The sequence below is a fragment of the Ambystoma mexicanum genome, chromosome 2p, assembly GCF_040938575.1.
Source record: "Ambystoma mexicanum isolate Mex_15411 chromosome 2p, UKY_AmexF1_1, whole genome shotgun sequence".
In the NCBI taxonomy this organism is placed as follows: Eukaryota; Metazoa; Chordata; class Amphibia; order Caudata; family Ambystomatidae; genus Ambystoma; species Ambystoma mexicanum.
The window spans coordinates 459,050,794-459,122,882 of record NC_090923.1 but is presented as its reverse complement, the minus strand read 5'-3'; positions in this window follow the sequence as shown (position 1 = coordinate 459,122,882).

Below are 72,089 nucleotides of genomic sequence, written 5' to 3'. Positions count from 1 at the left end.
GAGTAAAGATCCAATAATCCTGAAATCAACCTCAATTCCTGTCGGGTTTCAGGAGACTTCTGTACAGGGATTTCTGCAGCATATTGTTCTGTTGACAAACACCTTCCCCAAGAAGCACATGTCTCAAGTAGCATATGGATGTGGGCAAGAATGTAGACTAGATATGGCATGGAGTAAATGTGTGGACAACAGGCTGCGTTAACACAATCTGAATATTATCCTGGGAAGGCTATTCTGTTCTTCATCCCAAGCAAGTGGGACATGCATTTATGAAACTACAAAAACAAGCATGAAAGTATTCCTCCTATAATGGAAAAACCAAAGTAATTTGAAAGCTGATAAGGTGGGTGGAAATGAGGTCTAACTTCACCAAGTGATATGCAGATGGCACATCAATTATGGCAAATACATATGCCCAACCTAGAATGTGAGTAAGTCAGTTATGTTTGGGAGGGGATATTCACCTCTAGCACCACAAAGATGAACACATAACCTAATGATACCACTGGAATTTCAGGTAACACATTTCAGGGACATCTACACCGCACATTCAACAGGTTTGATTAACCCTTTTGAGTGTAAAGATGTCAGGTATATAGGATATATGTCAGGTATATAGGATAATCCTGCAAATATATATATATATATATTTATACGCGGTAGCGTCCATGTAGTTATGGTTAAGTTGGTGTTTCCATAGGAAGAGCATTTTTTGGGTGGCTTATAACTTCGCTCCCTCTGGACGAATCCTCACCGAACTTTGCAAAAAAAGTATATGGCCCACTCTGAATAATTTTGCAAAGTTTGGTGAGGATTCGTCCAGGGGAGGAAAAGTTATAGGGGGGGTCCCAAAACTTGTGTTTTTTCCTATAGACATAATGGGAAAAAACTTTGCGCACGGCCACAGGCCAAACCGCTGGACGGATTTACACCAAATTTGCGGCAGGAGCGGGGGCTTGGTCCCGAAAGCGTGCTTTTGCAAATTTGGTGTAAATCCGTCCAGTAGTTTTTTATAAAATTACCAAAACGTAAGGCAAAAAAATTAGTGATATCTGTGTTCGCTTCGCGGACGGACTTCCCTGTTCGCTCCGCGGACACCACCCCGATTGGCCCATGGCCTTGCGTCATGTCCGCGGACATGCGACATGTTCGCTGATTGGACGGCGAGGGGCGTGGAGCGCGTCAGATTTTCTGTGGCGCCCGCCATCTCGTATTCGCCGTCGACTGCGTACAGCGCGGTGAAACGTGGATAAAAAATTGTATTTAGTGCCGTGTGTTGGTGTGTAAGAGTGTTTGGGGAGGCTGGGGGAGTATGAGATAGGTTCAATGTTTTGTTTTTTTATGTGCTAGACATTTTTGTTGCGTTCGATTTGTCCGCGGAGAACACGGCTGTTCTGACATTTTGTAAATAAACCAAATGGTGGGGTGTTCAGAGGACGGAGTATGTGTCATTTCTATTCGCAAGGAAGGTAAAAATGAGCTATGAACACTCGCGGTGTACTTAATTGTTCGTAAATACACAAACTGGGGGTGTCCTCAGGACACTGTCCGTATTGTAATCTGTCTAGTTGAATGTGTTCGAAGAACACTCGCGGTGTCCCGAAATGGTTGCAATTACACAAAATGGGGGTGTTCTGAGAACGTTGTTTGTATTGTTCGTTGTCAGGGTGAAAGTGTTTTAAGACCACTCCTTTTGTCCGCTAATAGTACAATTTGCTATGGGCGTCAACTGACTTTTTGTCCACTAAAGAAACAATAAATTTGGCTGGTGTGCGCCGACATTATGTGATAAACCTATGACTGGCGCTATTGACCTGGCTGACTTGCTTTTGCGACACTAAATCATATCTCCTGCCCCTAAGCCTGATATTATCAAAGCATTCATATTCCCCGCCTCTCTCTGTGACGTTACAGGGTGCGTCATCAAACGCGCACAGTCCTCTGCAGTCCTAAGTGACTTTACACAGAACCCGGAAGACAACAATTCGGAATATGAAACAGTGATTTAAAAGCAAACAGCAAGATTGTACATTTTGTAAAGTACATTTATTTGACATCATATGTTTAGAGAATATTCAGCAATTTGCATTTGTCTTTGTTGTCGATCCGCAAAAGTTCATGTTGAGGCACGCAATGTTCCTTTGCGGTACAAAGGGTGTTAGATCAGCTTACAACTCAGTGCGCCACAATTCAGAATATGAAACTGTGGTTTAAAAGTAAACAGCAGGATTGTACATTTGGTAAAGTACATTTATTTCACATGAAATGTTTAGTGAATATTCAGCGATTTGCTATTGTCTCTGCTGTCGATCAGCAAAAGTTTATTTTGAGCCACGCGTTGTTCCTTTGCGGTAGATAGGCTGTTGGTTTATGATAAAAGCAGTAAATGGTCGCTCTGATAATCGGAAGGTTGTCCAACAATGAGCCATTAGACCACCCTATTGGTTGGTATGTTGTTTGTAGCCGCTAGTACTGCGTAAGGGCATATTGGTCCTTGGCGATTGTCCCATAAAATGGTGAGGCTCATGAAGTTGCATATTTGGACCTGCACCTGGCAGTTGAAGACCCCATCTGCTGGAGTCTGTAAATCGTGACATAGGCAAAATGGGGCCACATAACTGTTTTAAAAAAGATAAATTAGTCTCACCAGCCAATCTTCATTAAAAATCATCATTTTATTTATTAGGGCGTGAAACTATTTGCTGTCGAAGATAGTGCAACGGAGTATGTTAATAATAAAACAATAATATTTTCCCTTTCATATAGCTCTAAGAACCGTGAGGTATCTAAGCGGTGCTTATTATTAACTACAGTGTGTGGGGCTCATTTATCGACCACGGAAGGATGAAAGGCTGAGTTCGGCCTTGCCGGGATTCGAACTTGCGTTAGCAAGCTGTGCACGGATGTCAAAGCGAGTGTTGTACTCGCTGTGCCACTTGACAGGCTACAGTGAAGTGGCACAGTGAGTAGAGCGCTTGACCGCCTATAGACCGTTACATTATTTCTATTAACCCACCCTGTGTCATCTGCCTTTTTCAGAGCCCTCTAAACGACAGGGGATCAATTCGGCGGTGATAGTGTGCGGTAGAAAACATTATGGCACTTTCAACGAACAAGTTCAACTTGAGCGGTCTTTAATGCTACGCTATTGTAATTATATTTGGTATAAAATAATCTAAAGGGTTACTTACAGTACAATTGCAATTTCCATTGTCTACGAGTAGTGCAGTCCCAAAATACGACTCCGCGTGTGCGAACGATCTTTCGCATAGTGATATAATATATAAAAGTGGTTTCGTTTCAGAAATTTCATCCTTATCTTCTCTTACGTTTTAGCAACACTCCTTCAAGAGAAGTCTTTCATCACAATCTCTGTCTGTCAAGGTCAAAACACAATACAACCTTATAGTCCGCTTCGTGAGCCTCTCCGGGGCCCGAGAAAAAAAATGGAAGCAGCTGACCTTCACTGTGAACGAGCATACATTCTTACTTTGCAACATTCTGTGTAAAGCCATCTGTGAGAAGTTGGTTTTTGCACGCCATGTTTGTATATTGTTTGCGTGATATTAAAAAAAGTTTGTTTAAGGGACGTTATGGTTCTAAGTACAGGCGAAAGACCCCTGAAAATCGCAAGTTATGGTAAGCTATGAAAAATAACTTGCGCCACCACCATGCACTGCTAAGACTAACACCCAGGACATCAAAGATGACATCGCAAATGCCATTGATGAAATCACTGATGACATCACATGTGTATGTACTTTTCATGGAATTTGTGTACTAGGGATTTTTATTATAATGTTGCGAAAAAAGTGTCAAGGATATTGCAGTAAATATCATACCGTTATTAGTGCTTTGAACGATGCATTGATATAAATAGCATTGTATTATGGGATTCTATCTAGTATAGTGAGCTACTAAAGGAGAAACATGGCATTGTGTGCAGAGTACAAGATGAAACTATAATATTTGTAATGTTAATATGTTGAATAATGAAATGATAATTGTCCTGAAATGTTCGAAAATTCACAAAATGGGGGTGTTCTGAGGACGTTATTCGTATTGTGTGATTGCTTAGATGTATGCAATGAGGGAATGGCACAGACAGTAAAGTGGACGCCGTCCGAGGACACCGCGGCTGTTCGTGGACAGGGCGTGCTACATCCGGGTTTTTCCAGGAAATCCAACATGGAAAGAAGACTGTACGGATCAGCCAATCAGATGTCGAGGTTGTGGATTTGTGTTGAAAGAGACTGTGTGTGGTGAAGATGGCAGAAGTAGAGAAAGTCAGGGTGTTGGTGTTTGGAGATATGTTTGTGTATGGTTTACAACAGTACACTCAATGCAGGCATGTTGCAAAGAACTTTGATGTGAAAGGAGTGGAGGTGGTGTGGAGCACTGTGCCTGATTGCAATGTACAGGGAATTGTACAAGTTTGTGAGGATATGGCCACGATGAACAGTCCGCATGTGGTAGTTTTGCACTATGGTGCTTTCCATTTGGGCAACGTCAGTGCCCCTACTTTGTTGGCTGATTTGGAACGCTTGGTTCAAGCCGTAATGAAGATCCTTCCAAATGCGAAAGTAATTTTTTCTGAATTACTACCTAGGGCAATATGGGACAATAGTTCAGTTTTTTGTCCTCAGCAAAACATTGCTAGGTGTGTCATCAACCGAGGCATGTGTGCCTTCATGCTTAGATCTGGTATGTTCTTCTGTAATAATGAGAATATTGATGCCAGTAATGCTGTTAATTTTAAAGAAGATGGCATTTCTTTATCTTTTACGGGAAATGCCTTTCTATTTTGGAATGTAAGGGTTGCTTTCGAGAAGGTTATGTGAAGATTTTAGGAGTAAAGTAAGAAAAAAACAAGAAAAAAAAACAAAATAACAGGTGTCTGTCAAGCATCGTTAAAAAAAACAAAAAAAACGTCTCTTTTCAGAGCCAACTTCAAAGGGGAAATGGGGCACACTATTTAAATTTACATTCACCACGCTCAGATTTTCGATATGTCCGCGGACATGGCGGTAGTCCGCGGACATGAAAATCACTACGAGGGGGTTAGTATGTTCTATGTTACATGTATATGAAGTCAGGGATATTATGGTTAAGTTGTGCTACTAAAAACCTATGAAATTCAGTGAAAAAACTTTGTTAAAGGGACGTTATGGTTAAGTTGCGCTACTAAAAACCTATGAAATTCAGTAAAAAAACTTTGTTAAAGGGACGTTATGGTTAAGTTGCGCTACTAAAAACCTATGAAATTCGGTGAAAAAACTTTGTTAAAGGGACGTTATGGTTCAAAGTAAAACCGAAAAACCCCTGAAATTCGGCAGTTATGGTAACATAAGCAACCATAACTCGCGCCACCGTGCACTGCTAACACTAACACCCAGGACATCAAAGATGACATCACAAATGTCATTGATGACATCACTGATGACATCACATGGCTGGCTCTCCCTTTTTATCCTTTACTGACATATCGAAGCCACATAGTTTTCTTCAGTAACAGTCAGGAAGTAAAAATTGAAAAGGTACTATATTTGTAGACTTAGGGTCAAGTCACATCATATGAAACATATACATAGCGGAAGACACAGGCTTGAAAGAGAGCAATCCTTTCTATGCATGAAGATAATCATTAGGGTTATCAGCACTTTCTCATAGTTTTATTTTTATTACTCTACCTTCCCTGTATATGCTCATATTTGTATACATTATACTCACTCTCCTTTCCTTTGGGTGCAGTCACATCATGTGATACACATACATATGGTAAGTAGCAGCTTTGAAACAGAGCAATAGTTTCTCTGCATAAAGACAATCAGTTAGGTTATGAACTCTTTCTGCTATTACTTCTGCTTTTTTGTTTACTTCACTGTCCCTGTATATACTCATATTTGTATGTGTTGTTGTCTCTTTGTCTGTAATAATTATGTATTAAGTGGGTTATATTATCTACTTATTACATGTTTCACAGTATGAAAAACTCTAATTAGAAAGCAGTTATCATTTCAGTATTCAACATGGCAAGATTATGAATATGGCACTTTCATCATGTATGCTGCACACACTGCCTATGTTTCTGCATGAGTAGCTTAGTATACTGGATAGAACTTCATAATAGAATGCTATTTATATCAATGCATTTCTTAATGCACTAATTAGCTCATGATATTCATCCCAATGATCCATGACAGTTTTTGGTCAGCATTATAAGAATCCCTTGTACAGAGTTTTTATGAAAAGTAAATGCACATGTGATGTCATCAGTGATGTCATCAATGACATTTGTGATGTCATCTTTGATGTCCTGGATGTTAGTGTTAGCAGTGCACGGTGGCGCGAGTTATGGTTACTTATGTTGCCGAATTTCAGGGGTTTTTCGGTTTTACTTTGAACCATAACGTCCCTTTAACAATGTTTTTACACTGAATTTCATAGGTTTTTAGTAACGCAACTTAACCATAACGTCCCTTTAACAAAGTTTTTTACTGTATATATATATATATATATATATATATATATATATATATATATATATATATATATATTGGAAATTATAGTCCTCATTTCATAATATAAATCATATCAGTTGGCTATTTAATGGGCCTCGTTACAAGTACAGCGTGGGTAAAAACGGTGAGAGTGCAGCAGTAATTATGTTAACACTTCATTACTGCTGGATTACTGCACCGCTGTACTCTGAGTTTGGTGTTGACGTGGATGATTTACCTCCAAGAAAATGCTAACAGTGAATTTGCCACTTTGATGTCAAACAAAAATTGGAAAAATCAACGGAATTACCATCCAGGAGTCATGCGAGAGAGAGAACTATATCTGTACAAATATTACCAGCAGTATGAGACCATTGCTCAAGAGGAAAAATGGAATATATTCTTCTTAACAAATCGAACCTCTGTATATATAGCTATAAAAAGATTTTTAGAAGCTGTTTTCACGGCATTAAAAAAGGATATGTGGGGAATTTTATCATTATGTATTAAATTTATGAAAATGTTGTAACTTGTGTCTTTCTGTTTTTTTATATGAATGTACTAATCTTTTTTTAATTTTCTTTTTTTCTCTAATAATAATTTCTTTTTTATATGTTGTAAAGTTGTTAATCAACTAAAACAACTATCAATACAAAAAAATTAAGAAAACACCGGCGTTGTTCACCCATAATCCCCATAGAGTCCCCTGGACTCGAAAAATTAGGAGTTAATCAGCCTATCTACCAATTGGCAGTAGTGGTAATCGAGTTTGCAGTAATTTGGCAGATTTACCACCAAATTACTGCCAAACTCATAATGAGGCACAGTATATTTGTCCAACATACAACCAGACAAATCTCTACCTGAAATGGATACAATAAAGAAGCTGAAACTCAGACACTTGCTGAATTGGGAATGTAATGATTATTTGAGAGAAACTCATATTAACAATAAATAGTGTTACTCCTGCTAAAATAACATTCAAAATATATTTCACCTTCCAATGGATAACTAGTGTCCTTTGTTGACAATCCTAATTGCCCAAGGGAAAAACATAATAAGTTAAAATTATATGCCAAACAATTGGCCAACACTTCATTCACAATAGTGTGCTAAAAATATGTGGCACAATATCAAAGCTTCTTCAGGTCCTTGCGAAATGATGTATGAATATACTAATTTCTTGCATCAAAAAGTTCTGTATTCTTTTTTGTAGGTTGACATCACATCATATTAGTAAATAACATATCTGATATGATATTCTATTTTGATTTTGCCTTCTTGCGTAAATGGTTCTGATATAATATGTATATGTTTTTGAGTATACTTTTTTATTTTTTATTTATTTAGATGTACTACTTTTCAGGTTGTTATAATTCATACAGACCATGTGTTTTACATTGTCCTATTAAGGACATGAAGTAACTGAGTTATGCTGGATAGAGGATGTAGTTCCTAAAAACTGTTTCTTGAGCCCACATAGATCAACACATAACCTAATGCTAACATTACAATTTCAAGAAACAAGGATTAGGGATATTCAATCCTTATGATCAACAGGTTTGATTATACACTCTTGTTGAATATACTGCAGTTCCTTAATTATATCATCTTGTAGACTTAACCAACTGTTTCTAAATGTTGGGACCATCTCAATGGTACCCTCTTTAATTGCAATGTGATGGCAGAAGCCTCTTCGAAATCCTTTAGACATTTCTGCAAGAAATCCTTGGGGACACAGCTCTGAAGATCTTCACTAGTCCCTTCAGGATAATTGTCTTATTTGAGAAATAGCAGAGGTTTGGCAGGGATATTGGGTTTGAAGATGATTTCCTCTTTGTAGAATACATTGCTCCATTGATACATAACTAGGTTTGTGCTTTATGAATGCCATACATACATAAATGATAAAAACATGTCTTAAACCGAGGGACCACCAATTAATCAGATTTCAAAGGTCTGAGTGGTATGTTTGATGCCTTATAGTTCCAATGGAACCCTGGTGATACCATAGCAACCTATGTAACCAGGTCTGTCTCTAAGCTCCTTACCCAAGGAGATGTCTGGGACAACTGATAGCAAAAAACCTATTCCGCGGGGCGTGGCTAGGCACCGAGGCAAGATGGCTGCCTAGAGGATCAGCTCCGCCTCACATAAAAATAAAATAGCATTAGGGTACATAAAATCACATTGAAACTTACCTTAATCTTCGTACCGAGCGTTGTAAACATCCCGCTCACACTCGGTGGAACTTCTCCGCGGCTCCGGCATCAGGAAGGGCTTCACACGCTGCAGGCTTCTCTCACGGGCTTCCGCATCGGATGGACGTCGGAACGCGAACCGCCCCTCGTGAGGAGAGGTGCGGCGTTCCTCATCAGCTGACAACGCGGACTGGGCCTAAACTTCAAGCACCTTCCCACGAGAGCCCCACCTGCTGGAAGACAAAGTAACAAAATTACAGTAAGAAACAGCCTTTAAGCGAACTCATTAACATTTTATATAAAAGCATACTGAAGGAAAAGGCTAAGGGAAAAAAAATACTTTTAAAATAACAGGAAAGACAGAAAAGTTTGTTTCATAATAGAGGCACCACTGGTCTCCAACCTTATTAAGGAAGCTAAAAGTAATTAAAGGGGCGAACAGGCTACTCTACAAAGTCACACAGAAAATCATAATACTGAGCACGTCATTCAATCTCCCTTCTGCAAAAACCCATTTCTCCCTTAAACTTTACATCACTACCAGGCCGTCTTGCTGCAACTTTCCGATATTGTACAGTCAGACAGGAATATAATCATACAGCCGGTTTATTCCTACAGCTCCACTGGTTCAAACCTCTATTTATGGATAACAGCTCTAAACAACAAATCTATTGCAATCTCCAGTAGTATATGCCTTATTATTCTGGGCTTTTCCACTTTTTGGCCTCTCCAGGCCAGAGGTAAGCTTTGGGAATAATATGGATGTAATAATTATATACTACTCGTCATCATAATTATCTTCTACAAAGAATCATACGCCATAATTACTTGTACTTGTTAACATCTTCTCAGATATGGCAATCAGCAAAGCAAACCAAAAAAATGGCGCCTCTATCAAAGACGCTACCGCCTCCTCAACTACTCTAAAAAGACCCAAAAGCGACTCACCACCTCCAATTGGAATCTTAGACCCCGCTATTGAAACCATTCTTGCTGAAATCAGGGCACTCAAACCCTTTATGGAAACCACTAACATTAAGTTACAGCAACTAGATGAAAGGTGGATGGGAGTTAACAACAGAGTAGAAGTGGCAGAGAAAGGAATTGGCGCGCTTGAAGATTTATCACCTAAGGTAGCACAAATGGAGAAATCCATCAAAGAACTTCAAAAGCATAATGAAGATTTGGAAAATCGAAGTAGGCGCAATAACCTACTCATCTCTGGCCTTCCTGAAGGAGCTAAGGGCACAGACCCCATTGCCTTCCTACAAAAATTCTTACCGGCCATACTACATTTGCCTTTGGAAACTACTTTTAATATACAACAAGCCCATAGGATTGGCCAATCCTCAGTCTCTCCCTCAGCTCGTCAGCCACCTAGAACGCTCATATTTTACCTTTTGGAATACTCTCAACTGCAACTTATCATCTCCACAGTTAAAGAACGTAAATCTCTAATTTGGCATGGCAGTAAATTATTTATCTCACAGGATGTTGCTAGAAGTACAGCACAAAGAAGAAAAGTCTTTTTGGCATTCCGGCCTGCTCTTAAACAACTTAATGTCCGATATGGCCTGTTCCACCCTTGCTCCTTTAAAGTTACATACGAAGGACGCTCTGCAGTCTTTGATGATCCCGCTGACTTAAGGCTCTTCATACAATCCATCAAAAATGAAAACATGGACACCTCTTCTCCAGCGGCGGCCTCTAATTCACCTACTACTTGAAACTGGATCTCCATCACTTGACTTTTATACTCATAAGTATCTAATTACCTAATGCTATGATTTTACATTGATATTAACTATGTGAGGTGGGCGCTCTTTTGGGTCCATCTTCCACAGGTAGTCGCTTTTTCCTAGTTAGCGACTCGGTAGGCGTTTCCTATCCCCCATATACATCTCCCTTTAACTCCTTTTCCCATGTCCTGTTTGATCTCTAAAATTATTCATTCGCCAAGGTATACTAACCGTCATAGCGTTATGAAACCCCTCTCTCCCCTCCCTGACCCCCAATGTTCCTTCCCTCTGTACAAATATTGGTGTAAACATAATTTCAAACGAATAACAATGGTATATGCTTTTTTATGTACGATAGCCATAAGGTGTATGAATATCAAACCTCCTCCAGCTAAATGATCTTTAAATGCATAACATGGAATATCAAGGGTTGCAAAAATCCAATAAAAAGATGTAAAGTATTATCTCACCTGAATAAATTTAAACCAACAGTAGCTTGTCTACAAGAGACACACTTATCCCTCAAAGAAACAATGAAACTCAAGTCTCTCTGGGTGAAGGAGGTGGTAGCTAGTCCAGCTTTATCTAAGAAAAATGGTGTTGCTATACTTATTAGTAAGAAACAACCCTACAAAATCCTTGCCCAAGATGCAGATACAAATGGTAGATGGGTTTGGGTAAAACTACAAATTGACACGACACAAGTATCTATTCTCAATATTTATGGTCCTACACTACCAGATCCCTCCTTTTGGAATAATATCAAACAAATGATTTTGAAAAATGACTTCACCAACTTAATAATGTGTGGCGATGTCAATCAGGTTCTTGACCCTTTTTTGGATCGTAAATCCAGCTGCTTATTTAAACCCAACAAAACTCACAAATCCTTTATAAAATGTCTAGGAGAGACAGGACTTATTGACTCGTGGAGGATATCTCATCCTTCACATCTGGATTATACCTTCCATTCCCCCCCACACAACACATTGTCACGTATTGACTATATTTTTGTTACAAAGACTCTGTCTGGATCCATTATAGACTCCAAGATACCCAATATCATTATCTCTGACCACGCTCCAGTCGTCACTTCCTTCTCCCTTACAGATATGAACAAAGGTTGTTCCAGATGGAAACTCAACAATTTTCTTTTAAATGATCCTAAATCTATTCAATCCATCAATACTTTCATTCAACAATACTTTAACGAAAACCAAGATCAAGATACCTCCACTGTCAATAATTGGGATGCATTCAAAGCGGCCCTTCGTGGTCACATAATGTTCCTATCAGGCAAAAATAAAAAAATCAAGAAAAAACATCTCGATGATCTTTATTCTAAACTCACTATTGCAGAACAAAACTACTATACTGACACTAACTCAACTAACCTACGACAAGTCATTAAGATACGCCTTGAAATCAATAAAGAAATCACTGAGTTAGCTGCAGGTACCATTCTTAAATATAAAACAAAGATCTATCAAACCTCTAACAAAGCAGGCAAAATGCTAGCTTCTTATTTAAAAACCAAAAAAGAAAAGGTTCAAGTTTCTCACATTCAAGACAAATTGGGCAAGATGCATCATAGGTCTGATGAAATATTGGAATGCTTTAGACAATTTTATACGGATCTATATACTCCAGAATGTGCTATTCCCAAAGAAAACATTGATTCCTTTTTGAACAACATCAGTAGAACCACCTACCCCGAAATTGATCTATCTCATCTAGAAAAGGACATCACCTCTATTGAGATTACCAAAGCCATCCATGGCCTCAGAAAAGGTAAAGCACCTGGCCCAGATGGACTATCCACAGAATTCTACAACACATTTTCTCAACTCTTAACACCTAAGCTCAAAAAACTTTTTTCATATTTCATTTCACAAAAATGTTCCTCCGGATCCTTTTCTGAAGCTTTACTTATCATCTTTCCAAAACCTGAAAAGGACCCAACTCTTCCTAGCAACTATCGACCCATTTCCCTTATTAATATTGAAAGCAAAATATTTGCTAAAATACTTGCCAACAGAATCGAATCCTCTCTCCCAAGTCTAGTTAAACCAGACCAAACAGGTTATGTTAAAGGACGTAACATATCCTCCAATGCAAGACTCCTACTAAATGCCATCAACCTTGCAGCCAATGACAAAAAAGACACTCAAGGCTATGCGGCCATTGCATTAGATGCGGAAAAGGCTTTCGATCGTGTTGACTGGAATTTTATGTTTCAAACGCTACGTTGGCATGGGTGTGGTGATAAATTTATTTCACTGGTTAAACTTCTTTATTCTGCCCCTAAATCCGCTATTTACTTAAATGGTCAAATGTCCTCCTCTTTTCCCTTACTAAGAGGAACGCGTCAAGGTTGCCCCTTCTCACCATTACTATATATCCTCTCTCTTGAACCACTACATGAATTAATAAGATCTAACAAAAACATCCCGGGAATTCAAGTTGGTGCCTTAATAAATAAAGAATCCGCATATGCGGATGATATTCTTACATTAATTAAAAACCCCAAACTTCATATTCCCAACCTCTTGAGTGTACTATCGCAATTTGGTCAGGTCTCAGGATATAAATTAAATACACAGAAATCAGAAGTTATGCCCCTAAATCCATACTGCCTTAAACGTGATATTGCCACTTTTGGCCTCAAATGGTGCAGTAGCTCTGTCAAATATTTAGGTCTTCGTTTTGCCCCAACTATCCCAAATACGATCAAACTCAATACTGAAACCCTACTGGGCACCCTTAAGGATCTAACATCCAAATGGTCTCCACTATACCTCTCCTGGTGGGGGCGCTTAGATACTATCAAGATGATGCTTACTCCCATAATTCTATACTATTTGCAACTTCTCTCTGTCCCATTATCCCTTTCCTTTTTCAAATCCATTTACTCTATTCTACTCAATTTTCTTTGGGGAAAAGGAAAAAGCAAAAGAATTGCTCTGACGAAACTGAAAGCCCCCTATGATATGGGAGGAGTTAGATTTCCTGACTTTAAGTCATATCACTATGCATCTCTTATAAAACAGCCTTTTCAATGGTTCATGGACCCTATATCCGCTGATATCCTGACCTGGTGTACATTAGAAAAACAAGTAGTTCTACCACACGACATCACTGACTATATATACATATTTAAGCATTTGTCTCAACTCCACCCATCACCCCTGGCAGCTTCAATCTCAGCTTTACAAACCTTTCTCTTTCCCCACACTATAACCCCAAATAAGCATCTTTCCCCACTATTATGGCATAATAAGAACATAGTAATTAACAATAAGATCGTAAACCGCAAAACATGGATTCAAAAAGGTATCAGATTCATCCAACACATTATAGATGACCCGCATATCCTGTCCTTCCAACAACTCTCTATCACATTTAACATTCCTAAGAAGGACTTTCAATTTTATAACAACTTAATTAATTCCTGCCTTGATGCACTTGCTCAATTTTCCAACGAAATTCTCACTCCAGATGCTCTTAGACTAATGCATCTTACTATAGTTGGTGAAGTTCGAGCCTCTAAAATATACAATATGCTCACCTCAACTTTTAAGATTTTCCCTATACGTCTGAAGTGGGAACTTGATTTGGGTTTCATGTTTGATGACGAAATATGGCATCGTCGGTTTGCTAAGATCAAACAAATATCGGTATCAGCAAATATTTCACAACACTATTATTTCTTCATGCATAGAGCATTCATTACTCCGGCCAAACTGGCTAAGTCTAATCCGAATTATAATGCAAAATGTTGGTCATGTGGCATATCTCCAGCCACGTATATGCATATGTTTTTTGAATGTTCATTTATTGTTAAATTTTGGCAGGAAATTTGGATGCTTCTCACGCGTATCTTCTGTGTTGATGTGCCCTTTTCCTTTGTTAACATATTTGTAGGAAGTATAGCTATTACATCTTATTTCCCATCTGACTCTGCTAGACCTTATGATTTATTTATCTGTATAGCTCTAAAATGCATCACTGCTAACTGGAAAGACTCTAGTTTGCTTTCTACCAAAATCTGGTGGAATACCATTTGTAACACTCATAAACTGGAAATGTGCATGGCCAATAATCATAACACAATTCCCAAATATAATGCTAAATGGTATTATTTCACCAGGTATCTTAACTGTTTTAATGCAACCGCTCATGGTACATGAATCTACACCCATATAGTTGCATCATTATCTATATTTCCATACTCATATTGAAATGCTTGTACTTAATAATATTCGAAATGATTAGTTTAATTTTGATGAAATAATCCAATATACCCATTCCCCCCCCTATCCTCTACCCTACTGATTCTTATATGTCTCTTGTCTGTCTCCCTGTACGTCTCCCCCCTAATCTCTATATTCACTACATATAAGTCACTCTTTGCAGACTTATACTACTATTAATTTTAGACTACTTGTTATATTAATGCGGTTTATATCTACTATAGTGTATATGATATTCGCAAGTGATTTTAACAAATGTTTTAACAAATGGCTTAGCTATATAGAAATACTATTACAAGTGACCAGAATCATTTACTATGTCATTTCTTTATGGTTCTTGTTTTATTCAAAGTCTGTAAATTGTCGATATCTGTATCAAACACAATATTTAAACAATAAAAATCATTAAAATAACAAAAAAACCTATTCCGCATCTTTCTTAGTTAGTGGCTAAACAAATAGGATAATTTTAGCACACCTGCATCCGTTGCCCACATTGTTTTCTGGACAGGCCTTTTAGAAGTCAACTGGACAGAGTATTCATCTTGGCTCTAGACCTCGGTACCCAGAACTACTTAATCGTATGTTCTGGTACGTCATTTTTGTGGCTAATTGTCTCCTATGTCATAATGTCAGTAATGCATACTATTAATCAGAATTGCCTGACCATTATTATCAATACGATCTTAGCAAATTGAGTAGGTACACATTATCAGACCTTTGACTGTTTTGTTCTGTATATAGTGATTTGGTATGGGTAAGGCCATTTGCTACCGTACTTTGCCATTTGGTCCAGTAAAGAATGTCAGTGTCCATGTATCTTTCTCAGTGACTTTCCTGATGTAAAATGAAGGTCTCATGGTAGAGAGTAGGATCAGTAGATGAAGCCCTTTGTAGAAGTATATATATTTTTGACAGCCCTAGCCCATAAAAAATGTATTTTGTAAAGATAACCATTTCATTCAGAATCAACCAGTGATTCTAATGGTCAGGAATCTCAGCAAGTACAGTATTAATTGTAGCAGCAGCATTTTAAAGTAGTACATGCATGCTTACCCACCGGGGACAGCTAATTTTCTCTTATCTGTCTGCCATTGTCCTGATTTTAGCAAACACTGACTCACACTGAGAACAGAGTAATTGTGCAATGCCCTCAGGTAAACAACTGTGATTCACATTAACTAACTAGATACGCGTTTCCTTTTTTTCTTTTCTTCAAAGTCTCCCAAACAGTAAGGCTTCTGCAAATATGAAGCATATTTACAAGTTATTTACAAGTTTGGCCAACAGAAACTTTAGCTGTCAGTGTGGAATGACTACTAATAGCTCAAAATTACTCACAGTGTTGTGGATCAGCCAGAAAATTGGCTTTATATTTAAAAATGACAAGCAGTAAATTGAAAATAAACTGCAATAAAATGCTGCTCCTCTGGCAATCTAGTTGGCCTTGTTGTAAATACGCCTATGCTCATATGCTCATTAAACAAACAGTTGTCCCTTATATTGCTCTTTCCGCTCTTTCTCCCCACTCACCTCCGGCCCATCCCCAGACAGCCCCCTGATAGTCTGCCATACACACACCACCCCCACATACCTCTGCCCCAACCCCAGGCAGCCCCCTGCTAGTCTGCCCTACTCACCACTGCCCACCACCCCTGGCAGCCCCCTCAAGTCCTTACACATCTCCTCCCCACTCACCTGTGGCCCATCCCTGGCAGTCTCTTCTATTCCTCCCTACTCCCACTACCCCACTCACCTCTAGCCGGCATCCCTGGCATCCCGGTCAAGTCTTGACACCTCCTGCTACCCCCATATACCTCTGCCCATCACCCCAGGCAGCCCCCTCAAGGCCTGGCACCTCCCACTTTCCCCATTCACCTCTGCCCCAATCCTAGGCAGCCCCCCACTATTCCATCCTACTTCCACTACCCCTCTTCACCTCTGTCCATCACCCCTGGCAGCCCCCTCAAGTCCAGACACCTCCCACTACCCCCAGTCACGTCTGCACTTCACCCCTGGCAGTTCCCTATTGTCCTGACACCGCCGACTACCCCTACTCAACTCCACCCATCACCCCTGGCAGCCTCCACAAGTCCTGACACATCCAACTACCCCACTCACCTGCACCTATCACATCTGGCAGCCCCCCCAAGTCCTGATACCTCCCACTATGCTCACTCCTCTCCACTCCAACCCAGGCCACCCCCTGCTAATCCATCTTACTCCCACTACCCCCTTTCACATCTGCCCCAACCCAAGGCAACCCCCTGCTAGTCCACCCTACTCACACTACCCTCACTCACCTCTTCCCATCATCAATGGCAGCACCCCATAGTGTTGACACCTCCCACTACACCACCCCAGGCAGCCCCCTGCTAAACTGCCATATTCCTACTACCCCCACTCACCTCTGCCCATCACCCCTGGTACCCCCTGCTAGTCCGCCCTACTCCCTCTGCCCCCACTCACCTCCACCCCAACTCCTGGTAGCCCCCTGCTTGTTCACATGCCTACCAGTCAAATGTGGAGCAACAACTTACCCCAACTTCTACCATGAAGTACACCTGCCACATTTCCTCCACCAACACAACCAACTGATAGCACTGATGTTGAATCCAGGACTGTAGCTTCTTCAAAGACTCCCTGGTACACCACACTCAGCTGCACATCAACAGGACAGTATACTGTTGCACAACCTACACTTCCAGCGCTCCATGTGCATGTGACATAGTAATGCTATGCATAGCAAAGTGGCATTTGTATAGTGGTGTTCTGATATTGCAATGTCCTAAAAATGCGGTAGCAGAATGCCCTGGAGGACCCAAGTCTAAGGTATCACTGAATTATCTGAGTCATCAAGAATGCCTTTATGCATTTCAGCCCGTACAAAGGTAGATAGGTAGGTAGGGGTGGCAAAGTTCATGCCAGTCATTACAGGCCTGTGGATGGATGTAGTGAATGCTTTCAGAAAGTGTGCGACTCAAGAAGACCGATAATGTGCCCAGCTAGAGTGTACAATCAATCATGGGAGTCAGCTGCATTCCAGTGGCAGAGGTGATGCATGATCTGAGAGCAGGTAATGGCTGATTGCAGATGCGGGTGGGTGGGTGACTGAAACCGTGGGAGGGATGCAGCAATCTCCCATTGACTGCATTTGTGATGAGCGTAGCCCCTAATCCACAGTGAGCACCCACAATGCGAAATACACATAAAAGTGAAAGATGTGTCAGCACTACCATATTGACAAGCAAGTGCCAAAGGAACAACGAAAAATCAGTGGACCGGAAATTAAAGCAACATACAATAAACTCAAACTTCAGTAGCCAAAGTGCAGAGGTGAATGAGCTGTCACCAGATACATCACACAGCTTTCCCAAGTGGAACATGTGTCAATAAACATGATAACATGTGTATCCATCCCCAATGTGAGACCACAAACACCATCATTACATATCTCAAACATCATCAAAACAAACCATGTATGCACACCATTACACACACACCAAAACAATACCAACACACTGACACTAAACACACAGTGACCCTGCACAAGCAATAGAATCAGATACACTTTCATTGCCACCTCAAGCCATCTGATGGCCCTGCTCCTACATGTGAAATGCATGTGCACATATCCAAGCCAATTAAAAGAATGCCAATATGTCAAGCACTCACAAAACACACATCAACAAACACACATGGACACATTCACTGAAGGATGAGAAACTCAACCATGCCATTCGACTATCATACACACATCCACACCATCGCCTTCACCTGTGTTGGAATCAGCAGCAGGGAATGTTGTCCAATGGAGGGTTGCAGACCTGCAGCCAAGGACAGGGGACACACTGTGATGAGCCTGGACTCCGTCATTCCCCTGCCATTGGCCCCACCCATCTGGTGGTAGTGTGCATAACGGGCAGTCGGAGTGGGTGCAGCAGATGGTGTGTGTGCGATCTTCTGGCATGGCGACGTCATGCAGGAGATGGCCAGGGATATCCATCACCTGTCTGAGAATATCTCCTCACCAGCTGCACCGGGTGAACAGCATCTGGCTTTTCGGGACCATCAGCAGCGGTTGATGGACAGCCTAATGAGGACACTGCATGATGAGATGCAGTCCTCAAGTCTCTCCCACAAACTTACCCTCTTGAGTCCTTTCTGAATGGATGGCTGGACATGCAGCCATGCACAGTGGAGTCAACTGCCATGGTTAAGTGGACTGCAACACCCTTACACATACAGTTGCAGATTGCAATTGACATTGATTTAAAAATGTGCAATCTGCATGAATGACTCCTTTAACTGGTCCAATCCAATGTCCCATGTCATTACGGGTGTCTTGCCTCATTCAGTACCTGCATTCCCTGAGAGGTCCACCCAGCTCTAGTCACTTTATCATCTGGTGGACACTGGCCCGCCATGCCTAAATGTGGGGCAGAGTATTAGGTGGAGGTGGTGAGGGAATCAAGCTGAACAGCTCTGCCAAAAGGTAAGGTTGTGCACCGTCAATCATGTTCACGGCTGATTACGTTTGCACCCCTATAGTTGCATGCAATGGCTCATGTGATTTGCTGAGGGTGACTGTCACTAAATATGTGAATCAAATGTCTGTGTGTGTGCATGTCCCCTTGATCATCCATGCATGTCCTTTGCATTTCTGGTTGCACTTCCACAAAGGACAGCAGACTCAGAAGGCTGTGCTGCACTTATCATCCTTGACCCATCGGCAGGTTGACAATATGAACAACTGCATCTTCATTGACATATTCAAATCTCTAGGCATCATAGACTCTGCATTAAGATAGTTAACTTCTTAGCCTTGTAGAGAGTTCACACATCTTCCTGCCACTCTTCTTCTCTCCCCCAGCACTGTCTCCAAGGGGGTCCTGTAAGGTGAATCCCTACACACCCTACTCTATAACCTGTGCCTGAGCCCCCTCTCCACCCATATCTGGCCAAATAACCTGTCCTGCTACAACTACACAGATGACAACTAGATCCTTCCAAAAAACCCAAGATCCCAGCTAATCCACTGGGTTGCTTTCCATGGTGTGACCTCACCTCGGGACACACAGATTTCAAACCACTGTCTGACAGCTAAGCATTTCCTCCTAAATGTTGGTGGAAGTGAAATCCTGATTTGTGCTAATGCAGCACTTTTCCACCAACCCACACCCTGGCTATTCTCTCTAAACCCCACTGCCACAGCATCCAGCTCAGTATAGAACCTGGCATGTGCCATGGATTCTGACAGATCACTCTCTGCCCACATTTATATTGCTTGTTATTCCCATCACCTACACCTCCACATCCTTAGATGATTCTTCCCTTGCCTATCCTATCCTCACTGAGTCAGAGCAATGTTGGCTAGCATCATCTCCTGCTTAGACTGCTCTGATACGATTTATGTGAGCACTCCTGCCTAACAGCTTGCGAAGCTACAACAGACCAAGTAGAACATGGCCTGCCTCATCCTTGCACTCACACGCAGGGAACACATGGCTCATGCACTCCAGGTGCTCGACTGCCTTCCCATTGTCGGCCACAACACCTTCCGAGCCATTTGCATCGCCAACTGTACCCTCCATGAGATGTGCCTTCAATTCCTCCAACACTGACTCACAGGCTACCAACACAACAGAAACTTCACATCAGGTTCTGCACTCCTCCCTGTGATCCCTTCCTTCCATTCCACTCAAATTGGAGGTACCTCTTTCTCTGTCCATGCTCAGACACTGTGAAGATCCCTCCCATTCAGCATGCGCCAAGTGGAGGACCATTTACCTTTCAGAAGGCACTCAAACCTAGCACTTTCCTTCGCCAAGCCGGACACAGGCTACACCCCATGCAATGTCCCAGCAGAGATTTACCTGTTGGGGGCACCCTGCCAGCCCACAGCAGTGTTGTACTGCTTTTCATGCCTGTGTTGGCTTTCAGGAATCCAGGTTTTTTCGTACAGCAGGGTACCTGGATGAAAGGAGTACATCAGATGACTTGTAGACAGATGGCAGTGCAGACTGCCCGTATGTCTGCTTGCACTCCATAGGACCAATTAAGCATACAAGAACCATCTAGATGTGTGTTGCTTGGTACATGTGGACCCCTGACAGGATTTACCTATGTTACACATACAAGTCACTTGTTGTTTACTGTTGGTTTTCTGAATGTTTTGACTTTGCTTTTCAGAATTGTTGTTCAAATCTCGCACAGTGAGTGACTGCTCTGTTTGTGACTGTATGTTGTGGGTGAATGCATAACATCATCCCTTCCCCATCATGTGTATCTGTTGTCCCTGCAAGTGTTTGCACTACACCCTATGATTTCTGCAATCTTCCTGGGAACAGATCATCCTCGATGTGGGCTCTGATTGAGGGGTACGTGACAGCTGGGGAGTGATGACCTGTCCATGAACTATTGTGACCAAAAGGGGTGGTAGGTGGGTGGGGCTGTGTCTGGAGTGGGGGGTGCAATAGGCTTGTATGCATGGGGTTTGAGGACATGGGGCTCTTTCTGTGTTGCCTTCTGTGGTTTGTTGACCATGCGTGTTGGGGGATGAGAAGCGGTGGAGTCTGCCCCTATTGTCCCCCTTTTACCTCCAACCATCAGTTTGCTTCCTGTCGTCTCTGCCCATACTTCCGTCTTTTCCTCTCCTTCTTTTCCCCCCTTCTCCCAGCCCTCATCCACTCTAACAGCCCCCTTTTCTCATATAATTTCCCCAGCAGCAAAACTCATACTTGCTCCCCACTCCCACTCTCTCTCCATTTCCCAGCTGCCCATTCTTCCCTCTGTCTCTTCTCTCCACAATCCGTCTTGATGTTTTTCATGCTTCCCATGAGCCCCCCGCTTGTACTTTCAGTACCCAAAACTTCCATTCATCCATTGGTGTCCCTTTCCCTCCCCTGCATCCAGGATTACTCCACAGGCCCCCAGGCAATCTGACAATGGATGTGCCCGACTTGTGTGCCTGCCATCCATACCCCCCCTTGTGCCGGCATCTCAGGGCAGACTAACCCCTGTGTCCAGAGGGCATGACGTACTTTGGTGGCAATGTGTTTAGTTCACTGACAGTGATTATTCTGTTCCTATTTTGGTGTATTCATTGGTGCTCACACTCTTTGACATTACCTTCCTGTTGTTGCCAGAGGGGCAACCGAGTCCATCTGTGCATGCAACACACTTGCATCATGTTGCTTGATTACACGTCCTGAACTGTGGCTCTGCTTGGGGGCACCCAGACAGCCTTCCCCATTCTGGCTTGCCTCCCACATTCATTGCCACACTTTAGGTAATGGATTCCACCCGCCTTTGAAATGTGGCAAGGGTCTGCCCCTTCGGTTGGGCCCCTTACATGGACATCTCACCCCCAAAGGTAGAGCAGAGGTTGAGCATCCTGGAATCTCACTAATGGTCAGTTCAGAGTAGATTGGATTGGGTATTGTTTGCCCCAGTGCAGGCCCACCTGGCCATGCTGTTCAGTCTTCGCCACTGAGCATGTATGTGCAGCAGTTCAGAACAACCATTCTGTTTGGTGCCAACCCCCCATCACCACACTGGTGGTAGTGCCTGCCTTGATTCCTCCCACTTCCAGTTGTGCCTGTGACTCTCTCTCTCTCCCCTTCCATCACCAACCCCGGTGCAGGCTGTCCTGCCGGTGCACGTGTGGCTGCCCTGTCCATCCACCAAGTGTTGGGGCTTTGCATGCTCTCTTGCTTCTGCCCCGCAGAAGTCCCAGAGGGCATGCAGATCAGCCCAAGGCAGGTGCAGGGCACCCCCATTGATAAGTTCAGGCAGGTGCAGCTATTGTGTTATTATCCAGCGAGTGGCATATGCTTGTCTCAATGATTGAGCCATACACGTGTTTGTACACATGGCTGGTATGCTGACAGTGCAAATGGCTCATTGAGTTAGTGATGTCCCTTTTGAGGGCTGCCTCAATTACGTTGATTTTCTTGGTGGATGTACAGCTAATACAAGCCAGCAGACGCTGACCACCAGGAATGCATGCATTAATCAGACCTAGAAAAATATGGCATATCCTGGCTTCGGTGACTGTAGCTACACTTGGTCAGTTTGCACCTCTCTGTGAAGGCAAACATACATAGTGATGTCTGGCCAGTCAACTTCATCTGCATACCATGGTGCTCACAGGTAAGTGTGAATCATGTTTCAGTTCAAGAGAGTGAGCCTGACAAACAGCCACCACATCCGGGGAAGGCAGCAGTCATGCTAATTGGTCACTCCCAATTTGGAGAGGTAGTGACTTGAATCAATGTCACAGGATTCTTTTGATTCCTTGTGAATGGAATGTGTTCATTTCACATCCTTCAACGGGAAATCATTGGGGAGCAAGCATGGTGGCAGCAGCCATGGTGAGTACAGGTCTGCATGCAAATGTTACATTTGCTGCACTTGTAATTGGCCCTAGTTGGATCTTGTGATGGGCCTGGTGGTCTTGCTCAATGCAAACATATGCCTGTCTCAGCCCTGGCCTCCTTCACCAAGTGAAAGGCCGTCATGCTACGACAGAGGCCAGCAAGCAGACTTAGAAAAAGATCACCGTTTGTACGTGTGTTGTGCTCCATGATGGTCTTGTTGGACTCCCAAATGTGGATGCTGAAAAGGGCATGGGTCCGTCTCACCATACTGGCAAGGCGGCTGGTGCTGCCCCCCCAACCTCTCCTGCAACTGCAGGTTCTGGACAACATATGGATGGATGAAAGTTGCCTGTGACTCTTGCTGATCGATCACTCATCTAACGCATCAAAGAAAAATGAAGATATCTGCAATTTGCATGTGTGATCTGTAGAACTCATTGATGATAGTCACTGAACTCTCACCTTTCTTCTCCGTGTTCCTCCTGAGACTATGCCGGTATGAGTGTCACTTTAACATCAATTGCCTGAGGGCCCTCCCTGTGGTGCAACTGTGGTTATTGCAGGGCCCCCGTTGCCATTGTGCCCCTAAACTCAGACCCATATCTGCACAGTCACTGGATCCTGGTACAGTTACTTGTTTCTGGGGCCTCCTGGCCTCCCAGTTTCACACCTCATGGGGTCAGGTGAGGCATGCCCGCAGCTTGCACATGGTGTTGGTGGTGGCGGGCTAAACCTCCCCAACACACATTCCCATACCCAAGGGCAACTGGCTGTGTCACATGTGGCTGTCTGTGAGGTCCCTCAGCTACCAGCATTGGACAGGTGTGGTGCAGAGGCCTCACAAACACGTCCATCAGGCAAGCATGCCCCAGGTGGTGTTTGTTTCTGATCAGGATAGCACCCACTTGTCAACACAAAAGGTACCATGCTGGCGCAACATCCCAACAGGGCCGGACTCAGGCCCAGCCAACAGAATTTCTGCTCACCCAGTATGGCCTCAGAACAGATGTGGGTAAACACTCAGCGTGGATGTAGTAACTGTATAGGATTCCCTCAGTAACGGCACATGGGGAGGAAGTGTCTAGCACTGCATACACGTTTGGAGGTGTGTGCAGAAAATATGGTGTGCAGAAGAGAGACTCCATAGCATCACTCAGGGTGACAAGTCCTTCTCTTCAGGGCACACTACATGGATAGTGTTAGGCAGATAGCACGCACTGGCACATTGTTTTCACTACAAGGAACAGGGGGGCAGCGCAAACCAAGTGGGGCATAGACGGGTCCCTTACACACTGCAGTAATCCAGAGGAAGTTGACTGAGCTTTCTTGTATCATGTATACCCTGTGTGACAGAGCAGTAGTTCTGGCCATAAGCATCCTGCCTTCTTCTGGATCCAAAATGAAATGGAATTTTGAAATTGACAGCCACCTGGACTTCCAGAGTAGACCAGTCATTTGGTAGTGCAATGCATTCCAATGGTCCTGGGCCAGAAGGCCCATGTGGCTCCCTGGCAGAGAGACAGCATGACTTTCTGGCCAAGGGCCACAGCAGATCTGTATGTGATGCAGCTGCACAAGGGTTTGGGGTGAAGTGGTATGGCAGTGGTGCTCTGGACAGGGCAGATGTGTGCCTTTTCCTCCAGGGAGGGACTGGGACCCCAGCAGGATGCCCCAGGTCGACTGCTGGCCAGGCAAACAGAAAAACCCATGTTCAAGGCAGGTGCTTAGGGGAGGGGGTGGCATCCGCAGCCCTCATGGAGCTCAGACCAGGGTACCGGATTTCTCTTCCAATGAGCATTATAAGAAGGCACAGCCCCTGGCCTCCTCGCACAGAACAACCCCCTCTGCATGGCCCCAGTAGTGAACAGGCCAGAGGTTTTATGGTTCAGGGGTTGACTGTGGGTATCTTGGCAGGGCAGGCAGCTGCTAAACACATTGGAGCTTTGCAGGGCCTGTAGCACACCCAAGACACACAGAGGGCACTGATCAGTAAACCATGGCTGTCAGTTCTGTGCAGGATTCATTGACATATTCCTTATTGTATTCCACAATGCATTCCTAGGAGAGCAGGCAAAGAGGTTTGACAAGCAATGCACAGGCCTCTCCAAATGGCATGGCTCAGAGGTGTCACAGCCACTGCCCAAGGCCATCCAGTGGTGCTAAACTAGCCATTGTGCAACTGCCGCTGATGCAGTGTTCCAGCAATGTTACTCTGCAGAGTTCCTCATAGAGGACACAACCCACTCTGGAGGGCAAAACTCAAAGGCATTGAGGGCAGGTCTGTGGATGGACAGGGGTGCTACCCCACCCTTTAGTGCCACAGGGTAGACCATGGCTGTTATGTTACTTTATTCCATACAGGACACCACAAGGATGTCCAGTTGGTTTACTTTCACGCACTGCATGTCTATGTAAGCTGAGAAAGTGATTTTGTACTTTGTGCAGGTTGGTTCATGGCACTCGGGGGCGCACAACATATGGTGGCAGGGATGTGTTCACTGTGTTGGGTGTATTTATGTGCATTGGCCTGAGGTGAGCTGGTCCAACTGCATGGGTGCTGAGGGTAACATGGAGATGGGAGGCTGGCAAGTCATTGCTTGCAGTTGTTGCATGGCACTTATGGGGAAACATGGTGGTGGTGTTGTTGGTGGGGATGAAGTTACTATGTGGTGTGTTTTTCAGTGTGTTGGCCTGAGGTGAGCAGGGTGACATGGAGATGGGAGTATGGCAAGACATTGCTTGCATTTGTTGCATGACACTCAGGGGGGGCACAGGGTACAGTGTCATTTGGTGCAGGGATATGTTATCTGCTCTGACCTTGTGTTTTCCTGTGAATTCTGCTAGGGGAGATAGTTTCTGATATGCAAGGACACATGGCTGTGGAATACCTGTATGCCACATCTCATCAGTGTAGGCTAGTTTCAGCACCATTGCTACATGACTGAGGACAGCTGGAGTAGACTCTCAAGGGAAAACAGCTGAGGTTAGATGGGCATCTTTCTTGAAATTAACTTGACTTCTCTCAGTATATATGACTCTTTATATGTAGATGTGTTTTATGAGTTGTATTGTTGGCAGGCAATGTAGAACCCACTCTACCTGCCTATTGGGATTAGACACACCTAGGGTTGCCAGTGCACTCCTCACAAGTGTTTGTTCCTGCCTACATTATACTCTGTGAATTTGTACTTGTGTTTTCCTGTGTTTTGTTGGGGGTCTGAGTGCTCAAGTAGTTGGTGGTGAGCGTCTGAAAGTGATTACAGATCTCATTGATTGTGTTGTGAGGTTTTGTGCGAGTGACAAGGATACTGTTGTTTCCACTTGCTATGACTGTTTTAGTGATTTGTGCAGTTGATTTGATGGCTGTGGACACACATATTTTGCCTCTCTCAGACACACATTCTCAGGGTGTTGTTATGCGCAAGGTGGATTTGCCCCGATTCATCATTGAAGGGCACCAGGGATGTGGCTTCACTGTGTTTGCTTCACAGGGGCTGCTATGCAGGTGAAGTAGGTTTGCACAACCTGATTGCCTGCATCCTGTCCCTGTGTCCTTTGGTCTGCCATGGGGATGGATAGTGCCTGGGCCTGAGGCTGATGTCCCTCCTGCAACTATAATGGTATGCCACGCCATGTGGCTACATTGTGAAGGACAAACGATGCCATGATAATCTTGCATACTACTGGTGGGACAAATAGCAATGCACCACCAGCGTGGTCAAGGGAGGAGAAGCATGACTTGAGCACCCCAAACAGGTGCTCCACTATGCCCCTAGTGGCTATATTTGCAGCGTTTTACCTTACCTCAGATGGGGTTGCATGTTTCCTGTATGACATGAGCAGGAATCGAAAGGACGGGTAGGCACTGTCCCCTGCAAATATGGAAATGGTTGTTATCATTGATTGTCATGGGCTGTCATTCTTTTAGCCACAAATGCATGTTAACTTGCGTAAAACCTACAGACTGAACTAATGTATCCCTCTGAATAAATCTATAGTCTCGCAATGGCAGAGGACAGAACCCTAGGCTATAGTGATGATTACGCCACAGCACTTATGAATGCAATATCTATTATTAATAATAGTGAGCTACAAAATATAGAAGAACAGAACAACGATTGGGACGAGATAGTACAACTGCGCAAAAGATTAATAAGAACAGAACTTCATGGGGCTATAATACTTGAATATCTCAAAAATAAAGCACTGCCACAAGGTTTGACAGTACTTAATGAACCCCGCCTTTTCCTGGACAACTCCAAATTTAAACTCCAATGGAGCAACATATCTAACCGTTGCGGCCAAGACTGGCTAATTCTTATCATAGATACAGCAAAAGAGATGGCACAAAAAATAGAAATAGACCTAACTAAAATGGAAGAAGATTTTTAAAAAAATTATATCCATAGAAGCCCTCAAAAAGAAACTGGAAGAAATAGAAAAGGACATGAAAGAGTTTAAACAAATTAACACCCTAGAACAGATACAACGTTTAAAAAAAGACCTCACTAAATTTTCCCATGAAAAAGCGTACCCCTACACCAAAGATGGTTATAAAACTACAGGACAACAAGGAGGTAGACCACCAAACAGCAATAAAAATTGCAGAGTCTGATTTAGAGCTACATCATTCAGCTCCAGTAACAGTAGTAGCGATCTAGAAAATGCCGCCACAGGAAGTACCACACCTCAAAGAGGACGAGGAAATAATAAAAGAGGACAAAGTAACCAGGGAATTAAGTCGAGGAATTTTTTACAACAAGGCCCCAATCGGGGCAATTGGAACAACGACAAACGCCAAACCAGGAGTGGCAATCGCTCCTAGTGAATTTATCCAAATATAAACTCACAGAGTCTATCAACAAAGGTTTGGGGTATGTCATCACTAAGAAACACGATCCCTTCCTCTTTTGCAGCGACTTCTATAAATTAATGCGGAAGATACATTTTAAAGAATTCTTCGCTGATACCACCAACGAAGTAACTACATCACAAATTAAAAACTCTACAGGTCTAAAAATGTAATCTAATTTTTGTCCCCTGAGCTCTTCTCACTGTCCAGAATCTACAATTTTTGAAAAACGAGTCCTTGGAGAGATAGAAAAACTAGAAAAGCAAAATCATTCTGTCTTCCAAAATTTCGTCAAGAACATAATGCCCTAAACAATCTTTCTAAAACGACAGCATTATAATTAAAAGAGCTGACAAAGAAGGAGGAATCGTGGTCCTGGATAAGGAAGACTATGTTAATGACTGCCAAAACCAGTTGAATAACACAAAATATTACAAGAAACTACCTGAAAACCCAACAAAAGAACTTTTGAAAATGATCGAACTAAAGCTGAAAAAGCTAAAGAACGTGGATGGATAAGCCGACAAGAAAGTGAATTCCTCATAAATTCAGATTCATCCACCCGACCTTCTACTGTTTACCCAAAATACATAAGACCCTTATTAATCCTCCAGGATGCCCTATAGTGGCGGGCATAAATTCTATTCTTGAACCACTCTCTAAATTCGCCGATCACTATCTGAAAAATTACATGACCTAAATGAAATCATACCTCAAGGATACCAAAGAGGTGATTAAACGATATGAAAACCATCCTTACAATATCAATAATCAGTTTCTGATAACTTTAGATATCGTTTCATATTATACCAATATACCTCAACAGAAAACCATCGAAACTCTGGAAGAAATTCTGTTGACATGATTAGACAACTATCCAGTGCCCACGTCATTCATTCTCTGGTGCATAGACGTTGCTGTAACTAAAGACTTTTTCGAATTTAAAGGTCAATTCTATCAGCAAGTGGAAGGTACGGCCATGGGAGCCACCATGGCACCCAGCGTAGCGAATTTATGCATTGAATTTTTTGAAAAACAGCATATCTATGCTAATAATCCATTTGAGAGCCATCTCAAATCCTGGGCTAGGTACATTGACGATATCATTGTCATTTGGACAGGCACAGCAGAAGAAGCAAATGATTTCGTAACATGGTTGAATCAACAAAATCGCCATCTACAATTTACTATGACCATCAAAAGAGAGGAAATTAACTTTTTAGACCTTACTATTTTTCCCCACCAAGGTACCCTACTGGTCAGACCTTACCACAAGACCACTGATAAAAATTCCCTCCTACACTATCACAGCCACCATGTAAAACTCTTAAAAGATAACTTGCCGTACGGACAATTTTTACGGCTGAAAAGGAATAGTAGCACAAAAGAAGCCTATGAAGAAGAGGTGGGAATTCTCGCCAAAAAGCTAAGAGACAGACAATACCCTAAAAAATTGATTAAAAAGGCGGCAAAAAGAGCGTATAATAATAACCGAGAAGCGCTGCTCGAAGACAAGGCTAAAAAGGAAATTGACTCAAGAATAGTGAGCGTGAATACCTTAGCCTATCTATCACCAATATAATACGAAAAGAATGCAAGATTTTTGAACAATCTACTAACAATCTCCCGTGCCCTCTTTTTGCCTATCGTAAATCTACTACCATAGGCAACAGGGTGAGCAGCAGCACATTTAAAGGCAAAAAACCAGAACAAGATAATCTAACTAAAACCTGGGGGCCTGAACCCAGTGCTTGGCCACTACCCCTGTGGATCCTGTTCAGTGTGTAAATACACGAAAAAATCGAAAGAAATCGACATAGGTTTACCTACACCGTGGAAACAATTGCAATTTACTAACTGCAATTCAGAGTTTGTAGTCTCCATGAAAACATGTCCATGTAGTCTCAAATACATAGGAAAAACTACCTGAAAAAAAAAACTCGAATTATAGAACATAGAAGCTGTATACGTAACAACACATTACAAGCAACTATGGTGAAACATTTCTCTGAACAGAACCATTCAAGTGATGACCTGAAATGGACCGTGCTACTGACCCTAAAAGGGAAAGACATCACAAAAAAGAAAAAAACTGTTAATAGAAAAAGAGCAAAGACTCATCTTCCAAACTAAAAGTGACCAAATCGGTCTTAATGAAGCCACTGAATGGCAGAAAACCTAATTAAACTGGGAGAACTTGAAGGCTTAACCATGAAGAGGAAAAGGTGTATGACTTTAACAATTTATGTAGCCCTATCTACATTAGCTGTCTTCTACTATTGCCTGATAAACCACACTTAATAGCAAGCTCAACCTCCTAATTAGTACTATACTCCTTTATTGTAGTCCCCCATTAATAACAACAGAGTTACCAGACAGTTTCTCAGACGGTACCACAGCAAGCATCTTCGGTAACAAAAAGTAAAAACTAAAAACGGACTTGCGCGACTTTATATTTCCCCTCATCCAAGATGGCGATAGCCACTTGGATTACTACAACGCGAAGCCCTCGGTTCATGGACACAGCCGATGAAACCGTAAAAATCTGTATTCAGGTAAGTTCTCGCTAGGACCATTAAAATTAGTACTGCCGCGCAGAAATAACTGAGAGCTAAGCGGTTCCAGCGTGCTCTTTATATGAAATAATTATAGTGTAATACGAGCGCACGCTACCTTAAAACAATGACACGCGGTTCGAAACTCACTTTAAGTTATCGAACCCACGGTCATAATCAACACAAAAGGGACATACCACCCCACATTAATAAACTTTACCCTTTTTCTCTTTCAGTGCAACATATTCATGTAATTGCATTGATGGCCACCTCGGCACCTTATGGAAGAAGTAACCTGATTTAACACATTAAGAAACTCCACTCACTAAGCACACGCTCAAGAGCGCAAGGTAAGCCCTTTTATCAGTCTCTCTACGTACTACCAATGGCATTTTTCTCAACTTAGCCTCATATCTAGGGAATTACCCAAAATAGTCACTAATAAACCCTTCATTGTGGTTTATTACAGGCACCACCTGGTGTCAGAGGTCAACTTAGATAGTCGATCCGGTATTCGTAAACACGCTTAAGAGAACGGACCATCACCACAGGGATTTACTACCTTCAAATGAAAGGTAAGCTACTACCTAGGGATGTCATGAATTGTATTCGCTTGAGCCCAACCTCGAGATCAATATGTAAACTAACTAGTGCAAATATAATTTGCAGGTCTTTTTGAAACTCTACCAGGAGTCCACTAAAGACCAAGAGGATTAACCCCTGCTATATTCAGGACCACTCCTCTTCTACAACTACTCGTGTTGACAAGACTAGGTAACTAATAAACCTAGAATTGCCTTATAAAATCAAATTATACTAGAAGTCCCTTTAGCATTTATAGCTTACCTTCTTCTTTTTGTTTTCTTGTCCCACTTCCACAGCTACAGATAAACCATCCAAGTGTGTCATTTTACACTCTCAACAGGAACTACCAACAAATATTTGTATTTAGAACACGTCCTGTTTGATTTTGATTTTGATATCTGCTGTTTTTTACTGTTTTTTACTGTAACTATTTAGATACAGTGACACTACTCCTGAAGAAAGTTCCGAGAACAATCAGAGAACTAAAACATGTCGAGTCTTCCCTAACTTGTTTAACATCTTCTAGTTAGTAGAAAATAACTATCCCTAATAGGGCACAAAAGATCAGGGCAAGGTAACATAAGGCTCATGCAAAGATCATACAATCTATGTTCAGCCTGTTAGATATTTGCTATCAGTTCGTTTTATAATCTATGGGGCCGATTCATGGAACAAACGTGCACCGAAAATTGTTGCGCAAGCAGGCACAAGCGGAAAAAAACAGGCGCACGCGCACGCGTGCGATTCATCGAAGTCCCTGCGCGTGTTCACCTCGGGATGTGCGCCAAACCCGTGCATGGCGCACAAGTCACTGCAACATCCCGAAAGGCGTGCGCGACGCGCACAGTGAAAGCGCACAACCTCGGCGCATACACCACAAAGTGGGCGGGACACGGGGCGTAACGCGCGGAATGGGGAACAACGCGCGAAAATAAGGGCGTAACTGGGGATGTACTGCAGGGAAGCAGACGAAACGCCCACACGCACTCCAACCACACGTATTCATGGAATCGAATAGGACAAAGCCACGCACAGCCAAAGACACGCACAAGCTGAAACACGTCTGCCACACGAAGGCAGGCGGTAGAGTCCCAGCGCATCACAAAAGTGGCAACATACAGCAATTGGGCCTGTGCGAGCGGGGCACGTGTATTGCGGGGGTGCGCGGGAAGCAACACACGCAATCGAGCGGGGTACGTGTATTTCGGAGGCGCGCGGGAAGTGACACACGCGATTGAGCGGGGTACGTGTATTTCGGGGGTGCGTGGGAAGTTACACACGCGATTGAGCGGGGTACGTGCATATCGGGGGTGCGCGGGTAGTTACACACGCGATTGAGCGGGGTACGTGTATTTCGGGGGTGCGCAGGAAGTTACACACGCGATTGAGCGGGGTACGTGTATATCGGGGGTGCGCGGGTAGTTACACACGCGATTGAGCGGGGTACGTGTATTTTGGGGGTGCGCGGGAAGTTACACACGTGATTGAGCGGGGTACGTGTATTTCTGGGGTGCGCGGGAAGTCACACACGCAATCTCATCAGGGTACGTGTATTTCAGGGTGCGGGGGAAGTATCAAACGCAACATCAGCAGGGTACGTGTATTCCAGGGGTGCGCGGGAAGTTCCACACGCAATTCCATCAGGGTACGTGTATTACAGGGGTGCGCGGGAAGTTCCACACGCGATATCATCAGGGTACGTGTATTACAGGGGTGCGCGGGGAGCAGCACACGTGAATTTCACGTGTGGGTCCTCCCAGGTGTTCCCTCTCCACCCTCCACGGCACCTGCAGGTGGCTCTCACCACAGGGGCCTACCCAGCACATGTCATGCAGGCACCCCATTCACCATGGCCATGCCCACCAGCCAACCCACATGTCAACTTGCACTACTGCCCACCAACGCATGTCCCCCTGCACCCCCATCCACCAGGGGCACCCTCCACCAGGCCCCCACCCATGTCTCCCACCACCCCCACCCCCCAGTCACCAGGGGCAGCCTCCACCAGGCCCCCACCCATGTCTCCCACCACCCCCACCCCCCAGCAGTGCAGGGGCAGCCTCCACCAGCCCCCCACCCATGTCTCCCACCACCCCCACCTCCCAGCAGTGCAGGGGCAGCCTCCACCAGGCCCCCACTCATGTCTCCCTGCACCCCCACCCCCGAGGAGAGCAGGGGCAGCCTCCACCAGGCCCCCACCCATGTCTCCCACCACCCCCACCCCCCAGCAGTGCAGGGGCAGCCTCCACCAGGCCCCCACTCATGTCTCCCATCACCCCCACCCCCCAGCCACCAGGGGCATCCTCCACCAGGCCCCTACTCATTTCCCCTATCACCCCCACCCCCCAGCCACCAGGGGCAGCCTCCACCAGGCCCCCACTCATGTCTCCCTGCACCCCACCCCCCAGCAGTGCAGGGGCAGCCTCCACCAGGCCCCCACTCATGTCCAACTCATGTCTCCCATCACCTCCACCCGCAGCAGTGCAGGGGCAGCCTCCACCAGGCCCCCACTCATGTCCAACTCATGTCTCCCATCACCCCCACCCCCAGCAGTGCAGGGGCAGCCTCCACCAGGCCCCCACTCATGTCTCCCTGCACCCCCACCCCCCAGCAGTGCAGGGGCAGCCTCCACCAGGCCCCCACTCATGTCTCCCTGCACCCCCACCCCCCAGCCACCAGGGGCAGCCTGCACCAGGTCCCCACTCATGTCTCCCATCACCCCCACCCCCCAGCAGTGCAGGGGCAGCCTCCACCAGGCCCCCACCCATGTCTACCACCACCCCCACACCCCAGCAGTGCAGGGGCAGCCTCCACCAGGCCCCCACTCATGTCTCCCATCACCCCCACCCCCCAGCCACCAGGGGCAGCATCCAGCAGGCCCCCACTCATGTCTCCCTGCACCCCCACCCCCCAGCAGTGCAGGGGCAGCCTCCACCAGTCCCCCACTCATATCTCCCACCACCCCCACCCCCCCAGCCACCAGGGGCAGCCTCCACCAGGCCCCCACCCATGTCTCCCACCACCCCCACCCCCAGCACTGTGGGTCACCTTCCAGCAGGCCCCCACCCATGTCCAACCATGTTCCCCACCACCCCCACCCCCCAGCACTGTGGGGCACCTGCCAGCAGACCCCACCCATGTCTCCCACCACCTCCAACCCCCAGCCACCAGGGGCAGCCTCCACCAGGCCCCCACCCATGTCTACCACCACCCCCAGCCCCCAGCAGTGCAGGGGCAGCCTCCACCAGGCCCCCACTCATGTCTCCCTGCACCCCCACCCCCGAGGAGTGCAGGGGCATCCTCCACCAGGCCCCCACCCATGTCTCCCACCACCCCCACCCCCCAGCAGTGCAGGGGCAGCCTCCACCAGGTCCCACCCATGTCTCCCACCACCCTGACCCCCCAGCAATGCAGGGGCACCCACCACCAGGCCCCCACCCATGTCTCCCACCACCCCCACCCCCCAGCCACCAGGGGCAGCCTCCACCAGGCCCCCACTCATGTCTCCCTGCACCCCCACCCCCCAGCAGTGCAGGGGCAGCCTCCACCAGGCCCCCACTCATGTCCAACTCATGTCTCCCATCACCCCTACCCCCAGCAGTGCAGGGGCAGCCTCCACCAGGCCCCCACTCATGTCCAACTCATGTCTCCCATCACCCCCACCCCCAGCAGTGCAGGGGCAGCCTCCACCAGTCCCCCACTCATATCTCCCACCTCCCCCACCCCCCAGCCACCAGGGGCAGCCTCCACCAGGCCCCCACCCATGTCTCCCACCACCCCCACCCCCCAGCACTGTGGGTCACCTGCCAGCAGGCCCCCACCCATGTCCAACCATGTTCCCCACCACCCCCACCCCCCAGCACTGTGGGGCACCTGCCAGCAGGCCCCACCCATGTCCCCCACCACTCCCACCCCCCAGCCACCAGGGGCAGCCTCCACCAGGCCCCCACCCATGTCTCCCACCACCCCCACCCCCCAGCCACCAGGGGCAGCCTCCACCAGGCCCCCACTCATGTCTCCCTGCACCCCCACCCCCAAGCAGTGCAGGGGCAGCCTCCACCAGGCCCCCACTCATGTCCAACTCATGTCTCCCATCACCCCCACCCCCAGCAGTGCAGGGGCAGCCTCCACCAGGCCCCCACCCATGTCTCCCACCACCCCCACCCCATGCCACCAGGGGCAGCCTCCACCAGGCCCCCACTCATGTCTCCCTGCACCCCCACCCCCCAGCAGTGCAGGGGCAGCCTCCACCAGGCCCCCACTTATGCCCAACTCATGTCTCCCATCACCCCCACCCCCAGCAGTGCAGGGGCAGCCTCCACCAGGCCCCCACCCATGTCTCACACCACCCCCACCCCCAGCACTGTGGGGCACCTGCCAGCAGGCCCCCACCCATGTCCAACCATGTTCTCCACCACCCCCACCCCCCAGCACTGTGGGGCACCTGCCAGCAGGCCCCACCCATGTCTCCCACCACCCCCACCCCCCAGCCACCAGGGGCAGCCTCCACCAGGCCCCCACCCATGTCTCCCACCACCCCCACTCCCCAGCCACCAGGGGCAGCCTCCACCAGGCCCCCACTCATGTCCAACTCATGTCTCCCATCACCCCCACCCCCAGCAGTGCAGGGGCAGCCTCCACCAGGCCCCCACTTATGTCCAACGCATGTCTCCCATCACCCCCACCGCCAGCAGTGCAGGGGCAGCCTCCACCAGGCCCCCACCCATGTCTCCCACCACCCCCACCCCCCAGCCACCAGGGGCAGCCTCCACCAGGCCCCCACTCATGTCTCCCTGTACCCCCACCCCCCAGCAGTGCAGGGGCAGCCTCCACCAGGCCCCCACTCATGTCCAACTCATGTCTCCCATCACCCCCACCCCCAGCAGTGCAGGGGCAGCATCCACCAGGCCCCCACTCATATCCAACTCATGTCTCCCATCACCCCCACCCCCTGCAGTGCAGGGGCAGCCTCCAACAGGCCCCCACTCATGTCTCCCATCACCCCCACCCCCCAGCAGTGCAGGGGTAGCCTCCACCAGGCCCCCACCCATGTTGCCCACCACCCCCACCCCCCCAGTCACCAGGGGCAGCCTCCACCAGGTCCCCACCCATGTCTCCCACCACCCCCACCCCCCAGCAGTGCAGGGGCAGCCTCCACCAGGCCCCCACCCATGTCTCACACCACCCCCACCCCCCAGCACTGTGGGGCACCTGCCAGCAGGCCCCCACCCATGTCCAACTCATGTTCCCCACCACCCCCACACCCCAGCAGTGCAGGGGCAGCCTCCACCAGGCCCCCACTCATGTCTCCCATCACCCCCACCCCCCAGCCACCAGGGGCAGCCTCCACCAGGCCCCCACTCATGTCTCCCTGCACCCCCACCCCCCAGCAGTGCAGGGGCAGCCTCCACCAGTCCCCCACTCATATCCCCCACCACCCCCACCCCCTAGCCACCAGGGGCAGCCTCCACCAGGCCCCCACCCATGTCTCCCACCACCCCCACCCCCCAGCCACCAGGGGCATCCTCCACCAGGCCCCCACCCATGTCTCCCACCACCCCCACCCCCAGCACTGTGGGGCACCTGCCAGCAGGCCCCCACTCATGTCCAACTCATGTCTCCCATCACCCCCACCCCCAGCAGTGCAGGGGCAGCCTCCACCAGGCCCCCACTCATATCCAACTCATGTCTCCCATCACCCCCACCCCCTGCAGTGCAGGGGCAGCCTCCAACAGGCCCCCACTCATGTCTCCCATCACCCCCACCCCCCAGCAGTGCAGGGGCAGCCTCCACCAGGCCCCCACCCATGTTGCCCACCACCCCCACCCCCCCAGTCACCAGGGGCAGCCTCCACCAGGTCCCCACCCATGTCTCCCACCACCCCCACCCCCCAGCAGTGCAGGGGCAGCCTCCACCAGGCCCCCACCCATGTCTCACACCACCCCCACCCCCCAGCACTGTGGGGCACCTGCCAGCAGGCCCCCACCCATGTCCAACTCATGTTCCCCACCACCCCCACACCCCAGCAGTGCAGGGGCAGCCTCCACCAGGCACCCACTCATGTCTCCCATCACCCCCACCCCCCAGCCACCAGGGGCAGCCTCCACCAGGCCCCCATTCATGTCTCCCTGCACCCCCACCCCCCAGCAGTGCAGGGGCAGCCTCCACCAGTCCCCCACTCATATCCCCCACCACCCCCACCCCCTAGCCACCAGGGGCAGCCTCCACCAGGCCCCCACCCATGTCTCCCACCACCCCCACCCCCCAGCCACCAGGGGCATCCTCCACCAGGCCCCCACCCATGTCCCCCACCACCCCCACCCCCCAGCAGTGCAGGGGCACCCACCACCAGGCCCCCACCCATGTCTCCCACCACCCCCACCCCCCAGCCACCAGGGGCATCCTCCACCAAGCCCCCACTCATTTCCCCTATCACCCCCACCCCCCAGCAGTGCAGGTGCAGCCTCCACCAGGCCCCCACCCATGTCACCCACCACCCCCACCCCCCAGCAGTGCAGGGGCAGCCTCCACCAGGCCCCCACCCATGTCACCCACCACCCCCACCCCCCAGCAGTGCAGGGGCAGCCTCCACCAGGCCCCCACCCATGTCTCCCACCACCCCCACCCCCCAGCAGTGCAGGGACAGCCTCCACCAGGCCCCCACTCATGTCCAACTCATGTCTCCCATCACCCCCACCCCCAGCAGTGCAGGGGCAGCCTCCAGCAGGCCCCCACTCATGTCTCCCATCACCATCACCCCTCAGCAGTGCAGGGGCAGCCTCCACCAGGCCCCCACCCATGTCTCCCACCACCCCCACCCCCCCCAGTCACCAGGGGCTGCCTCCACCAGGTCCCCACCCATGTCTCCCACCACCCCCACCCCCCAGCAGTGCAGGGGCAGCCTCCACCAGGCCCCCACCCATGTCTCACACCACACCCACCCCCCAGCACTGTGGGGCACCTGCCAGCAGGCCCCCACCCATGTCCAACTCATGTTGCCCACCACCCCCACACCCCAGCAGTGCAGGGGCAGCCTCCACCAGGCCCCCACCCATGTCTCCCACCACCCCCACCCCCAGCAGTGCAGGGGCAGCCTCCACCAGGCCCCCACCCATGTCTCCCACCACCCCCACCCCCAGTCACCAGGGGCAGCCTCCACCAGGTCCCCACCCATGTCTCCCACCACCCCCACCCCCCAGCAGTGCAGGGGCAGCCTCCACCAGGCCCCCACCCATGTCTCACACCACCCCCACCACCCAGCACTGTGGGGCACCTGCCAGCAGGCCCCCACCCATGTCCAACTCATGTTCCCCACCACCCCCACCCCCCAGCAGTGCAGGGGCAGCCTCCACCAGGCCCCCACCCATGTCTCCCACCACCCCCACCCCCCAGCACTGTGGGGCACCTGCCAGCAGGCCCCCACCCATGTGCAACTCATGTACCCCAGCCAACATGCCATCACAATCTAGATCCCTGGTCCCTATGGTCAGCCTCCAAATGCAAAACACCCACCCGAGTATTGCATCCACCCACTCATAATTTGCAATTACATCACAGAACACCAATTGCAAGTTCCGAAACAAACACATTTCCCTCACATACACCCAATGGGTGTCAGTGAATCTCAAAACACATATCATGAAATTCATGAAACCAATGAGATACCACACATTGAAGTTCACCAAAAATAATATGTATTAAAGGAAACATCAATAGAATAAAAAATGAAGAAACAGAAACGTGAATGTACAAAAATGAAAAGAAGCATGTCCGTCAAAAAAAGCAAAACCAAAAATAAAAATCCAAAGTAATGTCCAAAGTCAATGTCCACAAAACAAAATCCAATGGGAAATAAAAAAGAAAGCCATTGCTCCATGGTCAAAAATAGAAAAAAAATACAATCCAACTGTCAACTATGTACATGGGAACAATCCAGGGTCCATTATCCCAACAAAATAAAGGAAACCTATCTAACTACACTAACTAATAAAATAAACTATATACAAAAATGTGGCCAATGTCCGAAAGGTCCAAATAAAATAAAAACAAAAATGAAACCTAACACTACCTAGACACTATGTACAAGAGCAGCGGGCTAGTTTCACGGCTCACTTGTGGATGTTCCGGGCCAGGGCATCATCGAACTCTTCCTCAATGTCCCGGAGGCGGTCCTCCTCCATGGCCCCGAGGGTCCGCAGGGCCGCCGACGTCTCCACCTCCAAACCCCTGCGGATTGCCTCGAGGCACTCGGCCCGCCTCAGGGCCCTCCTCATGGAGTTCTCCGCCCTGACCATTGTGAGCCGTGCCTCTTCCGCCCGCTGCCGCTCCGCATCTATGGCGTGGCCCAACCGCTGCCACACGGAAGACACTCTCTGTCCTGGGTCCTCCTGCCCTCCGGCCGATGCCTGCCCCTCCGATGTCGAAGGCTCCAAGCCTTCATGGCTCCCACCACGTTGCTGCTGCTGCTGTGCCTCTGCCTGTGCACTGCCTCCTGCTGCCTGCACATCCTCCGCCGGCTGGGCTGCAGTTGTTGATGTTGCCACCCCTGCTGGACGTCCGACTCCCGACTGTGGCAGGGATGCCTCCTCCACCAGCCTGGCCGCACCGTCAGAGGCAGCTCCACAGGGCACCCAGGTGACTGATGGGTGGGAAGATGGCACAGAGGACGACTGGCGCGTAGGGGGTCCAGTTGAGGAGGGGGTCGGAGCAAGCCCCATCAGACGGAGGAATCCGGCCTGGGTGACCTGTCCCAGCAGGCTGACGTGGTCAACGAGCCATTCGAGATGACTCGCAGTCTCTTCATGAAAAGACTGCAGGTCACCTCGCATGGCCCGTTGACGCAACGCCACACCAGCCAGGACAGGCTCAACCCGGACCTGGATAGCCACGTCCGCAGGCAGAGGAAGGCCAGTTGACGTGACCTCATCCCCTGCCTGAAAACGGGTCTGGACGTAGGCATCCCTGCTGGTGCAAGATGATGCAGGGACAGGATCGGGAACAGGATTGCACACAGCCACCTCTGCGGCAGCCTGTGCTGCCTCCTGTCCCTGGTCCTGCACTGCACCACTAGCACCAGTGGGATCCCCACCTCCAGACCCTGTCTCTGGTGCTTGCACGGCCTCCTCCTCCACCAAACCCCCCACCAACCTGGATGGCTCTGTGCCATCTTCCCCTATTGGGCCCTGTGGGGTCCCAGCTGCACCTTCTGCTGCCGAGGAGTCCAACTCCAACCTCCGCCTCTTGGACCTCCCCCCGGCAGCTGCGGCCTGGGACGCGGCACCGGACTCCTCACTCCCCGACGAGATGACAACCTGGGAGGGGAGCCGGGCCTTGCGTCTCCGGCTGGCGGTCGGATCCCCGCCGCTGTGCTCCACAGCACCTTCTCCGCCCTCTTCATCAGTTGATGCTGCAGACAGGGAGAAACAAAACACAGGCATCAGGGCACTGTACAATGGACACATACACACATGACAGTTGTACATGAGTGGCATTGGCAAACCTCAGACATGTCATCACAATCCCCAACACACATGTCATTACAACTCGCACACATGAGCCATACCACAGCCATATCGCAACTGCCACCACCATCCATACACATACAACAGCATGAGCAGCCAAAGGTGAGCCAGACATCACATGCAACACAGGAAGTGCACCACACATGTACACACACCACCACACTTGCATGCATGTGTACACCTCTGCCAAGTGTCGTACTGTTCAGACGGGCATACATGTCACATCTGCCAATCAGGCTTCCACATACCGCTGTCACATGCATCCATGTTGCATCACTGTTGCACCCTTGTCAAATACACACACATGCACATGTACACAGTGCTGATACATGCAGCCGAAAACAACATACATGCGTGACATCACGGACATGTCTACTTACATACACATTCATCCAAACATGTGTGCCCACACAACTGCATTTGGCATGCAAGCCTACACACACAAGCACCATCCATGTCTCACACATCACAGCCCTCGCATGTGTCAGCCCCACGGCCCTGTACACCCCCACCCATACTTCTCAAGGACCTGGACGTGGAGCGCTGGGGATATGCGTTCCCTCATCTGTTCTTCCGACAAGTGGCCCCGGCGCCCCTTGGCATCCGCTGCCTTCAAGAGGCACCGGGCCTTGTTCAGGGTCCTGGACCTGAAGTCCTCCCAGCACTTCCTGACATGTTGTAAGTCGCGGACTGCCACCCCCTCCGCGTTGATGGCAGTCACGATGTCAGTCCAGATCCGAGTCCGTCCTTCCTTGTCGGCGCGGGAACTTCCGAAGAGGGCATCATACTGCCCCAGGACTTGCTCCACCAGGACACCAACTTCGGTGGCACTGAAGCTGATGCCCCTCTGCCTCTCTGGCCGGGGGTTGTCAGTGGTCACAGATGGTGTTTGCCCCGACATGACAACCCCAGAGGCAGGAGTGGGTGGGCAACTGGGTCCTGGGGCTGGGCTGTGGAGCGATGGAATCCCAGTCGGAAGTCTTCGGTTCCAGCAGGGGTGGTCACAGCAACAGCACCCCTGGCTGATGTGCAGGGCACGTGGGCAGCAGGCAGTCAGGCAGCAGCAGATGGCAGGTGGGAGCGTGCTCGGGCTCTGGGGGGCAGTAGTTCGGCCTTCTGGGCAGGAGCGTGGTCTTCCGTGTGCTTACCCGTGGCCAGCTTGATACGGAGTGATTTGGCACGTGAAAAATCTGCACGTCAGCGTGTAATTCGAGGAAAGGCCCTTAGCGCGTAAGCCCGTCTGCACGCATACGCATTTTCATTGGACAGAAGGCCCCTCAAGCGCAATCGCCCCTGTGACGTGACACGTACAGACGTGCATGGGCATTTCAGCACGCGTGAAAAACTGCACGTCCGCGTGTAATACGAGGAAAGGGCCCATGCGCGTAAGCGCGCGTGGAAAACTGCACGTCCACGTGTAATACGAGGAAAGGCCCTTACTGCGTATGCACAGCAGCACGCATATGCGATTTCATTGGATCAAAGGCCCTTAGCGCGTGAGCGCGTCTGTGATGTGACGCGCGCAGGTGTTCCCCTCAATGCACGTGATGACAGAACACACGTGGATTTCCACCAATCGCGTGTGAAAGTTCCCGGCACCCCGGAACACAGGTACCCAGGCTAATCGCATGTGGAACTTCCCGCGCACCCCGAAACACACGTACCCAGGCCAGTTGCGTGTACGCTCACTCCCCTCCGATCACACGCGATGACACCCGGACCATATCCGAATACGGGAAACCCGCGCACGGCAAAAGACGTGCACAGGCGTCAACGCGTCTGCCACACGAAGGCAGGCGGAAGTGTCCCCGCGCACAGCATAAAAGTGCGCGCAAACAACAAACGCGTATATACAGCTACGATGAATGCCCATTTGTCGCTGCACTGATCGTGGGACACCGCAGGAGGAGGAGAATAGCCAGGGCACGCATTTTCGCACCACGGACAAGCCTTTTTGGGATGCCTGATGACCAGGTCTATGGCAGGTATAGGTTTCCACCCCATATCATCCTAGACCTGGTCAGGGAGTGGGAAGATGACCTCACATCCCCCACCCTTTGCTCCCAAGCATTGAGCTCCTTGGAGAAGCTGCTCAATGTCCTGCATTTTTTGGCCACTGGGTCATTTCAGCGGACCACTGCCATAGTGGGGGGGGGTCTCACAGGCCACGCAGTCACACAGCCTACACCAGGTACTGGCAATCAGGACAGCGCGCCCCTCAGTCCGCAGGCACATATACATGCCCAGAACACCCGCAGAAAGGCAGGCCGTTGTCCTGGATTTTTTCAGGGTGGCACACTTCCCCAAAGTGCTCGGTGCCATAGATTGCACCCATGTGGCCCTACGTCCACCTAGGGCCATTGAGCACATCTACCGAAACCGCAAGCACTGGCATTCCATCAATGTACAGGTGGTATGTGATGCAAAGGGAATCATCACCTCTGTCTATGCAAACTACCCTGGCTCCACCCATGACAGTTTCATATACAGAACGTCCGCCCTGAGCCGGGCCCTGGAAGCTGGGCAGCATGGCGACACATGGCTCCTAGGTCAGTACAAATGCCCTTGCACATGCATGCAAGTCACACACAGACAAATATCCAAACCCTAATAATCTCAACTATTATCACCTCCCCAGGGGACAGTGCCTACCCTCTGAGCAACCACATGATGACGCCAATCCGGAACCCCACCACACCACCCCAGGTAAGATACAACGCCGCCCATATTGCAACCAGGGGCATAGTGGAGCGCACATTCGGAGTGCTCAAGTCACTTTTCCGCTCCCTTGACCGCTCTGGTGGGCAACTACTCTATGCACCACCAGTAGTGTGCAGGATCATTGTGGCAGCATGTGTCCTGCACAATGTTGCAACACGGCAGGGCGTCCCGGTGGACATGGTGGTGCCCCCACATCCCCAACCACAGGCACAGGCGCTGCCCATGGGAGGGGACAGGGCACGTGGCGAGGAAGCCCGGACCCAGCTTGTGGCCACATTTTTCCCCTAAACTCCCACACCTGCGGAGTGCACAGAGGCCTGGCACATACCAGGTGACAATCGATGATGACAAAGAGACAGTTAACTGTCACAACCCTACCACCCTGAGAAAGTTGCCATGGAAGTGCCACATCGTCTGCATCCCTAGCAACTTAAACACAAGCTATCCTGTGTGACCAAAAGGCACACATATGACATATGACATGATATGGGCCATACACAAGTATTCCAAGGCGCAATGAGGCAGGGAGGGGGGAACAAGGGAACACAGAGAACGGTACTACTAGGCCAGGTGTCATTGGGATCGTGCAAGTGCAGGGGTAGAGGGAATGGGAAAAGTGCAAGGGGAAGGGTGGGGGGGAGTCCAGTACAGGGGAAGTAGCCCAAAAAAATAATACATAGGTCGCCTGGTGGCAACTACAAAGGTAAGTGCAGACAAGTGCTGGGAAGGGAGGGCTGTAGGGTTAGAGAGACAGTACTCCAGTGCAGGGGTTGCCAGGGAGGCAGTGCAAGTGGAGAGTGGCTGGGCCAGGAACCGAGGTCGGTGAGAGTGGCCCAGTTGCAGCTCCTGTGCAGTTCCAGTGGAGAATTCTGCAAGGGAGAGGCAGACAGTAAGCAGAAGCAAAGAGGAAGGTCTTGAGGTGCTTCCAGAACTGGAGATGATTCCCCTCAAGTTCAAGTCAGGCCGGAAGTCTGTTCCAGGAGGAGGGCCCTGCTGCGGAGAGAAATCTACCCCCAGCTAGTTACTCTGAGAAGCGGATGACACGGACATGCAAGGTGTGCATCACACACACCTGTAAACCAGGCCATGGCCATCACTGTCATGTCACTCAAACCCTCCCAAACATCAACATGACATGGCACGCAATACCCATACACCAACGCAGTAGCGATAAGGTACACATTGCCATGTCCTAAATGCACAGTGGCATCGGACACTGCTGCCTGACCCGGAATCAGATGAAATGACAGACCAACAACCTCCCACCCAAAATAAGTCATTTCCAAATGCATTACAACAGTCGTAGACGTAACATCACAATGAATGCCTGTCTACATGCACATTATGCATTGCAAAATCAACACTGCAGCTCATGTGTGCAGTGTCCTACGCCTGCATCACACTGCTCAGTGCACAGCACAGTGAACAGCCATTGTGTGTGATGCACACCCTGAGCATCACATCTAAGTGACAGACCACGTCAAACATCAAATTAGGCATGTACTGGATCCATGATCGGTCACAGAACATGTGCTGCCGGGACACAGTGGGCACCAGAAGGCAAACAGTGTACACGTGGATATGCAAGGGTGGGAGTACATGTAGTGCATCAGAGTGCAAGTGTGTGGTTCTGCAAGGACATGCACTCCACATATGCATGTGCACTCAAGTGACCATCAGTCTTCCCTACTATTCACATGTGAACATCCACCATGTGTACACCCCAGCATGTCAAACCACAACTATCCCCTCGCACCTGAAAGGAAAACACAACATATGAACAGGCATTGATCAGCAGAACACAACATGTACATAGGATACCACCATTACTATGTCAGAGTTCCCATCACACTGAAGGGCAAGGCAACTATCAACAACAACCCCCCCCTCCCTCACAAATGACCATGACCCACTGAACAACTGCACCTGGGTCATGGAGCCTCCAAACCTCAATTCCACCTGGCCACAGGATCACCTTTACCCTTCGTCACCATCTCCCACCTTGTGTGTAAAAAGATGCCTGAACCCTCAGAATCCACACTCATTTCCAATATCACAAAATCCAAGGCATAAAAACGAACCTGAACACCCTCCAGTAGATGACTTGACGTAGCAGTACCTCACAAAGGCCAAGTACTACCACAATGATGCAACAACCAAGGTAGCACAGCAAAACAATGTCACGACAGGATGTGAGGATGATGCACCATGAATGGATGTGTACTGTCACAGGTCCCCTGTACAGGCGCGGGAGTGTCACGAAACAACCACCCCCACCATGTCCCGGGTGCCTGCAAGGTCAAACTCACACAGGCCCCTGAGACCCTGGTGGGGAATGAGGTTCAGGGATATGCAGTCGGGACAGGTGTTGACACACTGGATGACTGGAATGAGCGGCAGGAGAGGGGAGGAGGAATGACACATGAAACTAGGGAATGCACGAAAATGTACAACCTGCATGAACACATACACAATCCAAACAAACTTGGACATCATTGTCATGGCCTTCTGTAGTCCAGGCTCAGGAGTGGTACGAACCAACCACCCCCTCTAGGGTTTTGGCACCTGCAAGTTCGGGGCTTACACAGGCATCCGCAACCCCAGTGGGGAAAGAGGGTCAGGGAACGTTGCTTGGATAGGCACGGGAAGCAGGAACACCGGGTAGAGGGTACAGGTTTCAAAATTGCATAGGATCACGGGTGATTAGGGAGAAAAAAAACATACCAAATTGAACCACACATACATCCATGCATCAGTACACTCCCCAGCAAGCCTATGCAGAGCAGTTCGTAAGAAAAACAACAAGACACTTAGCTCTGGTTTTGAGTACTGGCCTCCTGCCTGCACACTCTCAGGTCCGGTTACAGGAGCACTGCAATGCTGCAGAGAGAGACACAGTCAACAACCTGGACGTGCCAATTGCACAAACACACAACACCAAACATGCCCCATAGCAACAGACAACTCTACAAACAGACAATCTGTGGTTGATGCTTCGTACCCATATATAACATCACCCCTGTGACGGGTCATACACAGTCAATGCAGTAAGGCAGCCACTGCTGGGTGCGTGGCAAATGGAACACCAATGTGTCACAATTCACACAACATGCAATGTTCCCTGGGTAAGCAGACAGACCCATATAGCAAGCCATGACTATAGAGCAAATTGCGTACCACCATGACCGGAACAAAGTTGGCAGTGCATTTATCATGAAGTACGTGGAAAAGACATGCACTGCACCCGAGTATGTCCCTTGCTGTATGTCCCTGTGAGCTGCCCCTTTCCATGTCTCGGAAGGCTACATGGTTGATACAAGTGGCTCAATGGACCTTGGTGTACCGGAGGGTATGTGCCACGGCCCCTGCATGTGTCCCAGACAACCCTACTATCAGCAGCCATCAGTCCACAAACACATCTCAGCTGCATTGTGTGCTTCAACACCAATATTCGTCTAAGCTCACCCTCAGTGCTGTGACTAAGCCTGCATGTGCAACTCGCCTGGTGCAAGCTTTGCTGTGTCGTGGCCCCCCCTGTGATGCTCACCTTGCCTGGAGTTCCTTGGAACATGTCAGCAGTTCTAGGATGTGGGTCTGCAATCACTGTGCCTCTGCTTCTGCACACATGTGCATGTGGGCACCAACAAACGGGTCCAGAATTCCATCGTCCAATGGGCCATGTCTGCTGGCAAAGGTGCTCTGGAGGCTCATCCCCCTGCAGAAAGGGCATGAAACACATGATTAATGCTTCAAAGTCATTTGTGTGTGTCTCATCAGGCATCTCATTACTTGACCATGTCAGAGAGTCACATGACAAATCACACCATCAGTCCGTCTTTCACCTCCAAAGTGTGGAACACTATCTACAGCATGAATTGCAACAAGCACATGTACAGGAAAGATATGAAACATACTACACAATGCATAGCAATCAATGTCCACATTAATCATGACACACCCCATCTAGCTAAAGCTGAACAGTGGACAATGACACCTAAATCATCCCCACTAGGGGTGTCAACACAAGTCACACAGCACCAGACATGCCACAGATATGACAGTCCAAAGCCCTTGTGTAAAATGCTGTAACACCGAACCATCCTTGCGAGCCCATGGATAAGGGAGGCAGGAGTGGCATATGTGAGTCAAGGAACCCAAGCAGCAAACACATACACAAGACAACCATGAAGGGCCCAGCTGGAACAGACAGTGGATGCCTTCAAAAGCCACAAAGCACCGCACCGTCACATGAAAGCACAATAGACTAGCAATTTTAAACTAAATCTAAACTATTAACTAATTACACTAACTATGGAAAACCTACATTACCTATTTAAACTAACTATCAAACAGAAACTTAACTAACTAAACTAAAAGAAAAATCAAAAATGGCCACATACGACCCGGGGGGGAGGGGAGGCACCCAGGAGGGCGGAGGTACAGGGTGCTGCTCAACATCCACATGCGATGATGCTGAGCCAAAAGAAAATCCTCCATGGGCTCAACGCCTGCACAGCACGACCTATGTGGGAGATAGATGGTCGTCCGAGTCTGGCTCATCCTGGAAAGGAGGACGTGGCACAGTAACCTAGCCACGCCTAGCCGCAGCTTGCCACTCGTCGGCAGCAAGTCTGCCGGACGGGTGAGCCTGGTTCTGTGTGTCGATGTGACGTAGGTCTGCATGCAGAACCTCCCGTGATACACGTGCTTCCTCTTGCAAGGTAGCACGTGTAACACGGAGTTCCTCCTGCAAGGCCTGGCTGGACAACCGCTGCACCTCCCGGCAAGCCTGTAGCTCAGCCGAGATGGTACGCTCAAGCTGTGCAAACCTCTCCTCTGCCTGCTGCCTCTGGGACATCATAAGGACACCCAGAGTGGATCTGAGGGAAGCATACTCCTCCCTCAGGGCATCCATGTGCGCCTCTGCGTGAGCAGCAATTGCTTGACGCAGAGACGACATTTCAGCCTGGCGTGCCCTGTCTGAGGCCGCCATGCCCAGCCTGAGCGAGCGGGCCGTGGACCGTGCCGCCTGCTGCTGGAGAAGCACCTGCCTAGCAGTGGGGAGCACAGATCGGGCCACACGCTCCATGCTCTCAGCGATGTTCTCCATTGCTGCCCCCTGCCGTTCGGAATTGGCAGTCATGTCTTGCTCCCACTCAGTATACAGCGGTTGCGCGCGGCGACCGCGTTGCCGGGCTTGACCCCTGCGGGACCCAAGGACCGGGGGTGCTCGCTGTGTTGGCACCGCCTGCGGCTGCACGACTACATGCCCCCGTCGACGTGATGTCCCAGGCACATCAGTGACTGGTGTGGAGGGAGACCCTGCGTCCCGATCCACCACGGGCGGAGGAACCAAGACTGTCTGATCCCTCAGTGCAGGTGTCACAGACAGAGGAGTGTCCACATCAGAATCACTCACCCCTGACACATGGACTTGATGCTTATCCAACTCAACATGGACGTCAGAGTCGTCATCAAGGCTGGACTCATAGGCAGCCAGAGACAAGATGGACTGCAGCACTTGGGGGTTTTCGTGGCCTACCACCCCACGACCCCCACTAGTGCTGGGTTGATGTGGCGTTACCAACCCTGTGTCTGGCATGACAACACCATCCTCTGCCTCCATTGCGTCATCACCTGAAAAATAGAGAGAAAAAGGTCAATACACATGTCAGAAGCACACGACACACACACACACCGACAGCAAAGGCATCCGGCAGACATGTGACACACAACATATGACCTGGCATGCATGCTGGGTATACTTTGAATAGCTTCTGTGATCAGACCTGTTGAAAGGTGGCAGTTTCCATGGAAGTGGGTCTATGCAGTGCAGAAAATGTGTACGCCACTCACTACCTACATGTACAAGCAATACATGGTGTGTGCCAGGAAATGTGAAGGCAGTGCAATGTCAAATTCAAACATCACGTGCATTGTGCATTCAATGTGTACCATGTCTAGAAGCCAAGCATCCCTCCACCCCAGTACCAAAGCAGGGATGCCTAGCATGGTATCAAAAGGCTGACCATACACCTGTGTATTGACAGGCAGTGTTGACTGGCATCAACAGCTTAATGTGCTTCAAATTACAACACTGCAAATGATGCTGGGACAGTGAGCAGGACACATGATGGAAACTCCGGAGGCCGCCCACGTGTGAAGAAGACACAACAAGAGTTGGACAGAGTCATTGGCCATCGAACAGGCTGAGGCCTGTGAACCACACAGATTGTCAGAGCCTAAACAATCGTGCAACGCAGGACTGAGCCACAGTTGACATGGGAAGGCTGATGAGATGGCAGGCAATGTATGTAACCAAGGACTTATATTACAGTGATCATCCAGTCAAGGACACATAGGGGCATGCGTGCAATGCACATGGAGCATGAATGGGCACTCATGTCCCTGCGGGACATCTGACCCATGCACAGTACAAGTGAGATACCCTGCATCGAGTACTAAGGCTGTACCACACAGCATATGTCTGGCAGATTCTACGCTGGAAGTTAGCATCTACACAGGACACATGAACAAGAAAGTACACATTGGCAAGATTGAAGCAGACCAGTGCAAAGGTGGAACTGGGGTGCAGAGTGGCGGAGGACGGGCAAGGGAGCATGCCTATATGGAGTCCCGCATGCAGGCAGAGGAGACATGCATGAGGGTAGCATTGCATTACTTACACATCAGAACCATGCACACGTCACATGTTGCAGCAATCATGCACAACACATCCCACAAGTGAAACACACACGTCCTCAACAAACATGCATCAACACTCACTGGACTGGGCATCAAAGTCCAGCTTCTCTCCCACTCCTTCGACCAATTCAGGTGGTATGAACTCCGCAACGAGAGCCTCATGCGGATGAGTTCTTCCTCCTCTGGTGCAGGCCCACCGCCAGTCACCAGAGTCAAGTTGTAATTTGAGGCACGCTTGGCCTTAGTGCTGCGCTTGATGTCATTCCAACGCTTTTTACACTCCTGCGACGTGCGCACCTCATGGCCGAATGAACTGACATGTTCCGCAACATGCTTCCAGTGGGTGTCACGTTGGGCAGCCATGGTCTGACTATTGGCACCCACTAGCATGTCACGGCTGTGGCCCCGCACGTAGTCCACGAGGAAGTCCAGTTCCCGCTTACAGAAAGGCTTCTTCCTCGACGTGCAGGAGGTCGTGGCTGTGTGTGGGGTCCCAGCCTGTGCTGCAGGTGCAACCTTCCTCCTCTTGGACTGTGGCGCAGACCCTGGCTGGCTAATGTCGCCCTGACCAGTATGGCCAGTGGGTTTGGTGGATTGAGCCAAGGGAGTGGCAGGTGGAGGGATGACCAAAGGCCTGACTTGTGTCAGTGGCAGCTGGGTGCCCACTAATGGACCCTGCGCAGCAACATCAGCTGTGGCAGGGTCATTGGCCGCAACGGTCCTGGTTGGCAGACTCACAACCGGGGTGCTGTTGGGTGTATCTGCCCCTGCACTTGCCAACAACCGGCTGTTCGGGGCAGCAGATGACATGACTGCCCCAGGGACCCGTGTCTTGGTCTGAGCAGCCCGGCCTGCCCCTATGGTTTCCCCCCTCGCCTGTTGGAGATCTACCAAGGGCTCTTCAAGTGCCAACGCAGCCTGCGCTGGCAGACCCTGAGCGTGGGTGGCGGTGTCCACAGCTGTACCTGCAGCTCCCACTACCCTTGGGCCCGTGGCAGTCGATGGAACGGACTGCCGGGTCATATGGGTGCCAGTGCCAGATGCAGGAGCTGCATCCCCCGGAACCACAAGGGGTGGTGGCATGGCTGCACCGACAAATGGCACAACATTGTGCTCAAGTGGCGCACCCCTGCCTCTTCCCCCTCTGTGGCTGCCCTGGACACCCTGGAGTCCCCCTACTCCCTGGTCACCACGGCCACGTCCCCGACCACGCCCACCACGAGGAGTACGCCCAGCTGAGGCGCCCCTCACCTTTGGTGGCCTCCCAACCATGGCACAGATGTAGTAGTGCTGGCACAGATGGAGTGGTGCCAATGGGAGGTGTACACCACAATTGACCTGGGCAATTGGGGTGAAGGGGGTGGGAAGCAAGATGTTAACAGCCCCCCTGCACCTGCAAGGCTGTATGTGACCCCGGTGATGGGGTGACGGGTCACGCAACGCTCAGGCACCCCAAAACTGCAGTAAAACCGTGCACGCAACCCTGCAGCCTACATGCGTGGATTCAACCTCCCGCAGTACGCGGTGGCACCCAGTAACAAGAATAACGCGTGCGCGTGGGACACGCAGGCTACTATGAAATCGAAAATGGGTGCGATACACAGGGGCACCCGCAGTGGGAAAAAGAGCATGTGCGACTCACCGTCTGACTAGCGCGATGCAGAAAAACACGCGTAGCCAATACCCCCGCCAAAAGAAGAGATACGTCCTTGATAGCTGTGAAGTTGTGATGGCGCGTGAAACAACAGGAAGCAGAAACACACGTCGGTCTCCACGAAAGGCACGTACAGCGAACTGCTGGGCCCGCCCACCTTTAACCCGTGCTGAGGGAAACGCACGCGCGCGTCACGTCACTTACGCGCATGGGCCCTTTCCTCGTATTACATGCAGACGTGCAGTTTCCACGCGCGCTTACGCGCATGGCCCTTTCCTCGTATTACACGCGGACGTGCAGTTTCCACGCGCGCTTACGCGCATGGCCCTTTCCTCGTATTACACGCGGACGTGCAGTTTTTCACACGCGCTGAAATGCCCAGGCACGTCTGTACGCGTCACGTCACAGGGGCGCTTGCGCTTGAGGGGCCTTCTGTCCAATGAAAATGCGTATGCGTGCAGACGCGCTTACGCGCTAAGGGCCTTTCCTCGAATTACACGCTGACGTGCAGATTTTTCACGTGCCAAATCACTCCGTATCAAGCTGGCCACGCGTAAGCACACGGAAGACCACGCTCCTGCCCAGAAGGCCGAACTACTGCCCCCCAGAGCCCCGAGCACGCTCCCACCTGCCATCTGCTGCTGCCTGACTGCCTGCTGCCACGTGCACTGCCATTTGCTGCCTGCACATCAGCCAGGGGTGCTGTTGCTGTGACCACCCCTGCTGGAACCGAAGACTGCCGACTGGGATTCCATCGCTCCACAGCCCAGCCCCAGGACCCAGTTGCCCACCCACTCCTGCCTCTGGGGTTGTCATGTCGGGGCAAACACCATCTGTGACCACTGACAACCCCCGGCCAGAGAGGCAGAGGGGCACCAGCTTCAGTGCCACCAAAGTTGGTGTCCTGGTGGAGCAAGTCCTGGGGCAGTATGATGCCCTCTTCGGAAGTTCCCGCGCCGACAAGGAAGGACGGACTCGGATCTGGACTGACATCGTGACTGCCATCAACGCCGAGGGGGTGGCAGTCCGCGACTTACAACATGTCAGGAAGCGCTGGGAGGACTTCAGGTCCAGGACCCTGAACAAGGCCTGGCGCCTCTTGAAGGCAGCGGATGCCAAGGGGCGCCGGGGCCACTTGTCGGAAGAACAGATGAGGGTCCTGGAACGCATATCCCCAGCGCTCCACGTCCAGGTCCTTGAGAAGCAGACCCGTCTGGAGTCGAGCGGTGAGTGTACATGCATCTTGATTGTGAGCAGTGCGTGTGGTGATTATTCAGTAGTGTGCAGGTTGCACATCTGTTTGTATGGGGTCGAGTATGGGTGGGGGTGTACAGGGCCGTGGGGCTGACACATGCGAGGGCTGTAATGTTTGAGACATGGATGGTGCTTGTGTGTGTAGGCTTGCATGCCAAATGCAGTTGTGTGGGCACACATGTTTGGATGAATGTGTATGTAAGTAGACATGTCCGTGATGTCACGCATGTATGTTGTTTTCGGCTGCATGTATCAGCACTGTTTACATGTGCATGTGTGTGTATTTGACAAGGGTGCAACAGTGATGCAACATGGATGCATGTGACAGCGGTATGTGGAAGCCTGATTGGCAGATGTGACATGGATGCCCGTCTGAACAGTGCGACACTTGGCAGAGGTGTACACATGCATGCAAGTGTGGTGGTGTGTGTACATGTGTGGTGCACTTCCTGTGTTGCATGTGATGTCTGGCTCACCTTTGGCTGCTCATGCTGTTGTATGTGTATGGATGGTGGTGGCAGTTGCGATATGGCTGTGGTATGGCTAATGTGTGCGAGTTGTAATGACATGTGTGTTAGGGATTGTGATGACATGTCTGAGGTTTGCCAATGTCACTCATGTACAACTGTCATGTGTGTATGTGTCCATTGTACAGTGCCCTGATGCCTGTGTTTTGTTTATCCCTGTCTGCAGCGTCAACTGATGAAGAGGGCGGAGAAAGTGCTGTGGAGCACAGCGGCGGGGATCCGACCGCCAGCCGGAGACACAAGGCCCGGCTCCCCTCCCAGGTTGTCATCTCGTCGGGGAGTGAGGAGTCCGGTGCCGCGTCCCAGGCCGCAGCTGCCGGGGGGAGGTCCAAGGGGGGAGGTCCAAGAGGCAGAGGTTGGAGTTGGACTCCTCGGCAGCAGAAGGGGCAGCTGGGATCCCACAGGGCCCAACAGGGGAAGATGGCACGGAGTCATCCAGGTTGGTGGGGGGTTTGGTGGAGGAGGAGGCCGTGCAAGGGGTCTGGAGGTGGGGATCCCACTGGTGCTAGTGGTGCAGTGCAGGACCAGAGACAGGCCGCTGCGGAGGTGCCTGTGTGCAATCCTGTCCCTGATCCTGTCCCTGTATCATCTTGCACCAGCAGGGATGCCTACGTCCAGACCCGTTTTCAGGCAGGGGATGAGCTCACGTCAACTGGCCTTCCTCTGCTTGCGGACGTGGCTATCCAGGTCCGGGTTGAGCCAGTCCTGGCTGGTGTGGCGTTGCGTCAACGGGCCATGCGAGGTGACCTGCAGTCTTTTCATGAAGAGACTGCGAGTCATCTCGAATGGCTCGTTGACCACGTCAGCCTGCTGGGACAGGTCACCCAGGCCGGATTCCTCCGTCTGATGGGGCTTGCTCCAACCCCCTCCTCAACTGGACCCCCTACGCGCCAGTCGTCCTCTGTGCCATCTTCCCACCCATCAGTCACCTGGGTGCCCTGTGGAGCTGCCTCTGACGGTGCGGCCAGGCTGGTGGAGGAGGCATCCCTGCCACAGTCGGGAGTCGGACGTCCAGCAGGGGTGGCCACATCAACAACTGCACCCCAGCCGGCGGAGGATGTGCAGGCAGCAGGAGGCAGTGCACGGGCAGAGGCACAGCAGCAGCAGCAACGTGGTGGGAGCCATGAAGGCTCGGGGCCTTCAACATTGGAGGGGCAGGCATCGGCCGGAGGGCAGGTGGACCCAGGACGGGGTGTGTCTTCTGTGTGGCAGCGGTTGGGCCAGCAGATAGGTGCGGAGCAGCGGCGGGTGGAAGAGGCGCGGCTCACAATGGTCAGTGCGGAGAACTCCATGCGAAGGGCCCTGAGGCGGGCCGAGTGCCTCGAGGCAATCCGCAGGGGGTTGGAGGAGGAGACAGCGTCGTCCCTGCGGACCCTCGGGCCATGGAACAGGACCTCCTCCGGGACATCGAACAGGAGTTCGATGATGCCCTGGCCCAGAAAACCACGGAGTGAGCCGCTGAACTTGCCCGCCGCCTTTGTATATAGTTATATAGTTAGTGTTAGGTTTCCTTTATTTTTTTTTTTATTTGGTTGCGATTGGACAATGCGCCACGTTTTTGTATGTAGTTCAGTTTTTAGTTAGTTGTCATAGTTAGGTTTCATTTGGTTGGGCTCATGGACCCGGGATTATCTTGTAAATAGTTCTTCAATGGATTTTTCTTTTTTATGGAGTTTTTTCATCGCCATGGAGCAATGGTTTTTGTTTATCATTTACCCTTGGATTTCTTTTCTGACTGTGACTTTGGACACCATTTATTTTGATTGTGCTGTGTGTTTTTGATTTTTTTCATGGACATTCATCTTCTTTTGGTTGTTTTGCTTTGTGGTTTTTCTCATTTAATTTCCATTCAAGTTGATTTTAAATACATTTATATTTTCATCCTTCAATGTGTCGTATCATCTCATTGCTTTCATGCATGTCATGTTGGGTGTTTTAACATTCACTTGCAGCCATTGTGTGTGACAGACATGTGTTCATTTGCATTATTTACATTGGGTGTGTAACATGTAATTGCCTTTGATATGTGGGTGGATGTGATAGTTGGTTGGGCCTTTTGGCAGGGGAGGATGGCCATTACGGACATGATTGGGGATTGGTGGGACCCAGGTGCAGGGGGGCATGGATGGGACACGGGCGAGGGCCTGGTGGAGGGTGCCCCTGCACTGCTGGGGGGTGGGGGTGGTGGGAGACATGGGTGGGGGCTGCTGGCAGGTGCCCCACAGTGCTGTGGGGGTGGGGGGCAGGGGTACATGGGTTGCACATGAGTGGGGGCCTGGTGGAGGCTGCCCCTGGTGGCTGGGGGATGGGGGTGGTGGGGAACATGAGTTGGACATGGGTGGGGGCCTGCTGGCAGGTGCCCCACAGTGCTGGGGGGTGGGGGTGCTGGGAGATATGGGTGGGGGACTGGTGGAGGCTGCCCCTGGTGGCTGGGGGGTGGGGGTGGTGGGAGACATGGGTGGGGGCCTGGTGGTGGGTGCCCTTGCACTTCTGGGGGGTGGGGGTGGTGGGAGACATGGGTGGGGGCCTGGTGGAGCCTGCCCCTGGTGGCTGGGGGGTGGGGGTGGTGGGAGACATGGGTGGGGGCCTGGTGGAGGCTGCCCCTGGTGGCTGGGGGGTGGGGGTGGTGGGAGACATGGGTGGGGGCCTGGTGGAGGCTGCCCCTGGTGGCTGGGGGATGGGGGTGGTGGGGAACATGAGTTGGACATGGGTGGGGGCCTGCTGGCAGGTGCCCCGCAGTGCTGGGGGGTGGGGGTGGTGGGGAACATGAGTTGGACATGGGTGGGGGCCTGCTGGCAGGTGCCCCACAGTGCTGGGGGGTGGGGGTGCAGGGGTACATGAGTTGGACATGAGTGGGGGCCTGCTGGCAGGTGCCCCACAGTGCTGGGGGGTGGGGGTGGTGGTGCACATGAGTTGGCCATGGGTGGGGGCCTGCTGGCAGGTGCCCCACAGTGCTGGGGGGTGGGGGTGCAGGGGTACATGAGTTGCACATGGGTGGGGGCCTGCTGGCAGGTGCCCCACAGTGCTGGGGGGTGGGGGTGGTGGGAGACATGGGTGGGGCCTGGTGGAGGCTGCCCCTGGTGGCTTGGGGGTGGTGGGAGACATGGGTGGGGGCCTGGTGGTGGGTGCCCCTGCACTGCTGGGGGGTGGGGGTGGTGGGAGACATGGGTGGGGGCCTGGTGGAGCCTGCCCCTGGTGGCTGGGGGGTGGGGGTGGTGGGAGACATGGGTGGGGGCCTGGTGGAGCCTGCCCCTGGTGGCTGGGGGGTGGGGGTGGTGGGAGACATGGGTGGGTGCCTGGTGGAGGCTGCCCCTGGTGGCTGGGGGGTGGGGGTGGTGGGAGACATGGGTGGGGGCCTGGTGGTGGGTGCCCCTGCACTGCTGGGGGGTGGGGATGGTGGGAGACATGGGTGGGGGCCTGATGGAAGCTGCCCCTGGTGGCTGGGGGGTGGGGGTGGTGGGAGACATGGGTGGGGGCCTGGTGGTGGGTGCCCCTGCACTGCTGGGGGGTGGGGGGGTGGGAGACATGGGTGGGGGCCTGGTGGAGGCTGCACCTGGTGGCTGGGGGTGGGGGTGGTGGGAGACACGGGTGGGGGCCTGGTGGTGGGTGCCCCTGCACTGCTGGGGGGTGGGGGTGGTGGGAGACATGGGTTGGGGCCTGGTGGAGGCTGCCCCTGGTGGCTGGGGGGTGGGGGTGGTGGGAGACATGGGTGTGGGCCTGGTGGAGGGTGCCCCTGGTGGCTGGGGGTGCAGGGGGACATGCATTGGTGGGCAGTAGTGCAAGTTGACATGTGGGTTGGCTGGGGGGCATGGCCATGGTGGATGGGGTGCCTGCAGGACATGTGCAGGGTAGGCCCCTGTGGTGTGAGCCACCTGCAGGGGCCGTGGAGGGTGTAGAGGGAACACCTGGGAGGGCCCACACATGCAATTCACGTGTGGTGCTCCCCGCGCACCCCTGTAATACACGTACCCTGATGGAATCACGTGTCGAACTTCCCCCGCACCCTGAAATACACGTACCCTGATGGAATCGCGTGTGGAACTTCCCGCGCACACCTGGAATACACGTACCCTGCTGATTTCGCGTGTGTAACTTCCCCTGCACCCTGAAATACACGTACCCTGCTGATATCGCGTGTGGAACTTCACGCGCACACCTGAAAAACACGTACCCTGCGGAAGTCACGTGTGTAACTTCCCCCGCACCCCGAAATACACGTACCCTGCTGATATCGCGTGTGTGACTTCCCGCGCACCCCTGAAATACACGTACCCTGCTGAAATCGCGTGTGTAACTTCCCCTGCACCCTGAAATACACGTACCCTGATGGAATCGCGTGTGGAACTTCCCACGCACCCCTGGAATACACGTACCCTGCTGATTTTGCATGTGTAACTTCCACTGCACCCTGAAATACACGTACCCTGATGGAATTGCGTGTGGAACTTCCCGCGCACCCCTGAGATACACGTGCCCTGCTCGCACGGGCCCAATCGCGTGTGGAAATTCCCGCGCACCCCTGAAATACACGTACCCTGCTGGAATCGCGTTTGTAACTTCCCCTTCACCCTGAAATACACGTACCCTGCTGATATCGCATGTGGAACTTCACGCGCACCCCTGAAATACACGTACCCTGCGGAAATTGCGTTGTAACTTCCCCTGCACCCTGAAATACACGTACCCTGCTGATATCGCATGTGGAACTTCACGCACACCCCGAAATACACGTACCCTGATGGAATTGCGTGTGGAACTTCCCGCGCACCCCTGAGATACGCGTACCCTGCTCGCACAGGCCCAATCGCGTGTGGAAATTCCCACGCACCCCTGAAATACACGTACCATGATGAAATCGCGTGTGCAATTTCCCGCGCACCCCTGAAATACGCGTACCCTGCTCGCACGGGGCCAATCGCGTGAGGTACTTCCCGCGCACCCCAGTGAGACACGTAGCCCGCTTGCTGTGCTGGTACAGGGTTAGCGCAGCCCTTTGCGCTGAATTGGGTATGTTGATGGCTTTTCCCTGTGTGAGAGGCGTTCTTGGGGGCGTAACTAGTGCTGCTGCAGGGTCGCTGCGCCACTGTGCGCCACGGCTGGTTTTGGTGGCTGGAATCCATGAATACGCTGTGCGCGGAAATGGATTTTGGCGCACGCGGCTGGCGCAGGGATTCACACGCGCACACTGTGCGCCAGCCGCGTGCGCCACTTGTGCGCTGAATTCTATGAATTACCCCCTATGTGTCACAAACTAAATTGTCTGTTTTTAGACAGTGTGTAATTGTTTTACTATGTGAATTGTATGGGAATGTCCCCATCAAAAAAAAAGTCTAAAATTCTACAATTATTGAATATTAATAAATGATGAAATTTGTACTACCTACAGCATTGATTTAATGTATACTGACTGTAGAATGTGTGATATGAGCTAACTACCTCCGACGTCTAAAAAACGGTCATTCTGTGTGTCATGTGACTGCTTGCATGTGCTATATAGTTGATACTCACTGATCAGCCAGGTATTGCCAAAAGTTCCTGATGCCAGGGCATGGTATTGTGCTGAATGGCAGTACATGAAGCTATCCTGTGTGCTTCTGGAGAAATTTGCATTCACATGAGGGATAACTCCCTTTTCATTGCAGATGACCTGTGCATTGATTGAATACTAACGATTCCAGTTGAGGTAAATGGGGGACTGTAGCGCAACATGTGTGCAATCAATGGCTCCCAGTACTCGAGGGTGGTGCTCTATGGCATAAAATCCCTGACACACTCTCTGGCTTGCCCGCAGTGTGTGGCATGTATATGTGCCTACGCAATACCTGTAGGCACCAGGATTGTGTGGCCTGCGATATTCCCGCATCAATGGCAGAGGTGTTATGGAATGAGCACTTAACCAAAAAAAGTAGGGCTGTCAGCTCCTTCTTCTGGGGTGTGAGTGCATGAGAGCAGATGGTGAGTAATGCAAGGTCTTCCTCCCACTCCCTGACCATGGGGTGGCAATCTGTACCTTGCATAAACCTTGTCATCTGGCATCCAAAAAAGCATTGTACAAGGATGAAAAATTCTGTTCCTCACCCTCACGCCTCCTCCTTCCATGAACATGTACGATCACTGCCACTACTGCCACTGCGTCTGAATTCATCCTGGAAGTGCAACTTTGAAATTGTGTGCATTGCATGCTTATATACGTATCTTTGGACTTAGCATGTTGCGTCGCGTATCATGTGACGGTGAGATCACAAGGCAACATGAGTTATGCGTGCCAGAAAGTGCACTTTTTTTGGCACAAAGTACCTCTGCGGTGCGAAAATCTGTCTATGAATCGGGCCCTGTGTCTCTTCTGCTAATGTATTTATTTAAATGTTGCCATTATTTATGTTAACATGGCCTGTTTATGGGTTCAGTGCCCTCCTGTTTGGAAATTCAAGTCAAACTTTCCAAACATTTGAGCATATACAAAGAAAAGTTACATTAGCTCACGAAATAAAATTAACTAAAAACAGTCCTGAAGATGACATTGCAATAACTAATCGGTCAGGTGAAACGTGCCGCCAAAATACAGTGCATTCTGCTTTTGTCAATTCTAGTCTATGCTGCTTCTTTAACATTCATAATAATGTAGACCCACCATCAGGCTCTTTAATTTTGGGGGGCTTATATTCGTTCCCCCAACTACCTTCCCCAGCACACAGGGGCGTTGCAGCAGTGCATAGCCCAATATGCAGAGGGAATTGACAAACAAAGCAATAGACGTCCCTCCTATACATAACCAAGGGTGTGGGGAGTATGGATGGGGGGCACAGATGAAGGTGGTAAGTGAAATACAAGAAGGGTTGCATCAACATGCTTAAATGTTTTATAGTGTTGACTGCATTTGCCAGAATGCTTCTTCCCCGTTCCTCCTTTAAACGCTCGGCATTATGGCTAGAGTCCACAAACTATGCGAATTTGATTTTGGGTTACATTAAACAAGGCAGTAGCAACTTTCCGTATTTCAAGTTTGCCAAGCCAAATACTATTTTTGGTACGTGACCAAGTTCAAAAATCTGGACAACAGATATTATTTTTCAACACTTTTAGACAACGGCAGTGTTTTCATAGAATCTCCACAGTTAGTAACACAAAATAGCAACGACAAACTGGAAGCTCCTGAAAATTGTGCTAGCTTAAAAAGTGGTAGAATTTGTTTAGGTTGGCCAAGACTAAAATGTAAGGTTACAGTAAGTGCTCTGTCTGTATGTTCAAATAAAAAAAAATAAAGGAAAATAAACTGCAGCAAGCCTGCTGTAGAATAGGAAAGCACGCCATTTTGTTTGTTTATAAATGGGTAACAAGTACATTCTTTCGCACTAACCAAACCAGATTGTGATTATAAACACACGTTGCTTGAATTCCCTGCACTCTATCAAAGGAAATGAGCTTCCCTCTTTTCTAAACATTGTCATTTGTTTATTGAGCCTTTTTTGGGCTCAATTTCATTAAAAGCGAGGAAAGCCCACATCTGTAACCGAAAACAATGTGTAGCCTGTGAAGCCGAACTCTAATACTCATTACACAAAAATGTGCAGGCAATATAACCACGCCATTTGGAACGTAGCCTTTGGAATACAGCGCGAAGAATTTGGATTATTTTTCGTTCCGTTACAGAAAGCCTACATTGCTGTGTGGTAGAACAGGAAGCAACGAAGAACTGCCTCAGTGGTTTTGGATAATTAGTTACCTGAATTCTCTGAGGTGAACACAATGTACATAGATGGGGACGGAGTGAGCATTATTGCTTGCATTCTTAAACATACTCGCATTTGGATAAAAACGCAATGCATTAAAAAAAAAGTAAATATTTTAAACCCGAAACCTTATCAGCAAAATGTTGAAGAATTCCTCATTAAAGTAGCAGTTTATATAAAGAAAGCATGTGGTATACTGAGCTAGTGTCAAATATCAGATATCACAAAAACCTTGAACAGTAGGCACTATTAAAACATCATTATTAGAGTTGTCATGCTTGGGTGGCTTGAACTAAAGTGAATTTTTTGTATTTGCTGGGAGAGAACACTAATAAATCCAATTGCCTGCTCTGTATTTACTCCTGGTTTGCTGAAAATCGCCCGGAATCCACATTTTCGTACCACACCAGTGCTTTGCAGTTAAAAGGCAAGTAGCCAATGTGTTATTCTAAATAGCTCTCCTGACAGCTTTCATCAATTCTATTTAGCCCTAATCATCAGCAACCTTTCTTTTCAACTGGTGGGCTATTCACATTTTCCTTGGTATTCGGCAGTTTCCCGTATCGTCAGATCCAGAGGGAAATGACCTCGTGCTTCACTTTAAGCTCAGAACGAGAGACGTATTCACCGTTTCCCATTGTTTAAGAGCGTTTACTATCAGACAAATGAGCGGGTTGGGGAAATAGATGATGCAGAGAAATGGAAATGTGTTGCATACAGGAAGAGATGCTAAGACAGTGACCCTATGTAGGAAGGATATGTAACCCCTCATTCGTCATTCAATACAGTATTGCACAGAATCGTTATGAGCACTGACGATGACTCCCTTATGCGGTACATTCTTTTCTGCTACTTTTTTAAGCGGATGCAATGAGATTGATGGGCAGCAACAAATGCCAACTTGTGGTTTCTCAATCAAATAGGTCAGTACACGTGAAGATAAAGGGGGTCTAACAAAACGTGGACAGATATTTGGGGCATTGATTGGTTACACAATATCGATTTTTAACACACACACACACGCACACACAAACGAACAATAGGCTATACACGTTTCCTTTTCATAGCTGCACCTCTATATATCTTGCAGGGTCTGCGACTGCGACCCTGTAGTTATCGTTAATTTGGCTTCTTCTGTAGGAAGAGCAGTTTTTGGGTTGCTTTTAACATTGGTGCTGTTTGACCAATCCTCAGGAAAACTTGCAATAAAAATATAGACCAGACTGAAAATGATTTTTCAAAGCTTGGTGCAGTTGCATCAAGTGGAGGCATAGTTATAGGGTGGTCCGAAACAGTGTGAAATCTGCATAGCCTTTAATGGGAAAACATTTTGATATCTCAGTGTTGTCCGTGGACTCACTTCTTGATTCAGTCTCCACGGATGCCTCTGGACCATGGAGAGCCGGATCACATTCACGGACATCATACAAGGCTGCTGATTGGTCAACTAAGAAATTTGAGATGCATCAAAATATTTAAAAACAGCCACTATGTTGGGTTTGAAATCCAGGCCATTTGTCCGTTGACACTGCGCTACGAAAAAGTATACAACCTCACATTTAAACATGTGTTGCTCATTATATAGTCCTTGCGGAAGTTAGAAGTGGAAAGGAAGGCATGGAATATATGCTACTTTGCACAAAAAAGACCATTTGTTTTGTGTGCTGTTCACGGACATCAGAACAAGTCCAAAGACTACTTTTGCTGTCCGCAGACACCCTTGCATTAACTATGGTGGGAATCTTATGCCACACTTATGGTGATTTATTTAATGTACATTGAATCAATTGATGATAGGGTGGGTTTTATTATGCAACAGATAGAGAAAGGTGAATGTGGGCCCTAGTTTTGTGAAGAGGGTGTAATGTTGTGGACATGGTCAGTAGCCAGATTGTTTTGGGCTTAATTCTTTAATTAGTTATTCAGTAACTTTCATTTCTTTTATCCTTTCTCCTTCATGTATTCGTTATAAAGTTGACTGATTCTGACAAGCAAGTCCTCTGTTATTTATTTGAATCTTAGCACATTTCATATGCTTTTCTATGGGGGTTGCTTGTCTGAAGTGACTCAGTGCGGTCCTGTGGATTTTGGTGTCTGTCTGACCTTTTTGAGAATTCCTGTCTAGAGGTTGCCAAATCTCATGTCTAAGCTTATACATAAGATTTGGTATGCCTGCCATAGGATTAGAAAGAACAACAGAAATTAACTGTACTTAAATGAAGGTATGTGAGGACGGAGACTAGATTGCAAACCCAGTCACCCAGCCGCTCTCCATTGTACCCAAACTGGGTTATGAAATTAATTGTTGAAATATTCAAAATTATTAGAACCTAATATGTAAATGAAACATGGCAAATTTCAAACATTTTCAGAGTCCTTGTTGTGTTTCAAAGGATAATATTTTATCAAAGGCAATTCTTTCCAAGCAAGGTCACTAATTGATTCTTAGTGAGGAAGCAGCTAGCACATCTCTTGTTTAAACAGACTTATTGTGCAAATGCATTTCAGAGAGTGTTCTCCTTCGTCAGGGCAAGTCTATGTTATTGCAAACATATACAGTGTACATCAGTGAAAACAATCAATGTAATAAGATAAAAATAAACATAGTAACATACCAAACGTGGGTAGATTCAGGTGAGGATTGGAATACCGAAGGACAAGAGAACAGAAGAGAAGTAAAAATCAAGGACAGTTTGCCTGTTGGTCAGTGTCTAATCAAATAAGAATGCTGTTTACCTGAAGAGTGTCAAGCCCGTAGGTAAAGAATCAGTACTAATGCCGTACGTGTAGTCACAAAGTGCGTTCGGGAGAACGCCAGATTAACACAGGGCAGGAACGCGTGTAACGTTCTGTGGCTAGATATGGAGTATGAATCAATAAACCGTTCCAGCGCTGGGTGCTGGATTCTCAAAAGTAAAAAAAGAGCTGCGTAATGCATACTTGTCATGTCTGTGCTGCTTGCAGAGCTGCGGCCGACGCCGAGTCGGTCAATCGCAACGCTGTGTAACACCGTTGCTATGGTAGCGGTGCTGTTAAAGCCTCATACTCGTATCGCGTCAATGCTTGGCGCGTTACGGTGCAACGGGGACTGATCACTACAAATGCAGTAATGCAGAGTCCGATTGCAAAAGAAAATAATTACCAAGTACTGTAGACGGATCATGAAAATAAAATGAGTGTAATCCTGGAACTAGAAAAAACATGAACATAAAAGAAATACTCAGCTGGCTAATGCAAGCAGGTCCGAGTCAAACACGAAAGGAAACTGAATGTAAGGTAGAGTCTCAATGTCAGGAAGGTGCATCAGTAATCGAGAGGTATCCGTGTCGCCACGGGAGGTGGCATCACATGGTGTCACCTTGGGTCCCAGACAGAATGTCCGGGATCTGCGACCTAGGTACCTTTACTTAACTCATATGGCAACAATACTTATATACACAAGAAACCATCATAGTAATGTAACAAGAATTGAAAGACACAACATAAAAACATACAAGAGGGTCAATATATGGGTAAATGAGAGAAAAACAAAACACATCAAAAGATACATATTCATTCAAATATAACAGTGATAATTAATCTCCTCATTGAGACCGTTTGGGACCAAACTCCCAAGCCTGTCGATCCAAAATGTTTCTCTCCTGTTGAGCCGCAGGCCCAGATCTTCATGTGGGTTGACTTTGGTCAGTACTTCAATGATCAAAAACCTGATTTGTGTCAAGTTATGCGTTTTTCAATCCAGTGACGAGATACTGCTGAATTCGGATTTGCATTCCGGATGCAGGATCGGTGGTCATTCCAGCAAATTTTTGCTGCTCTAGTGGACTGGCCTACATAATATTTTCCACATGGGCATATGCCATAAATAATGTTTATGCTGTCGCAAGTACCAAAGGTTCGGAGGAAAATCTTTTGGCCTCTACGTGGATGGTATACAGTGTTCCCCTTGATTACCATATTACAATTACTACAATGAAGGCAGGGGAATATTCCAGTTCGTTGTGTGATCAGTTCTTTCAAAGGGGGTCTTGTACGAAGGAGTTCATCTCGCAGATTCCCGTTCTGTACCCTTATGTCATTTCTAAAGATGTTCCAATGTTTCTTGATGGTGTTTTTGATCTTGTTACTCTGTACAGAAAATTTAGAAACATACACTGGCATTTTCAATTCTCTCTTGGTTTTAGTGGTGCCTGATAATAGGGTGTCACGATCAAGCGAATTCACCCTCTGGGATGATGAGTCCAGTTCTCGTATCTTATAGCCCCGTGCCAAAAATGTTTCTTTCATTGCTAAGTGTTCGGCTAAGCAGTAGTCAGGGTCACTGACGATCTTTTTAACCCGCAGCAACTTGCTATAGGGTAGATTCTTAAGTAGACTGGGTTGATGAAAACTCATCCGGTGTAGCAGATTATTGCGGTCAGTCGCTTTTCGGAACAGGGTGGTATTGTAGCTGTCACCCCTTTTCTCTATTTTGACATCCAACAAAGTGATTGTATCATTGGATATTTCGCAGGTAAATTGAATTCGTTTTTCAATTCTGTTGAGGTATTCAAAGAAATTGGTGAATGTTGTTTCTGTGCCTATCCAAATTCCAAAAATATCATCAATGTAGCGTGTCCATAATTGAATGTTTTGGCTCCATTCTTGTTTGTTCAATACATAAATCTAATTCAAATTTGTGCATAAAACAATTCGCATATGTAGGTGCCATAGTGGCACCCATCGATGTCCCGGAGATCTGAAGAAAGAACTGATTGCGGTATTGGAAATATGAGTTCTCGGCAATAAATTGAAGAAGAGTCAATATAAATTCTTTTGTGCTCGTACCACAGTGTTTGTAGCAGTAGCCATTCAACTGCTTCTGTGCCAAGATTGTGGGGTATGGATGTGTATAGGCTCTTGACGTCGATGGTAAACATGAGATGGCCTTGTTGAGGAGCTATGGATTTAAGTTTTTGTAGGAAATGTGTAGTGTACCTGGTGTCGGTGGAAGTGCTCTGTATTAACGGTTGCAGAAGAAGTCGATGTAAATACCCAGAGTTTAATTGATGCTGGTATAAAATAAAACAAGTATAAGGATCTACTTTTATATTAATTCATAAAGAATTTGTGACTACTGCACATAGGGGATCTCTGACCGTTATTATTTTATAAGAAACAAGATACTGTGGCAAATATTTGACTTGCTTCAAGCACGTTACTAATCTCATGGTGCCCTGATGAAGAGCAATTTGATCAAAACATGTGTAGGCTGAACATATATTGTAGAAGCATTAGTTGAGACAATATGGGCCTCATCACGTGTTGGCCAGTGCGTTATTAACGTGCCAGTAATTACATACACCGGCACATTACTGCACCGGCCAGCTACGATAATGTGGGTGGAGGAATTACCTCCAGCTCATCACTCCACCAGAAGAAATCTCTGGTATGAAAGGCGCCGGTAATGCTGGTGCCTGTAATACCGGCAAATCCCCCATGGATTTGTATGAGACGAAATGAATTGGGATTAACACTGTCACCCAGCACTCGTAATCCAGTGGTAATACCACCAGATTGGGTGTCGGTAACAGTGATTCCATTTGCTGGTATCCTGGTGGACTTGGAATGTCAATGATAATAAAGGCTAATTACACATGGTTGACCAAATACCTTTTCATATATATGGTTAATTGCTAATTACATAGGACAATCTCATCACAGGACATAGGTTCACATAGCCACAAGAATACTTTCTATTTTTAGGATATCACAATTTGGTATAGATACATACACAAATTGTTTATAGGGAACATGATCTTCTGACACTTGTTTGCTGAGACTACATGTATGTTGCCACATGTATGTGATCTGTAGAATTTCATTTATAGGAATGGTTTCTCACTCTAGACCTTCTGTTAGGTACATGATGTATTCTCGGGAAGTCTCTTGTGTATTTATGAATAATTTAATCATTCCTGCACATTACTCCACTACCTGTCTTATACCTGATACAGTGTAGATAGTGTCAGGATTGTTAGTGGCATTTCTGGGCAGGAGAAAGCGCTGTAAATGTAGATGTTCTGACCTATGCAAGTAAATATTTTTCACAAGTTGTGAGAATTGGAACAGTAGATTGATTGCTACATTTACATAGCAATTCACTATAGGTATGTGCCAAAATGTAAAAGGACTAAAGGATGTGGAATGTGGGAGGATTTGAAGTTTGTATAATTATTTTCATTATTTATGGGGATTATAGTGATATCTGATAGAGTTTCATTTTGTATGGGTTCTCTTTTTGAAGGTTTCCTATGTTCAGGTACAGGGTACATATCCAAGTGTGGAGTGTACAGGGCATGTAGAATGCGAGCAATGTCTGCTTTAACTTTGCATGAACATTTAGTGAAAATAGAACTGTGAGGGTAAAACATGCACGAGTGCTACGTAACTCATACCTTCTTTGAAAATGGTGCTGCCAATCTCTCGAAGTGCATGGTAGAGGGTTAGAACTTGTGACTTGTTAATTGTCACAGCAGATGAAAGAGAGAGGCAGAGTTGTTCTTTGTTTAAATACATGTCCTTAAAAATAAGTAAACGTGCTGTAGTGCAGGTATTTTATTTAGTTTCTTCACATTTGTCAAATTTCATGTGGACACCTGAAATATTATTTTCATTTTGATTATGTGTGTAAGTAAAACCCTTTTGCCATTGCTCCAAAAAAGAAACCTTGATCTACATCAAGGTTGCATCTTGCTATCACACTGGAGTTGAGGTAGAGCGTTCATATTTCTCCCAATCCAGCTGTGCTTGATACAGACTATTCTAGGATATTCTGATGTGCCATGGCTTGTAGACACATAAGTCATATCATGAGATATACTTTTCGGCTGTGGGTTGTCTTTTTATTTTTGTGCATTGTGTCTTTTAATTAGGAACAGTTTGCAAGGGTTGACACTAAACACAAGTGTTGGTTTTTGGCTGTGTTAATTGTTAGATTACTTGAGGGCCAGTTGTGCTTTGTCTATACGATTCATGTAAAAGTCTGGTTCCTAAGGATGCTTTCTACGGGTTCAAAAAGTACTCAAATGATTATATTCTTTTGCAGTTGAGCTTATGATTGCTCTGCTGACTGAGGCATATTTTGTACAAGTTCTCTGTAGCAAAATTGACACCATAGATTAACATTCCCTATGCCGTCGAGTGTAGTACGGCATTCTTTGTAAACTAATGTATTGAATATGCACTGGCCTTTCTGCTGTTAACTGAAGGAGATTCACAAACACAATCATATGTTTTCCACCAGACAGTTGTTCTTATCCAGTCTCAAGGACTACTTGCATTCTAAAGTGCATTAAGGCTACATATATCTATTGGAGGAATTTTCATTTGTCATAGAATTCTGCCTACTTTGAATGCAGCTACTACAGACAATTTGTGATATTCTAATTAGTTTTTGTGCTCAACTGGGTGGTGTAGAAGTCGGTGTAAAGCTACACCTCCCATGCTGTAAGGAGCTTGACTTGTGGGTACTGTTAGAAAAGTAGAAAGATTTGTGTCTGTGTTTTCCTGCCAAAATATACATTGTTTTCATTCAAAGTTTTTGCCAGGACAGTTTAGCCGCTAATATACAAGAGCAGAGTTTAATAATTATTGCAATTGCATGTTTTGTTTTCATGGTGAAATAATCTATATTCAATTTGTTCAGTCACTTCCAGGTAAATGCTGAGTTTATCATCATTCAACTATGATTTGAGCACTGATAAATCTTGTTCCGATTGCTTGCATTGAACCATTGAGAAATCTACTCTGGTCATTGCTATTTCTCCTTCATTTTGAATAAGTGGTCCTCTGAGGGGTTCGTGGCTGCCTGCAAGAAATGTTTGACTGCCTTTGTGAGTTTCTTTTCCAATTTTCCTTTCTATCTGTCCTTTATGATAACGTTACTTTTCTAAAATGTCTTGTTAATATTTAACTATGGTATTTGTTATGCTTCCTGCAGCGGCTTAAAATGAAGCTTCAAATGTATTTTGGTCACCTAATAAGCTGTTCTCTTTTCTCCAATGTTTGAATTGCTGCAGTAGGGCTATGCATTACAATTGTTTGTGGTCTGCATTTTTAAAGGATACTTTTACATGGGTAATTGGACTATGTTTTGAAAGTCTTGCTTGACTTCCTTCACAATTAATTACTGAATGTTTGCCATCCACATCATTTGGTATGCTCTTATTCATGTATGATTAGTTTTGTGATATTTCGTACAAACAGATGCTTTCTAAATAAGGACCTATGTTTGCATGGAATGAGTCAATGATATTGTTTTATAAGATACCTTGGCTTTTGGTATTTTTTTAGGCTAGTGTTCAATTTCTTGGTATGATTTTAGTACTCTTTTAACGAGATGAAACTGGGCAAAGATTTAAGCAGAGAATATTTTTAGATGTTGTATACATGGGTTGTGCCTGTTACACAATATGCAGCTTCATAAGATCTGTATTCTGGGTGTGAGAGCATTTTGATGCCAAATCTGTATACATTTTGAGAAATGGCTTTTTAGATTAAATGTCATCCCAGAGTTCTTTTAGCTCAGTTTTCTCAGGTTTGATGAGAAAGACTGTGACATATCTTGTAACTGCAGTTAAATTGTCTGCAATGTATTCAATGTCTATATATATAGCATTCCAAATATATGCAATGAAAGGATTGTAATCATTTATGTACTTGTATGTTTCATCTCCTTTAATGTGATATGCATTTTTTGGAGACTTGCCTTTCACACAGTGTCTAACAGCAGACATGAAACTATTTGCTTGACCCTTCAAACAGCCTAGTCTAGAGAATCTAAAGCAATAATATTTGGTAGAGTATTTCCCATTGTTTCTATATTGACATCAGCAATATATGCCATTGTATGTCATTTGCAATGTAAGCTTTGAGATTGTAGCTCATTATGTGTTGCCTAGGAATGTTACAGGTAATGTATTTTTCAGTACATTGGAAAACAGTCACATTACTGTCAAGGCCACATTGCAAACATTCTTCATCGACAGATACATGTGAGTATGTGGTGTTCCTCTAGATTTTTATTTCTTTCTTTGAAAGCAGTGTTCTACTTATCCAGGTGGACCTCAGTTGTTGTTGGAAGTGAAGCGTAACATTGCAATACAACTGTGTTTGAAGCATCGTGAAGCATTTACAGGATCTAGATCCCTTTTTCTCTTGTGATTTCATGCCTACAAACACTTGGGTACATGCATGTTATAAATGACTTATCATATGATAACATGTCATGCCATGTCTATTCCTTCTTTATTTTGATTTGCAGTACATATCTGCCCACCTGAGTGTAACAAACCACATGCGGGGGACCCAGGTTCCTTGGCATGTAGTGAACATCAATGTGATAGCCCTATCTTGACTGCCTCCTCCCCGCCAACTACCACCCCATCTCCACCAACCACTTCATAGCCAAATTACTATACCACAGGGCCTACTCCCAGCTCAGCCTTGTCTCCGAGGCCCACAGCCTTCTTGACACTGCCCAGTCTGGCTTCAGACCCCGCCATGGAACTGAATCCTCCCTGGTCTCTATCTAGGATTTTCCTGAAAAGAACAGCAGACTCTGAAGATTGTGCTGCTCTAATCCTCCTTGACTTCCTTGTAGACCTGGACATGACTAACCATTCCATCCTCATGAGCAGACTCTTTGACCTTGGCATAAGGGACTTCACCCTCAGATGGATCTCCTCTATCCTCTCTGACCTCTATGAAATCATCTGTCTCCATCATTTCTCCTCCACCCCTGCCCAGTCCTGCATGGTGTTCCCCAGGGAGCCTCCCTATCCCCCTCCTTTTCAACTTCTACCATTTGCCGCTCCCCAAGGCCATCAGCTTCCACAGTCCCACTTGTTACAACTATGCACAAAACACCCAGATCATCCTCAAGAAGTGCAACTCCCCTTCCCCACCCCACCCAGACTTTGCATCCTGCCTCTCAGATATTGACCTCTGGATGATGAACAACCACCTACTCCCCAACTCTAGAAAAATCAAAATCCTATTCTACGGCAAAAAAGCTCTCCTTCCCCAACTTAACCCTTGGCTGCATTCATTAGCACCCACTCCCACTGCATTCCCCTCTGTCAAAAACCTAGGATGCACTTATAGCTCAGATCTGACCCTTTCCTGTCACATCAATGCAGTCTTCAGATCGTGCACCTTTCACCACTGCATCCTGCATTCCCTATCTCTCATAATACAATTGAGTATCTGAAATCATGACCATCATCTTCTCATGCCTAGACTAATCTAACTCCCTCTACCTAAGTACATCCACATACCAACTGAGAAGGCTCCAATGGGTTCAGAACTGTGCAGCAAGACTCCTGCTCTTACTCTCCCCCAGAAAACACATCTCTCCCACACTCAAACCATTCCACTTGCTGCCGATCAGTCGACACCATGCATCCCACGAGTAAGGGCCGGAAGTCCTTCAAAACAAGCTCTCCCGATACTATACATTATCTTCTTTTTAGTTTGAATGTTCTTTCAATTATTGACCATCAAGACCCGTATTCTTTGGTAGTTTACAAGTGAGGGATTTAACTTTTCAGATTTTTTTAAATTAAATTAGCGATGGAAAAGAGTATGCTAAATTAATTTTTTAATTTTTTACTGGGACTCGATGGACATTGTAAGATATTGTTTCAATATCTGAGGTTATGGACAAGGTAATTCAAGCCGGTTCCCAAATGGTCAAACTGAACCATACATTTTGTAAATTTTCCATCCTCCCATTGGTAAAATACTATTTAGCAAAGGTCATACCAGTGATACTCTATGGTCTGGAAGCTAAACTGGGTCTCTGGGCAGCAAATTGGGAAATCTTCGAGGGCCGACTTTGGAGAAGAGCATTTGGCCTCCCAAGCTGTA